At 52.0% G+C, this 70,783-nt stretch overlaps 6 non-coding genes across 6 annotated transcripts; 3 read left to right on the forward strand and 3 right to left on the reverse strand.

Moving 5' to 3' along the window:
* Nucleotides 1–4,850: 4,850 nt before the first annotated feature.
* TRNAV-AAC lies at nt 4,851–4,923 on the reverse strand. The gene has a single exon. It is a non-coding gene; the product is annotated as a tRNA-Val (tRNA).
* A 14,549-nt stretch (nt 4,924–19,472) lies between these two features.
* On the reverse strand, nt 19,473–19,545 carry TRNAK-CUU. Its single transcript has one exon. It is a non-coding gene; the product is annotated as a tRNA-Lys (tRNA).
* Nucleotides 19,546–24,817: 5,272 nt separating this feature from the next.
* Nucleotides 24,818–24,899, forward strand: TRNAS-AGA. The gene has a single exon. It is a non-coding gene; the product is annotated as a tRNA-Ser (tRNA).
* A 2,739-nt stretch (nt 24,900–27,638) lies between these two features.
* On the forward strand, nt 27,639–27,711 carry TRNAK-UUU. Its single transcript has one exon. It is a non-coding gene; the product is annotated as a tRNA-Lys (tRNA).
* A 2,173-nt stretch (nt 27,712–29,884) lies between these two features.
* Nucleotides 29,885–29,966, reverse strand: TRNAS-AGA. Its single transcript has one exon. It is a non-coding gene; the product is annotated as a tRNA-Ser (tRNA).
* A 35,559-nt stretch (nt 29,967–65,525) lies between these two features.
* TRNAG-UCC lies at nt 65,526–65,597 on the forward strand. The gene has a single exon. It is a non-coding gene; the product is annotated as a tRNA-Gly (tRNA).
* Nucleotides 65,598–70,783: the final 5,186 nt, after the last annotated feature.

Consider the following 70,783-nt stretch of genomic DNA (forward strand, 5'->3'; position numbering starts at 1 on the left):
CAGGCCCGGGTGCAATAACTGGGGCATCTGAGCACCCAGAACCTTCTGTGGGGCTGCCATTCCCCTTCCCCTTCTCTGGGCTCATCTGTTATTGACTCCAGCCTTTTTTCTATCCATCGTCAGCACCATTCCAAGCAAGCTGCACTCGCCTCAAAAAACCAGAGAGTCCTGTGGCACCTTATACACTAACAGACGTATTGGAGCATAAGCTTTCGTGGGTGAACCCCCACTTCGTCAGATGAATGTGGCAGAAATTTCCAGGGGCAGGTATAAATATGCAGGCAAGAATCAGTCTAGAGATAAGGAGGTTAGTTCAATCAGGGAGGATGAGGCCCTCTTCTAGCAGCTGAGGTGCGAACACCAAGGGAGGAGAAATTGCTTTTGTAGTTGGCTAGCCAGGCACAGAATTCCCACTCCATTCATCTGACGAAGTGGGGATTCACCCATGAAAGCTTATGCTCCTGTACGTCTGTTAGTCTATAAGGTGCCACAGGACTCTGTCTCTTTTTATAGATCCAGACTAACACAGCTCCCCCTGTGATACTCAAAAAGACAGTGTCCCCTGGTGGGTGTAAATCACTGACCTCTCTCCTCTCTGAGCACTGACTGCCCCTGTGTTTCCTTGCCTCTCAGTCTGAGCAGCTGGGACCTTTCCCTCCAGTGCTGGAGGATTCGCCCTTCTCATCTACACTTGTCCCAAGCAGCACAGCGGGTGGGAATCTTACATGTACTGAGGTGACCTAGGAGCAGAAAATCCCTGTAGACCTTCCATGCAATTGGCACTTGCCCCTCACTGAGCAGGATTGAAACTCCTGCAGGGAGACTGCTGGGCCACATCCCCTCTGGGCATGAGCAAAGCAGCAGGGTGAAAAAATGAACATGGAGATTGAACCCAGAGCCTCATACATGCAAAGCATGTGCTCCACCACTGAGCTACATCCCCACACAGGGTGTGGGGGCTATGGGTTACATTCAGAGCCCTCCTATTCCCACTGCATCCAGTGACCTATAAACTTCACGAGAAGCCCATTCCCCTCTCTGAGGGCCAGTCCTGCTCTCCTGCAGGTTACTTGTTCATAGGGGTCACTTTTCAGCAGGGCCAGATTCGATGTGTGGGGCAGAGAGAGTTTGTGCTCTGGTCTCAGGGTGCAGAGATACACTCAGCCCTCTCCCCTGCATTGGGTGGGGGGTGCTGCAATCCCCTGCTGCAAGGTCATGGTGGGGGATGCTGTGAGCAGCTCAACACCTCACCCTGGCGGCAGAAGTGGGGTGGGGAGCTCCAGGTGTTTCCACCTGCCTGTGAAGTCCAGCTTTCCCCAGCACGTTCACTGCAGTGCAATTGGGTCACTGTTTCCATGGCTGAACAGCAAAGAATCACTCCCAGTTTCCCTTCTATCGGCAGCAGGATTAGTCTGTGTCGGTGGTTAGTGAGGTGGATCTTGTGGTAGATTGTTATTCATTCCCCACCTTGACAATTCACACAGTCCCTTTCCTACTCAAATCCCCAGCACCTCAGTGATCCTGGGAGCAGGGGTTGGGTCCTGAGATTTTCAGGGTTCTTTCCCCCCCACCTGCAGTGAACTCAGCTTTTCCCCCACCCCAGACAATCCATGAAATAACAACAGGGGTATAAAGAAAGAGGCGAGGGAACATCTCACGGCCAGGGCTGGATGTGCCCAGGGCCCCCTGCTTGTCCATTGTTTCCATGGAATTTGGCCCCCTGCTTTGCACAAGGGACAGAGAAAGATCTTGCTGTTCCTGTGTCTGTGCAAGGAAAATTGTGCTTCTGTATGAAAGAGAGGCGGGAAATGGCCCCATGATGGGACAATAGCCTCAGGACTAAGACCTAAGGACTCAGGCTGAGAACTGATATAATTCCACTCATCTGGGATTTAACAAATTGTCTTCCATGGAGCAGGGCCAGATCCAGCGTTTTTGCCACCCCAAATGGAAAAAAAATGTATAAAAGCCACAATTAGGGGTAGCTCTACCAGTGCCGCTTTTGGCAGCAAATCCTTCCCTCTGAGAGGAACTGAGAGGGCTGAATTGCCACCGAAGAGCCCGACATGCCTCCCCTTTCCATTGGTCACCCCAGGCACCTGCTTGCTGCACTGGTGCCAGCCCTGCCATGGAGACACTGGGAAGATGGGGGGAATCAGGAAAAAAAAACATGATTTTATTTACATTGCAAGTGAAGAATAACTGAAGCTTATTTGGTTTAAAGTCACTTTTATCTGACTGGGAATCGAACCCAGGCCGTCTCACTTATGCTACACTTTCTTAGGCTACTTTCTATCCACTTTCTGAAATTGCTCCATTGTCCATTCCCTGAGGGGCTAAGAGCAGAAAGTGCAGGAACCCCTGTATTCAGGGTCACAACCTGAGCCCAACCCAAGCCACTGAAACAAACTCAAATGATGCTTCCTCCAGCAGGATCACAGAGCCACACAAAGAAAACCCGTGAGGAACAATCCTCCTCTGCCTTCATTTACCCCATTGCAACCCTCTCAGCAGCCCGCTCTTGCGGGAAGGACACTGAGCTTATAGGAGCTTTGGCATAGAGACCAAGGGAGGGGTGTTGTTCCCGCCTCGCTGTGAGCTGATCACATTCTGACTCCATGTAACGGGGCTCTGAGCTTTGCCATGTTGTGAGTTCTGTGTCCTCAACAAGCAACCACAGTGCTGAACCCCCCGGACCCTTCGGCTGTGGTGATTGCACAACAATCCAGAAACTCTGTCCTCTCTATAATCTTAGGCAGCTCATGTTTCTTCCTCTCTCTGAGCTCTGTAGACATTTGAACAGAGGCTATATGTAGATCTGCCACTAAGCCATGTTGCCTTTCACCTTGAGCAAGGCAGCAACCAGCAGGATACAGGTGGAAGGCTATGAAATCTGGTTCTCCTCAGAACCCTTCAGCAGCTAGACTTCAGGCATGGAAGAGGCTACTGATCCTTCTCTCCAGGTGGTTAATTCTGAAGATTAGTCTATAGAGCTGGGTGAATGTTTTTTGGATGAATATTTTATTTACTGAAATATTTTTGTGGCCCAAAAATGATTTTTATGTTTTTTTTTAGTTTTGTTTCAACAAGAAAACTGAAAAAAAATTCATCTTGGAGCAACCTGAACTATTATTATTATTATGCAGGTTACGCTAGCTAGCAAGCAAGGAAATAAATGATTTGCCCAGCTCTACTTGTATGAAAGGTCCACAATGGGAACATACGTATGCTCTGTTCTCAGGCCATTTGACTTTCAATTGGTCTCCAAAACCCATCTGAGCATGATGAAATATCAGTTGAGGAGACAAGTGAAGGTATGTATTGAAAAGCTTCTTTCCCTGATGAAATCAAATCAGGGTCGTGGTGATGAAAGAGCTGAAACCTAATGAATAGACTAGACCACTAGAGAGGTAACAATGGGTGTTTTTTATCACCCATAGGAAGCTTTTTGTGGCTCCTCTGTCTAATTTTAGAACCTGGTCTATTCTCCATTGCCCTGAGAGGACAAGAACGGAGGGTGAAGGATCCCCTGTGCTCAGGGTCACAAACTGAGCCCAACCAAAGGCTTTGACACAAACTCAAATGATTCCTCAGCTTCCTCCACAAGGATCACAAGAGTAACACAAACAAATCCCAAGAAGAACAATCCTCTTCTGCTTTCATTTAGGCCCATCACCACCCTCTCCACTTCTTCTTCCTCCCACTAGAGGCTCTTCCAGGAAAACCCATGGAGCCAATACTAACTCTTTCCTAGAAACCCAAGGAGGGGTTTTGATACCACCTCACATGAGCTGACAGGAGTTAGATTCTGTGTAACGGGGCCCTTAGCTTTGCCTGCTCCCCAGCCTTGCTCTCCTGAGGCTCTTAGGCAGGAAATGTCTCTTCCTGTCTCTGAGCTTTAGTAGGACGGGAAGCGATGTCAAATTGACATTTCCATCATCTGAGAGTGAGGGAGAATTTTCTCCTCTTCTAGCATAGCTAAGAGAGGGGAAAATAACCCTTCGGGTGCTGACTGTCCCCCTTCAGCCATCTTTAGCGTCTCTACTTCTTCCTACATTGGCTCCAGCTCTGCACTGGGCATATAAGTACATCGGTGTCATATCCCTCCCAGCCCTCTTTATTGTCATGGAGATTGTTTCAGGCTGCGGACGGAGTCAGCTCTCTGCCTATCAACTGGATCACACTGTCTTCATTTCTTGTATATTTCTCTAACTCCTCGTTACTGCATTTGTGATGATTTATAAAACCAGCCTGAGAGTAAAACAAGATGGCAATAAAAATCAATATACTGTGCTAAAAATACCAAGGGAACAGTAAGGAGATTTGTAGCTCAGAGCTTGCGTTAACATCGTTTGAAGACAAGTAAGATGATGAAGGTTCAAAAATATGATGGGAAAATGTTATTTAAAAAGGGGAAAGTGATGTTGTATGTTAAAAGGAGGGTTTAGAGAGTTCTAATTATTATGTTCTGATTCCTCACACCCCAACCCTGCCTAGCCAGGAAAGTAGTGGAAATGTGATCATGAGTCAATAGATTTCTCTGACATGAAAAGAATACATGAGGCTGTTTGTAGTTAGCTCAACATCAATAAAAGTGAGGGGGAAACTGCTGGCTGGGAGCTAAATATGCAGGACAAAGGTTTGGGATTCTTCTACTCTCAGATTTGTTATGGAGCTGGCAGTCTCCCAAATGATGGTCTGTTCCTTCCCTCAAATGCCGGCTAAGCCTCTCCTTTTCAATGTAAAGTTCCATAAAAGGAAAAAAATAACGAGGAAGAAAGCATAGAAGCTATGGATGTATTTGAGAAAGGACTTGGAGTGATAAAAGACCAAGGGAGAGAAAGCCACAATGTTTCTGCCTGGTTTTGAACCAGGGACCTTTTGCATGTTAGGCAAATGTGATAACCACTACACTACAGAAACCAGTTGCTATCAATTTTGGGGCCCTTTTCAAGGGCTTTCTCAGTAGCCGCTAAACCAGCTAATTTCCCTTTGAAGAACAGGGAAACAAAGGGCATCAAGAACTTATGTTTTGTGGATGAGTCAAGAAAAGGGAGTAGCATTGTCCCCCTCGGGTAGCCCCTGTTCAATTCCACATCAGAAAGCAAAACTCTTCTGCAAGAATATCCAAAAAATATTGTGTTTCACTTTACTTCAGAAGTACAGTTGTGTGGCAATTAAATGATGACCCTAAAGTTTCATAAAAGCAAAGAACATTAAACAAAATAGTGTGGGAAATACAGATGTATCTGAAGAAAGGGCTTGGAATGAAGGAAGACAAAAATTGATCGGTCGAGAGAACGGGCCCTGTTTCCCCCTGGTTTGGAGCTTCTCTCACAACTATTGGAATAGCAAAGCTAAGCAAATGGGGTTCTATCGTTGCACAGGAGACTGAAGTGAGGCCATTTTCTCCAGATGGTCATGTCAGGAGTGGGATTTGAAACCACGTCTCTATGCAGAGACCAGAATACCCAAGAGATAGGAAAAAAAAGTCTTAAAACTAGCACTTTAGACTAGTCCACCATCCTCCAGCTACAAAGACTATGAGTTATGAACCCTAGTTTTTGTTAATAGTTGATGAACTCTTTAGGGAGGTCGAGATGGCACATCTCTTTCAACTCCTAGAGACCTTCTACAGCACAGCTGATTTTTAGACACGCTCACCCGGACCTAAAGTTACACATTTCCTGGAGCTCCATGAGTTCTGTGGTGTTGTAATCTCCCTGCTCATGTTTTAAGTGAACAAAAGATGGGTGCTGGCATTCTGAGACAGTAATGGTGAACCTCAAAATCCTGCCCTGGGGGCCAGACAATTAAGCAACCAGCACCCAGAACCTCTACCATGATAGCATCCTGTCTGGCAGGAACTCATTGATCAATAGCTGGGGTGTGAAATCCTCCTTTCTGTGTTGTTCTATCACTGTAGTCCCCACTTTCCTATTGCTTGTCTGTATAATCTCTGTCTGGTTCTATGACTGTTTCTGTCTGCTGTATAATTAAATTGTTGGGTGTAAGCTAAGGTAAATTAAGGTGGTGGGGTATAACTGGTTAGATAATCATGTTACAATGTGTTAGGATTGGTTAGTTACATTTCAGTAAAATGATTGGTTAAGGCATAGCTAAGCAGAACTCCAGTTTTACTATATAGTCTGCAGTCAGTCAGGAAGTAAGGGGGGAATGGGAATGGGGGTAGGGGAACTGGAATTATGTTTTGCGAAGGGGGGCGAATAGGAATAGGAACAGGGAATAGGAACAGGGACACAGACAAGCCTCTGTGGTGTCAGAGCTGGGAAGGGGGACACTGAGGAAGGAAATTGGAATCATTGCTTGCTGGAAGTTTACCCCAATAAACATTGAATTGTTTGCACCTTTGAACTTTGGGTATTGCTGCTTTCTGGTCACACGAGAAGGACCAGGGAATGGGAGGGTGTCATAACTATAAAGGGAAGGGAACTGCCTCCTGTGTACAATACTATAAAATCCCTCATGGCCAGAGACACCAAAATGCTTTTACCTGTAAAGGGTTAAGCAGCTCAGGAAACCTGGCTGACACCTGACCCAAAGGACCAATAAGGGGACAAGATACTTTCAAATCTTGGTGGGGGGAAGGATTGTGTTTGTGCTCTTTGTTTTCGGGGTTGTTCGCTCTTGGGACTAAGAGGGACCAGACATCAATCCAGGCTCTCCAAATCTTTCTGAACCAGCCTCTCATATTTCAAACTTGTAAGTAACAGCCAGGCAAGGTGGGTTAGTTTTATTTTTGTTTTCTCAACTTGTAAATGTTCCTTTTTGCTGAGAGGATTTTACCTCTGTTTGCTGTAACTTTGAACCTAAGGCCAGAGGGGGTTCCTCTGGGCTCTATGAATCTGATTACCCTGTAAAATAATTTTCCATCCTGATTTTACAGAGATGATTTTTACCTTTCTTTCTTTAATTAAAAGCTTTCTTTTTAAGAACCTGATTAATTTTTCCTTGTTTTAAGATCCACAGGGATTGGATCTGGACTCACTAGGAATTGGTGGGGGAAAGGATGGGGGATGGTTAAATTCCCCTTGTGGTAAGATCAGGACCGGCTCCAGGCACCAGCTGAGCAAGCTGGTGCTTGGGGTGGCAGATTCTACGGGGCGGCTTCCGCCCAAACCTAGGGCAGCACGGACACTTTTTCTTTTGTTCGCTTCTCCGGCCGCCCTGTAGGGGGTGGCAGTGCGGAGGAGGGGAGCCCCCTGCAGCAAACTCGGCAGGCAGCCCGCGTCCTTCCCTCCCCGCTGACCGGTACGGAGCGGCGCCCTCCCATCAGGCGGCGCGGCGGTCGGGGCCGCGTGGTGAGTGCCGCGCTGAAGCGCTGGGCACACCCCTTCTCTCTCCCCCCGCTCCCTCCCCTTCCCCCCCACTAGACCGGGTGCGCACTCTGCAGCACAGGGAGTCCCCTGACTCCGGCTGCCCTGTGGGGTTTTTGTTTTGTTTTTCCCCTGCTTTGCCGGCCGCGCCGTTGTTTTCCCCCCCACCTCCCCGCCCCGCTCCAGCCCTGCCGTTTTTGTGTTGTTTCCCCTGGCTTTGCCGCTCCAGCTGCACCGTGTTCCCCCCCCCCGCTTTGCCGCTCCAGCTGCACCGTGTTCCCGCCCCCCGCTTTGCCGCTCCAGCCGCGCCATGTCCGCCCCCCCCCGCTTTGCCGCTCCAGCCGCGTCGTGTCCTCCCCCCCGCTTTGCCGCTCCAGCCGCGCCGTGTCCTCCCTCCCCGCTTTGCCGCTCCAGCCGCGCCGTGTCCCTCCCCGCTTTGCCGCTCCAGCCGCGCCGTGTCCTCGCTCCCCGCTTTGCCGCTCCAGCCGCACCGTGTCCTCCCTCTCCGCTTTGCCGCTCCAGCCGCGCCGTGTCCTCCCTCCCCGCTTTGCCGCTCCAGCCGCGCCGTGTCCTCCCTCGCCGCTTTGCCGCTCCAGCCGCGCCGTGTCCTCCCGCCCCGCTGTGCCGCTCCAGCCGCGCCGTGTCCTCCCGCCCCGCTTTGCCGCGCCAGCCGCGCCGTGTCCCTCCCCGCTTTGCCGCTCCAGCCGCGCCGTGTCCTCCCCCCCGCTTTGCCGCTCCAGCCGCGCCGTGTCCTCCCCCCGCTTTGCCGCTCCAGCCGCGACGTGTCCTCCCCCCCGCTTTGCCGCTCCAGCCGCGACGTGTCCTCCCCCCCGCTTTGCCGCTCCAGCCGCGACGTGTCCTCCCCCCCGCTTTGCCGCTCCAGCCGCGACGTGTCCTCCCCCCCGCTTTGCCGCTCCAGCCGCGACGTGTCCTCTCCCCCCGCTTTGCCGCTCCAGCTGCGCCGTGTCCCCCCCCGCTTTGCCGCTCCAGCCGCGCCGTGTCCTCCCTCCCCGCTTTGCCGCTCCAGCCGTGCTGTTTTTTTCCTCCTGCTTTGCTGCTCCGGTGGCCCCACCTCCTTTTTTTTTTTTTTGCTTGGGGCAGTAAAACAGCCAGAGCTGGTCCTAGTTAAGATCCAAGGGGTTGGATCGCTGTTCACCAGGGGCTTGGTGAGGAAGTCTCTCAAGACTATCCAGAAAAGGGAGCTAGTTTGAGAGTGGTGGCAGCAAGACCAGATCTAAGCTGGTAGTTAAGCTTAGAAGTGTTCATGCAGGGCCCCACATCTGTACCCTAAAGTTCACAGTGGGGAAGGAACCTTGACAGAGGATGATGGAATAAACCCTCTAATAAGTACGTCTTTCAGGGTGTGAAAACCCCCGTAACCAGTATAATTAAGCTGACCTAAGCCATGGTTAGATAGTGCTAAATGAAAGGAAAGATTGTTCTGTCAACATAGCTGTTAGAGGGATGGAAAACCCCTCCAGTCACTGGAGTAGCTGTCTACTCCCCAGTGCTAGAGCTGTATTTTAAATGTAGACAGCCTCAGAGTGAGACCAGATCTAGCTCCATGGATGCTCAGGCACTGAGACAACAGCAATTACAATACACTGATGCTTCCATAGTTGGCAGGATTCAAACCTGCATGAAGAGACCCCAATAGAGTTCTAGTCTATTACCTTAACCACTCAGCCACAACTACTTGATGTGCAGTTGCTTCCCTACACAATGATTCTGTTCTCACTGAATTGTCACTTCAAATTGTTTGTTCAGACCAGCTTCCCCAGCACACTCACGGCTGTGCATTAGTGTGTCTGTGTCAATGGCGGAACACCAAGAGTTCCTGCCCATTTCCCTTACAGTTGGAGCATGATGAGAGTGTGTTTGTGGCTAACGACATTGCTATAGATTGTTGTTCATTCCCCACACTGACAATTCAGATTGTCTCTTTCCTATTCGAATCTCCACCATATCATTCCAATAGCCGGAGCCAGGATTTCTCTGGGCACTGAAATGTTTCAGGGGATTGGTGTGTGAGCTCAGCCTTGCATTCCATCCCTGACGTTTCATGGACTAACAACAGCAGCTTAAAGAAAGAGCCAAGCCAATATCTCACTGTCAGAGGTGAAGGTGGCCACGTCCCCTCTATCTGACCATTTCCTTTGCAGGAGAGAAGGTTTCAATATAATTGAATGCCCTGGCTCAGACATGAGACAAAGGGAGGTTTTGCTGTTCATGGATCTGTGCAAAGGAAATTGTGTCTCTGTGAAATTGAGGAGGGAAAAGAAACGTCCACATGGTGGCCCAATGCCCTCAGGAATGTGGGTGAAGGACTCTGGTTGAGAAATTATTAGACAGGAATTTGTATCAATGTATTGCCCTGATTAAAAGCTATGGCTAAAAGGCAGCCACTGTTGTTAGTGCTTGAACCTGCGCGGAGACACCCGAGTGGGTATCAAGTCCATTGCCTTAACCAGGGGTAGTCGATTATTTTATCAAGATCCAAATTTCTTGGTCAAGATATAGTCAATGTCTAGACTCCAGAGAAAATAATACACTGATGATAATAAGAAGAATATAGAAAGATTTTGCAGTCACTCTGGGCATAACTATGATGATTGTTTCATGTTTCACTCTTAATATCTGGCACCACCATCTTTCCCTTTAGTCTTGTAGTTAACAAAGGGTAAAACTAAACATCACTTCAGATACAAGAGAGTGTTTGTGTTCATTCCTGTTAGCTACACAGGGGTTTGATGTAGCTGCTTTCAATCCTCCAGCTCTGCCCTGATAAGTAACATTTCAGGGTGTCACTGAACTGAAGAAGGGAGATCATTTTTTGACAGATGATGCCTCCTCTTAAAGGTCTTTGTCTGGCTGGCAGCCCTGGTTCCCAGGTCTCTCCTGAGGGAAGAAAGTTTCTGTGCAAAATACTAAAACTTTTAACAGAGAGGAGGGAAAGGCGATGGCCACATGATGGGGCCAGTATGTACCACAACACGGTTCTTTTATGTGGGATGACTCTGAACACTGACTGAGCTCCATTCCTTTGGATTTGAAGAGATGTTTAGTTGGGCACTTGGGAACCTATAATGCTGAAGCAATTTTATGGATGGTGACACTACGATTGAAGGGTTATTTAATGTTGTAGAAATTGTTAAAAACACTGAGCTTCAACTGGAACTGCCTGTTATTAAAGGCTGGTTTCCCCACGTCAGTTCCATAAGCTCTGCTAGAAACACCCTGGGTTCTCTCCTGCCTCGGTGGGAACTGGAGGGAATCATCCCCTGCTGCCCTTGGCTCCAGGCTGGTTTTTCTGGGGAGGGGAAGTGGAATTGATTTGTTTGCTGTTGAGAAGGGAGCCGGGCCAGTTCTCAGGGAACGAGAACTCCCAGCATCTTCCCAGCCCAGCCCAGGCTGCTGCCCTATCCCAGCCTCTGTTCCCCTTGGGGCCCTGCATGTTTGACTCTAGAGCAGGCCGGGAGCAGCAGCTGAGGCAGAGGACAGCCTGGGCCGGGCAGATTCTAGGACCAGAGCACCAGAGGCCTCTACTGGCTCCCTCCCCAGCAGCAAACAATCAGTCCCCACCCGCACCCTGGGACAGCAGCCTGGAGCCAAGGGCAGTGCCCAGTGGGGGTTTCCCTTTTTTCTCTTCCTGGGGTGAGCAGGGACCTGGGGGTGTTTCTAGTAGAGCAGCTGGAACTGAATTGGGAACCAGCTTTTAATAACAGGCAGCTCAAGTTCAGACTAATTTTGTTACAATTTTCTTTATAATGTAAAATAATTCAAAAGTAAATGGGCAGGAATTATTGTAACTCTTTTCTCCTGGTCATAGAAAGAAACAGCTTTTTGGCTTTTCATGATACGGGAGTCAGGTTCATTCACTGTTCAGAAGCAACGTGCTCAGAAGCCTGTTGTGTTTCATTTCTTAGGTTCTGCTGCCATCGTGTGACCATTTGCTTCCCCTCCTTTCTGTCCAAAGCGCAGAGCCCAGTTCCTCCAGGGAGAGAAGGACATCTTTCTTCTTTCCTTCCTCAACAGCCCCTTCCTTGGAGAGCCCCTTGCTGGGGTCTGGGTGGGGAACAGCCGTTTCTGAGGATTAATTTCACACCATATTTGGTGTTGATATATAGATTTTACAGCCAGATTAGATCACTAGGTACCTCTGCTCTGACCTGATTCAGAACAGAGTCCAGAGAATTTTATCCAGTGACTCCTACATCCACCCCAAGATCTTCTGGCTGAACGAGGAGGGTTCATTCAGAAAGTCATCATGTTTGGATGTAAAGGTGGGAAATGATGGGGAAATTGGCCCCTCTTTCAAGTTTAAACGTTGTAACTTCTACATCTAGACCGGGGTGGCCAACCTGAGCCTGAGAAGGAGCCAGAATTTCCCAATGTATCTGCCAAACGTGCACCTTTGTATGCAACTGCTGAGTCAGTTGTGAACCTTCCCATCATTATCATTATCCCTTCGAAATGATGATGGTGATGGACACTTGGCTCTATATCCCAGTGTGCCCTGGACGTCTACAGGCTGCATTAGCCAATCCAACCATTCGGCACTTGCAGATGGGCACCTCTGTATTGTGTCTGAGTCTTGTACAGCTATGAAAGGCTGGTAGATGCCGATATTTTCCTGTCTTTTTAACCAGCACTAATACCAGGCCAGGCCAGGGCTGGGAAGAGAGAGAGAGCAGCATGTTTCCCCTATTGTTTCCCACTCGCTTTTTCTTGACTAGCTTCACCTCTGCACCAACTTGCACTTTTCTTATGTGTGCCTGGCTAGCTCAGTTGGCAAAACAACAGAATTTTAATCTGAGGGTCCCGGGTTCAAGTCCCTGGTCAGGTGATAAACTTCTCACTATCATTGTAAAAATCTGACTTTCTGGAGTCTTCTTTGGTGTTACTCTTTCTCTTCAGGATTTTCTTTTCCTAAGAAGGGCCTTTGTGTGGGAGGGGTTTGAAGGAGCAACTTCCTGACATCCCTCTGTCCTTGCAGCCTGGAGGAATAAAGGCCTCTGGGCATAGAGCATGTTCCTCCCCTGCACACACACAAACACACAGAATATCCCTAAGGAATTAGAATCACCTGCTGCCTTCCCCTGTCCTGCTGGATCCCCAAATGAAGATGCTCTTCAGCCCAAACCCATGTCCCCTCTTTTCCCAGTGCCCCTCAATCCCAACCCTCAGTCCCTCCTATGCTCACTGCTCCTCACTCCCAACCAGAGCCTGCTCCTCTTCACCCTTCTCCTCTGTCCCAACCCACAGCCCCCTCCTATTCCCAGTGCCCCTCAATCCCAACCCACAGGCCCCCGCTCCTCAATCCCAACCCACGGCTCCCTCCTTCCCTCCAGCAGCAGGTGCTTCAGACCCCCTCAGGAAGATTTTCTTGCAAGGTTTCGTGTATGAGTCTGCATTGGATTTTGCAGTATGTTGGAAATAGGTTGGGTTGGTTGCCGAAATGATCACTTGTGGCTGGTGTTGGAGTCCCAGTCTCCTTGTTATTGGGGCAGGAGAAACAAAGGGTTGTTATCCTTGTTGTGTGAATCAAGGACTCAACCCTGGGTGTAAACTAAATGAGCTGCCCACAGATTCTGGCAGCCACAATAAGCATTTGGTGCAAGAGCTCAGACCTGTCCCTGTCACAGAAGGAGGGGGTCATCCGCGTGGGGCTTGGACCACTGACCTATCAGCTCTTAACTCCCAAACTTTCAGTAACTGTATTATCAGTGCCAGTGAATGTAATTTAAACCATAAGAAAAAACCACACTGGGCTAGACCAAAGGCCCATCTAGCTCTGTATTTTGTCTTCTGACAGTAGCCAATACCAGGTGTTCTAAAAGCATCTCAATAAGGCACCATTGGGAGTTGAACCCAGCATCTCCTGTTTACAAAACAGGTACTTTAACCAGCTAAAGCATGGTACCTGCCTGTGGCTAAAGTACAGTGTCTGCTCACACCTGACTCCCTGCATCCCTACCTGGGCCCCACAAAGCAGAGCAGCAGGTGAGGTTTTTCTTGCAAGCTGTGTGTGTGTGTGTGTGAATATCTTTGGCCAGGTCTGCACTACAAAGTTATTTCAGCAGAATTATATTGCTCAGGTGTGTGAAAAACACACTATGCTCCCTCGGTTGGCACTGCAATGCCACATCTGGTGACAAAACTGCCCTGTTTTGGTGCCCAAATAAAACCACTTTGATGAGCTTTTTGCAGCAAACTTAAAGTGACAGAGTGTCAGTGTAGACGCTGCTGTTCATTATATCACCATAACTGGCCTCCTCTAGTATCCCACAATGCCCTCTGTGAACTCGCCTGCCCTGCATTCCTGCTACAGAGCCATGGGCCCCTCCCCTTTCATCGCTCTGGGAAGTTCTGACAGCTGAGCCTGCTGCTCTGCTCCGGCAGCCAGGAGCAAATCACTGCCGTGGATGCTGCTCTCTCCCGCACTGTGAACACAGAGCAGGGTGGCGAGAACTTCCTTACATGGGGGGGCACCGGCATCCAAACTATGACACCCCCATGACACCCCTTCCCTCGAGGAGGCTCTTACCTTCTAAACAGGGACGTCTGTTTTCTAGTAAAATCACTAAAAGGGAAGAAGAAAACTCGAAAGAGGTTCCTCCTGGCGCTCACGTCCGTGAACCCGAATACTCCCTCAGTCCTCAAAGAGAGACCTGGAGAAGGAGACTGGCTGAAGCAAAGCCACAGGGGTCTCTGAGGTTTCCCTGGCCCCTCGCCCCTGTCCTGCCTGGATGATGTCAGCATCTCTCTGTGACGTCACCACCTCCCCACCACCTTTGACCAATAGTCTGAGGTCCTGCAAAAGGCCTTTGTGATGTCACTGCCTGTCACGGACTCACAGATCGTGCCCACTCTTGGCCCCGTGCGGTCCATGGGGGGTGCCCCTTTCAGTGCGACAGCCCTTCGCGGGGGTCCACTCTCTCTCGGGGTCAGGCCCCTCCACCTCCTGGAGCCGCACCTCTCTGAGCCTTAGCACGTCTGCCTCTCGCCGTGGGCCCCCTCAGGGAGTCCACACGCTCTGGACCTCCTGGGCCTCCTCACCCCCGAAGGGGTTGATGCCCCCTGTTCTCTAGACCGGAGTGACTCTGAGCCAGCATAAAACAGGAGGGTTTATTAAGAGTTGAACACAGCACAAGAAACTCTCAGGGCCTCAGGCCTGGCCTCCCTCAGCACAGCTCATCCCAGTCCCCCTGCAGCCAGGTGGGCTCTGCCTGCTTCCCCTCGCCAGCCCCAAGCCCCCCTGCTTCCCACCTGGGCCTCCGATATCCCCGGCCCCAAGCCCCGCCTCTGTCCATTGTCTTTTCTCCAGGTAAACAGGGTTGCCTGGGCCTCCTCCCCTCTCTGCCCTCCTGTGGCTGGAACAGGTTGGTCACGGGGTCCTCTCCGCGCAGCCCATTGTCCTCTCACTGGCCAGAACTGGCTGTGACTCCTGAGCTGGGTCACCAGGTCACCAGTCACTGGGGTCTCTATCCTCCAGGCCATCAGCCAGGGTCCCAAGTCCCTCTCCGGTCCTCTGTAACAACAAACTCCCTCTCCCCTCACCTCGTTAAACCAGTAACACCCGGGGACACTGAGTCCCGCTCTCTGTGCATGCAAACCACTGGAAAACACAGAAAACCCTAAGAAAATCCCCCACTTCGTCACAGAGCCCAGCACCTCTCCTCCTCTGGGCACCTGGAGCAGAGGTGGCTGGTGCTGATGGCTCCAAGGGAAGGCTTAAAAGCCACAGAGCAACTGAGGTCAGGGCCAGAGGAGGGCAGGACCATGTCTATGTGTGGCCAGCAGACAGGCAAAAAACACCCAGCCAGGCTGCTCCCTGCCATGCCAAACCCCACTGAAGGCCACCCGCAGACCAGCATGTGGGGAGGCTGCTGATGCTTTGTGGCCAACATCAGAAGATGGTAGGAAAGCAGGGCCAGCCCCCCTGGTGGTGCCTCTTACTGTTCCCACTCTCCATGCTCACTTTGGCAGTGGGGCAGGAGATTTTTCCCCAGCTGGCAGAGCGAGAGAGAAAACACCCAGGCTCCATGTAGCAAACCCCCTCAAGCACAGGGACAGGTGCACATTTGGAAGAGGGAAACTGCTCCACACGCTAGCCCGGGCAGCCGCCCATTTTCTCTGGCAAGTCGGGAAGGGCAAAGGCGAGACTGGAAGCACCTGGGGCTCATGCCCCAGCCTTTGTGACACCCACCCCCCAACTCCTTCCCGGGGCTCTAGCTGAAGCCAGAGCATTGGCCTGAGCGGCCAAGAAGAGATTCCAGCCCTGAAGGGAGCAGGACGTTCAGCCCAAAGGTAAAACTGCACAAGCACAACAGGACTCGAACTCTCAATCGCCTGATCCGAAGTCAGACGCCTTATCCATTAGGCCACGTGGTCATACAGAAAAAAAGCCCTCCAGGCACTTCTTTGGAAAAGGCAGACACTGACGCATCCGACGAAGTGGGGATTCACCCACGAAAGCTCATGCTCCAATATGTCTGTTAGTCTATAAGGTGCCACATGACTCTTTGCTGCTTTTGCAGACACTGTGTTTCTCAGGTCAGCTACTGAGGGGGTCGAGACTCTCTGGGCACAAGAAGTCGAGTTCACAGTGACACGTGAGACTTAATTCTCTGGAGCCAGGTGCAGGGCTTTGGCAGGGAGGCTCAGGCATGGGGGATTGGGGTGCAGCGGACAGGCCGGCTGTCTAGGTGCGGAGATTTAGTCTCACCAAGGAGGAGGAGGAATCCTGCTGATAGGCAGTGGCCAGGGCCGGTGCAACCACTAGGTGAACTAGTCGGCTGCCCAGGGTGCCAAGTGGTTGGGGGCACCAAAAAGCGCACTCAGGGGAGGCCGGGGAGTGGAGGTGAGCTGGGGCAGGGGGCTGGGAGGTACGGGGGGAGGGCCACCGCAGCAAGTAACAGGGGGCGGGTGTGTGTGTGCAGGTGAACCGCTCCCCATCCCAGCTCACCTCTGCTCCGTCTTCTCCCCGGAGGACGCCGCCCCCTCTCTAATTCTCCTCCCCTCCCAGGCTTGCCGCACTAAACAGCTGATTGGCACCGCAAGCCTGGGAGGCGGGAGACGTGGAGCGGCGCCGGCGTGCTCAGGGGAGAAGGCGGAGCGGAGGTGAGCTGGGGTGGGGAGCTGCTGCAGGGGGGCTGCCCGGCTCTTCCCCATGGCCCCCGCCCCTGCACTCACTGCATGGTAAGTGGAGTGACCCAGACCCAGCCTGGTCCACTCCCCTGGCTCCCAGCCACGCCGCCGGCGAGTGCTGTGGGGCGGTTCCCCCTCCCCCCAAGCTTGGGAGCCGGGGAGCAGAGCAGGCTGGGGCCCCAGGCCTCCATGGGGGGAAGCAGGGGGGGGGTCCCAGGCCTCCGTGGGACCAGGGGGGCTGGCTAATTCCTGCGGGAAGTGGAGTGACCCAGCCCCAGCCTGCTCTGCTCTCCTGGCTCCCAGGCTTGTGTTGGTGTTGGTTGGATTTGTGCGGGTGTTTGTGTATATTAGCAATTGTGTGTGTGTGTGGCTGGATTCATGCATGTGTTCGTGTATGTTTGCAATTGTGTGTGTGTGCATGCTCTGCTGCCCTCTGCCGGCATGACAACCGTTTCTCCGTATGTCACAGCCCCCATACCGTCAACCCCGATGGTGATTTACCCATCTTACAAGGGCTGGCTGGCCTGACCCTTCTCCCCTCTGTGGAGTGTGGCGGGGCTGCAGCTCACCCCCTGTGGAGCAGGAGTGCCAAGGTGTGGGGTACTGGGCTCCGATGCACCTGGAGAGCAGCTCAGGTGAGGTGGGGCAGGGCATGTGGTGTCTGTTCTGCATTGCCTGGTGCTGGGCCATTGCACAATCCCCAGCCACGCTGCACAGCGCATCCCGAGAGGGGCAGGGGGCCAAGCAGATGATCCAGCACGAGGGGATCATTCTCATTGGTAGCTGTCCAGTGGCAGTGAGTTCCACAGGCCTTGGCACATGCTGTGTGGGGCAGGAGGTCCTTGTATTTGGAGCAGTGGGAGTGAACTGTGTGCATTTGTGTCTCTGAGCACGACTGTGAATATTATGGTGTGTGGGGGGGTGATTGTGAGTGCGGCTGGGGGTGTGATTGTTTCTCTCTTTGGGGGTTCGCTAGCATGTCCCTCTGGGTGTGTTGTGTGTGAGTGTTCTTGGGATTGTGTGAGTCCCTGTGTGTTTGATCGAGAGAGAGAGAGAGACAGACTTGCTGCAGAATACAAAATCCTGCAAAGCCATTGCCTACTGGTTAGCCCAGCAACACACTGATACAAACAGTGTCACAGACGCGCACACACACACACACACACACAGAGTAGTGCTCAGCCCCACCAGCAGGGGGCAGGAGGGACACACGCGTCTCTCCTGGGCCAGTTTGGACAATTTCCCATCACGACCCGGCACAGTGCTGGTGCCCCCACACGGCGGTGGGCAGCGACCGGGCGGGGGGGGGGCAGATGTGCTGGATTCAGAAGGAAGCACTTTGGGAAAATCAGTCACGGCCCTTAGCAGAGCTGGGACACAGACCCAGTGACCCCTGCACCACCCTGGGAGGGGAGTGGGGTCTAGTGGTCAGAGCAGGGCGGGGGTTGGGCACCAGGACCCCTGGGTTCTATTCCTGGCTCAGAAGTGGAGAGGGGTCTAGAGCAGTGGGACTGGGATCCAGGACTCCTGGGTTCCATAGGGGAAACTGTTTTTTCCTGGGCTCCCCTCCCTAGAGAGCCCAGCCCAGCCCCCTAGAGGAGACTGAGCACAAGTGGGGGGAGTTGTTCTCCCACTTTGGACTTATGATTCAAACTCCTCCCCCAAGGACTGTGACATCATGAAATCTGCCCCCCTCCCCCCAACACAGAGAAAACTGGTGGGATTCTGGCCACACACAGAGAATCTCTCCGCCGGACTCCTTCGGTTCCTCTCGCTGCTCCCCGTCCTGCCGCCAGACACTGCTCATCTGCATAGCCCCGCCCATGGACATGTGACCCATTCTGTCCTGCTGGTTTCAAGTGAGTGAGTTGCCCTCTGGGAGTGAGCAGGTCACAGCAGGTCACAGCCCCAGCCAGGGCCGGCTCCAGGCACCAGCTCAGCAAGCAGGTGCTTGGGGCAGCCAAGGGGAAGGGGTGGCACGTCGGGCTCTTCGGCAGCAATTCGGCAGCGGGTCCCTCGGTCCCTCTTGGAGGAAAGGACCTGCCACCGAATTGCTGCCGAAGAAGAAAGCAGCGCAGTGGAGCTGCCGCCGATTGTGATCACAGATTTTTTTTTTCCTGCCGCTTGGGGTGGCAAAAACCCTGGAGCCGGCCCTGGCCCCAGCACACGTCACAGCCCCAGCACACGTCATAGCACATCACAGCCTGGGGCAGGGAGATATTGGGGAAGGGGATGAGGGGATGGGGGGAGATAGGGGGAGAGACCCAGCCCCATAGACCCCTAGAGGCAGCGGGATATGGGGGGGCAGGAGAGGGGATGGAGGGAGGAGAGACACATCTCCTTAAACCCCCAGAGGCAGGAAATGAGAGGAGAAGGGGGGAGGGAGGGATCCAGCCCTATAGACCTGTAGGGGCAGGGAGATATTGGGGGCAGGAGCGGGGTGGGCAGATACCCAGCCTGGGGTGCAGAGAAATAAGACAGTTTGGAGGGAACTAAGGAGGAGAAGAGACACATCGCAGGACACATGTTGGGACAGGGAAACTGACTCACTCCAAATACATGCGAAGCAGGGCAGGGCGGAGGCAGATCATGCTGGTCCCAGGGTAATTTCAGGGGGTTCTGATTCCCCACTCAGCCGGGGGGCTCCCCTCTGGGCTGAGGAGACCTGGGGTGGGGCGGGTGCAGGGGCTGTGTGTGTGTGTCAGGCTGGGGGAGCTGCCTGGGCAGAGGGGCTGGAACTGGGGGTGCTGAGCCATGTAAATTATCCCGATCTAAGTGCCATTGTAGAGAACGCTATGTTGGCACAGCGCTTCCTGGCAGCCAGAGACTGCGCTTTCTACACCTGCTCCTGTGGATGTGACTTCTCTCCTGATTGCCAAGGAAAGGAAAGGAACCTTTCCATGAAATGGCCACAGGTTCTGGGTATCTGCATGTGGCTGTAAACAGAATTTGGCTCCTGGCACATAAGGCAACTTAAAAGCTGAGCACCCAGACAGGGGCTTGAACCCTGGACCCTCAGATTAAGAGCCTGATGCTCTACCAACTGAGCTACCTGGGCTTGTTGAAAACCATTGTTACGGTTCACCACAAGAGTGAGCAGGCAGGCCAAAGAGAGGCAAAAAAAGTCCCAGAAACCCCTCCTCTTTTTCTGCACAGCCACTGCCTGTCAGCAGGATTCCTCCTCCTCCTCCCTCCTGTGCCTCAGTGCGACTAAATCTCCACACCTAGACAGCCGGTCCATCCGCTGCACCACAATACCCCATGCCTGAGCCTCCCTCCCAAAGTCCTGCACCTGGCTCCATAAAATTACGTTTCACATCTCGCTGGGAACTCGACTTCTTGTGCCCAGAGAGTCTTGCCCCCCCTCAATAGATGACCCAAGAAACACAGTGTCCACCTTTTCCAACAAAGTACATGAAATAGGCATCCACATGGCTTAACGGATAAGGTGTCTGACTTTGAATCAAGAGCTTGAGAGGTCAAGTCCCGTTGTGCTTGTGCAGTTTTACCTTTGTGCTGAAAGTCCTGCTCCTTTCAAATCTGGAACCTCTTCTTGGCTGCTCAGGCCAATGCTCTGGCTTCAGCTAGAGCCCCGGGAAGGAGTTGGGGGTGGGTGTCACAAAGGCTGGGGCATGAGCCCCAGGTGCTTCCAGTCTCGCCTTTGCCATTCCTGACTTGCCAAAGAAAATGGATGGCTGCCCGGGCAAGTGTATGGAGCAGTTTCCCTCTGTCCATGTGCTTGAGGGGGGTTGCTACATAGCGCCTTTGGAGCCTGGATGTTTCTCTGCTTCTCACTAGCTGGGGAAAAGCCTCTTGGGGTAAAATCTCCTGCCCCACTGCAAAAGTCAGCACCATGAGTGGGAACGGTAAGAGGCTCCACCATGGGGGCTGGCCCTGCTTTCCTACGGTCTACTGGTGTTGGCCACAGAGCATCAGCAGCTGCCCTCCATGGTGGTCTGTGGGTGGCCTTCAGTGGGTGTTTGGCATGGCAGGGAGCAGGCTGGCTGGGAGTCTTGTTGCCTGTCTGCTGGCCACACATAGGCATGGTTCTCCCCTCCTTTTGCCCTGCCCTCGGTTGCTCTGTGGCTTTTAAACCTTCCCTTGGAGCTGTCAGCACCAGCCGCCTCTGCTCTAGGTGCCCAGAGGAGGAGAGGTGCTGGGCTCCAGCCTGGGACTCTGCCTCCCTCCTGCCCAGCAAGCCTGGCCCTGGCACCGCTTTGTTCAAGTGCCATGTAGGCAAGAGGAAAAGTGTGGCCACAAGCACCAAACTTGTGGGCATCAGGTGAAGCAGTGAGAATCCCAACCACCAAACAGAGCCACAGCCACTTCTACACCCCAACCAAATACCTGGCTCCAGTGGGGGAGGAGTCACCCAGCAGAAGGGTAATGACTCACTCTTATATAGCTGGAAACAGGAAAGCACTTTGAGCACCAGATCTTTACCACCAGCTAACACAAGATCCCCCTGAGATTTGAACTCAGATTGCAGGATTCAGAGCCCTGTGTATTACACCATGAGAGCAGCTTGTGCTGCCTTCTCTGCACATTGGTGACCTTCACGTGGCTGGCTCATGTAAGGGACTGTTGGCCCTTTACTAAAACTTAGTGGGGTTTTTGGTTGGTTAGTTCCCAGTCCCAATAGAAGGGGGAAGGGTCAATGGGAAATCAGGACCCGGAGACTGACAGGCTCCTGGGGCAATGGTTACCAAGTGGTAGGGAACAAGTGAGAATTTGTTAATGGAGAAAAATTCCTGGTGAAAATTGGCAAAGTTGTGGAGATTTTGAAAAGTTCCAGTGAATTTACACATGAAGATACAAACAGAGAGACAAACCCACACAGAGAGAATGAGAACATCACAGACTGCACAGGCCCACACAGACATAAACAAAAACCAAACAGCACACAGAGCCATATACACATAAGGGAAAGCCACACAAAACATAGAAAGAACAAATCCACACCAAAAAGTACAGCAAAAGCCCACAACAAGAAAGCACAAAACCCACATAACAGAAGAATACTAAGCAAAAAACAATATTCATGCAAAAATCATACACACACTCACGCACACAAAACTATGCAAGGCATCCACCAAAATCACACAGGACCCACACGCACATCAATGAGACAGACAAAAACCACACCGACATACAGAAAGCCAGGCAGGGTTTGAGTCTCACAGCGAAGAGGGTGAGCACACAGGTGGTTTGGGGAGCAAAGATTGAGGGGGAGTTGGGGGCAGTGCTCTGGGCTCTGCCTGACCCCTCCTGACACAGGCGGCTGGTGGAGAGCAGAGCATGGTAGATCTGTGGAATCTGCCCTGCTCTCTGTAAAGCAAGGGGACCTCAGTGTCTTCTGAGCCAGAATTGTATTTTCTGCAGGGCAAAATGATTGGGAGAAGCTATTTGCTTAAAGAAAATTAGCATTTTAGGGAAGGTTTGATCTCACAACTTCAGCCCACTCAGCAGTGCTCCATAAGCACTGGGCACTAACCCATTGCACCACTGGAGCCCACATGTAGGAGTTTGTATCTGTATTTCATGGATGGATTAGAGGGGTCAGGGGTTGCATTAGCTAAAACAAATCCATATTAAAGGCTGCAGGATGGCAGCAGCAGAGATGGGGAGCCTCCTTCTGTGTGATAGAGCTGGTTCCCCCTTCTGTTGCTCAGGGGAAGGTTGGTGCTTTGAGCCCACCCGGTGCTGGAACGTCCCATGGGTGAGATTAACGGGACTCTTGGGAAGGGAGGGGAAGTCTTTTCTATCCCTGCCTAGCTCCATTGGTCTCCTGTGGCCCTTTCGGCTCTCTGCTCCCTTGCTGGGGAGATGCAGAGACAAGCCCCCATCTGGGAGAGTCACCGAGAGGCTGTGTCCCATGGCGTGTGGGGGGGGAGAGGGGTAGGGGTGGGATGGGGCTCAAGGAGAGAAGATTGTGTGTGACAGTGTGTGGGGGAGGGGGAGGGTGTGTTCCTTAGGATAGAAATTATAGAAAACACAGGGGAAGTGACAGTGAAGCCCCATGTCTGAGTGTTATGACCCTGTGTGGTGCCGCCGTTCACCTTCCCCTCCTATAGGCTCATCTTTCATTGAATCCAGCATTTTTTCACCTGTCCTCACCACAGAGGTGTCCCACATGCCTCAGCTACCGAGTGTCCCTCTTAGAGACGCCGAGGACTGGAACTGATTTCAGCTGCTGGACAGCTCTGCTAGGTCTTTATTCATTTGTACAGGAAAATGCTGAGTGTTTAAATTCATTTCAAGCCCCCCGCCCCCATTCAGAGAACTCCTGAACATACTGGAGATGGGTCTGGAAATCGATTTTCATTCAAAAAAGTTTTTAAAGGGAATCAGTTGGATTGGAACTAGGAACCCATCATCCTACAGGGAAACATTCACCCACTGACCTACCCTCACAACAAAGAGTGTCACGTACAGCCCAGAGCAGGACCAGTTTTTACCTGGGGGTTAGTAAACTTTCTCTCTTCTATACAAACACCACAGCTTACAAACTCCCCACGCCCGCTCTGTGTCACCAGAGCACAACAACAACTCTCCTTGGGGCACACACAGCTCCCCAGCTCCCTGCCCGTCAGTCTCTCCAGCATTGCTCCAATCCCTTAAAGCAGGGTCTTAACCTCAATTTACCTTAGGGCCAGGGCCAGTCCTCCAGTCCTCCCAGTGGGCCAATAATGTCACTCATACTGCCCAGACCCCGCCTCCCAAAACTCCGCCCCTCACCTGCCTAAGGCTCTGGGAGGGAGTTTGGGTGGGGGGAGGAGGTCTAGGGTGCAGGCCCTGGGCTGGGGCTGTGGATTGGGGTGCAGGGTCTGGAGGGAGTTTGGGTGCAGAAGGGGTGAGAGGCTGGTCTCTGGGAGAGAGTTTGTGTGGGTGAGAGGTTCTGGGGTGAAGGCTCTGGGATGGAGTTTGGGTGTAGGGTGCAGGCTCTGGGCTGGGGCAGGGGGTAGCGGGAACAGGAGGAGGGGTGGGGTTGCAGGCTCTGGGAGGGAGATTGTGGGCAGGCGGGAGGGGGTGTGTGGGAAGGGGGAGGCGGTGCTCAACTCCGCTGCACTGCTGAGGCCCCTGGGGGGGAGCGCCAGGTGGGGCCAAGGGAGTGACCCGGTCCCAAAACTGCTGGAGCCCCACGGGCGAGACCTGGGAACCAGGACTGCCTGCTAGACAAACACCTTTAAGAGGAGTCGTCCCTCTCCCTGTCAAAAACTGATCTTCCTCCTTCAGTTCAGTGACAGCCTGAATTGTTCCTTATCCCGGCAGAGCCGGAGGATTGAAAGCAGCAACATCAAACCCCTGTGTAGCTCGCAGGAATGGACATAAACACTCCCTGATATCTGAGGAGATGTTCATTTTTGCCCTTGGTCAACTACAAGGCTAAAGGGAAAGGAGGTGGTGCCAGATATAAAGAGTGAAACACGACACATCATAGTTATGCCCCTGGTGGCTGCAAAATCTTTTTAGGTACTTCTTCGTAGCAGCAGCATATTGTTTTCTCTGGAGTCTAGGCCTTGACTATACCTTGGCCAAGAAATTTGTACCCTGATAAAACAATCGACTGCCCCTGGTGAAGGCAATGGACTTGACACCCACTGGGGTGTCCCAACACAGGTACAAATACTAACAACAATGGCTGCCATAGATTTTAATTGGGGCAATAAATTGAAACAACCCCCTGTTAAATCATTTCTCAGCCCGAGTCCTTCACCCACATTCCCTAGAGCATTGGGCCACCATGTGGATGTTTCATTTCCGACCTCAGTTTCACACAGAGACAAAATTTCATTTGCACAGATCCATGAACAGCAAAATCTTCCTGTGTCTCTGGTCTGAGCCAGGGCATTCGATTCCAGTGAACCCTTCTCTTCTGCAATGGCGACGGTCAGACAGAGGGGACGTGGCACCTGCATCCCTGCCAGGGAGATATTGGCTCGGCTCTTTCTTTCTGCTGCTGTTGTTAGTCCATGAAACACCAAGGGTGGAATGCAAGGCTGAGTTCACGCAGCAGCCCTCAGTGCCCCAGAGAAATCCTGCCCCCTGCTATTGGAACGATGTGCTGGAGATTTGACTAGGAAAGGGACTGTCTGAATTGTCAGAGTGGGGAATGAACAACAATCTACAGCAATGTCGTTCACACAAACACACTCTAATCGTGTTCCAACCGGAAGGGAAATGGGCAGGAATTCTCGCTGTTCAGCCAAGGACACACTTACACTAATGCAGCCATGAGTGTGCTGGGGAAGCTGGTCTGAGCAAACAATTTGAAGTGACAATTCAGTGAGAACAGAATCATCATGTAGTGAAATGGCTTTATATGTTAAGTAGTTGTGGCCGAGTGGTTAAGGCGATGGACTAGAAATCCATTGGGGTCTCCCTGCACAGGTTTGAATCCTGCCAACTATGCAAGCACTGCACTGTTGTTGTCGCTATTAGTAGCTGAGCATCCACAGTGCAAACTGAAGCCAGATCTAATTTCACTCTTTCTATACTTAAAATGCTGCTGTGGCACTGCTATAGCACTTTGGAGTAGACAATGACTGGAGGGGTTTTCCCATCCCTGTAAGAGCTACATGGACAGAACAATTCTTCCTTTCCTTCAGCACTATCTAACCAGGCCTTAGGTCACCTGAACTCTATAGGTTTGGGGAGGGGTCACACCCTGAGAGATGTCGCTCTGCCAGTGAAGTGGCCAGGGAGGTTGAAGTGTTCTCCTAAAGGTTTTTGTATATTGCCATTCCTAATATCTGATTTGTGTCCATTTATCTTTTTCCGTAGAGACTGTCCAAAGGATAAGGATAAATGGACGCAAATCAGATATTCAACCTCCCTGGCCACACAATAGCAGATCTTAAGGTGGCCATCCTGCAGCAAAAAAACTTCAGGACCAGACTTCAAAGAGAAACTGCTGAGCTCCAGTTAATCTGCAAATTTGACACCATCAGTTCAGGATTAAACAAAGACTGTGAATGGCTTGCCAACTACAGAACCAGTTTCTCCTCCCTTGGTGTTCACACCTCAACTGCTAGAACAGGGCCTCATCCTCCCTGATTGATCTAACCTCGTTATCTCTAGCTTGCTTCTTGCTTGCATATATATACCTGCCACTGGAAATTTCCACTACTTGCATCCGAAGAAGTGGGTATTCACCCATGAAAGCTCATGCTGCAAAACGTCTGTTAGTCTATAAGGTGCCACAGGATTCTTTGCTGCTTTTATAGTTCCCGCAGTCTCCTCCGCCCATTGGAATTCTGGGTTGAGATCCCAATGCTGACAGGGCTAAAACAGTGTCGTGGGTGATTCTGGGTAAATGTCGTCACTCAATCCTCCCTCCGTGAAAGCAACGGCAGACAATCATTTCGCGCCCTTTTCCCTGGATTGCCCGGGCAGACACCATAGCACGGCAACCATGGAGCCCATTCAACCTTTTTACACCGTCACTGTATGTCTACTGGATGGTGCTGACAGATGCGGTACTGCAGTGCTACACAGCAGCATTCCCTTCCCTTCTGCAAGTTAGTAAAGATGGTTACCAGCCATATTGTACTGTCTGCTGCTTTGCAAGTTGACAGTGACAGTTACTCTGTACCATCTACTGCTGTCATGGGTGCTCCTGGCTGGCCTTGGTGAGGTTGGCCGGGGGCGCATGGACAAAAATGGAAATGACTCCCCAGGTTATTCCCTTCTTTAAGTTTTGTCTAAAAGGAGAGTCAGTCCTGTCTAGACTATCAGGCAAGCCTACTAAAGAACCAGAGAAGCAAAGGGCCGCTCCAGGTCAGAGCCCCCGACATCTGGCAGAAATGATGAGCTGCATGCCATTCTAGGGGGTGCCCCTGCAACAACACCACCCATTGCTTCCCTCCTCCCCCACCCCTCCTGGGCTACCGTGGCAGTTATCCCCCCATTTGTGTCATGAAGTAATAAAGAATTCAGGAATTTCAAACAACACTGACTTTATTGCCTCTGCAAGTAGAGTTCAAAGCGGGGAGGGGAGGGAAGCCTCCAGCTGCTATGATATTCCAGGCAGGACTGACTCTCCATTAGACAAAGCTTAAAGAAGAGAATTACCTGAGAATCCTTCCCATTTTTGCCCAGGCACCCCCAGCTGACCTCACCAAGACCTGCCAGGAGCACTCATGGGATAACAATGACAGATATCAGCCCTACCATACCATCTGCAGAACAGAAGGGGACACTGCTGTGTAGCGCTGCAGCACCACATCTGCCAGCACCATCCCGTAGACATACGGTGACATTGAAAAAAAGGCAAGAAATGATTTTTTCCCCTTTGCTTTCATGGGGAGGGAGGGGGACAACATATACCCTGAACCACCTGCGACAATATTTTTGACCCTTCAGGCTTTGGGAACTCAGCCAAGAATTCAAATGGTTTTCGGAGAGTGCGGGAACTGTGGGATAGCTACAGTCGTCAGTCGCCCCTCCCTCCGTGAGCGTCCATTTCATTCTTTGGCTTTCTGGTACGCTTGTCTCAGCTCCTTAAGTTTCAGCACTGTGTTGAGTCCCTGCTGTGGCCTCTGTCTATCATGGCCTTGGAGATTTTTTCAAATGCTTTGGCATTTTGTCTTTTGGAACGGAGTTCTGATAGAACAGATTCATCTCCCCATAGAGAGATCAGCTTCAGTATCTCCCGTACGGTCCATGCTGGAGCTCTTTTTTGATTCTGGGACTGCATGGTCACCTGTGCTGATCAGCGCTCCACGCTGGGCAAACAGGAAATGAAATTCAAAAGTTCGCGAGGCTTTTCCTGTCTACCTGGCCAGTGCATCTGAGTTCAGACTGCTGTCCAGAGAGGTCACAATGGTGCACTGTGGGATAGCGGCCGGATGCCAATACCATCGAATTGCAGCCACACTAACCCTAATCCAACATGGCAATACCGATTTCAGCGCTACTCCCCTCGTCGGGGAGGAGTACAGATACCGGTATTAAGAGCCCTTTATATTGATATAAAAAGCTTCGTTGTGTGGACGGGTGCAGGGTTAATGCGATTTAACGCTGTTAAATTCGATATAAACTCGTAGTGTTGACCAGGCCAGAGAGAGCAGCAGGTTTCCCGTATTGTTTCCCGCTCTTGTTTTCTTGACTAGTTTCTCCTCTGCACCAACTTGCTATTTTGCTTTCTGAGCCTGGCTAGCTCAGTTGGCAGAGTGTCAGACTTTTAATCTGAGGACCCAGGGTTCAAGTCCCTGGTCAGGTGATAAACTACTTACCAAGGTCTTACGCTGTCTTGCTGGAGTCCTCTTTGATGTTACTTTTTCTCTTTCCTCAGAAGGGCCTTTTTGTGTGTGGGTTTCAAGGGGCAACTTCCTGACAGCCCCTCTGTCCTTGCAGCCTGGAGGAAAAAAGGCCTCTGGCCATAGAGCATGTTCCTCCCCTGCACACACACACACACATAAACACAACTGAAAATCCCTAAGGAATTAGAATCACCTGCTGCCTTCCCCTGTCCTGCTGGATCCCCAAATGAAGATGCTCTTCAGCCCAAACCCATGTCCCCTCTTTTCCCAGTGCCCCTCAGACCCAGCCCTCAGTCCCTTCTATGCTCACTGCTCCTCATTCCCAACCAGAGCCTGCTCCTCTTCACCCTTCTCCTCAAACCCAATTTAAACAGCCACACTGGGCTGGACCAAAGGCCCATCTAGCTCTGTGTTTTGTCCTCTGTCAGTAGCCAATACCAGGTGCCCTAAAAGTTAATCAACAAGGCACCACTGGGAGTTGAACCCAAGATCTCCTGTTTACAAGACAGGTGCTTTAGCCAACTAACCCATGGTGCCCACCTGGGGCTAAAACACCGTGTCTGCCCACACCTGACTCCCTGCCATCCCCACTGGGGCCTGACAAGCTTTGCTTGTGTTTGGATTCTGCAAAGCAGAGGAGCAGGTGAGGTTTTCCTTGCAAGCAGTATGTGTGTGTGTGAATCTTTGGCCAGGTCTGCACTACAAAGTTATTTCAGCAGAATTATATTGCTCAGGTGTGTGGAAAAACACACAACGCTCCCTCGGTCAGCAGCTTTTGGCTGGTGCACACACTGCAATACCACGTCTGGTGACAAAATTGGCCTGTTTTGGTGACAAAATAAAACCATCTCGACAAGAGGCCTAGAGCTTTGTGCAGCAAACTTAAAGTGACAAATTGTCAGTGTAGACGCTGCTGGTCATTATATCACCATTACTGGCCTCCACCAGTATCCCACAATGCCTGCCGTGAACTCGCCTGCCCTGCATTCCTGCTACAGAGGCTGGGCCCCTTCCCTTTCAGAGCCCTCCCATTTTTAAAAGTCCTGGGGTGTTGTTCCCACCCTGTTCAGGCACCCCTGGGGCCTTTCACTTCACACAGCTCTCCCTGATTTCAGCTGCTAGTGAGGGAGCCTCACTGCTAGCGCAGATGGGGCAATTTCTTGCATGAGAGACACTGTCCCAAAGCAGGACTAAAATTTGGGAATAGATTCATAGACTTAAGGTCAGAAGGGACCATTATGATCATCTAGTCTGACCTCCTGCACAACGCAAGCCACAGAATCTCACCCACCCACTCCTGTAACAAACCCCTAACCTATGTCTGAGTTATTGAAGTCCTCAAATCGTGGCTTAAAGACCTCAAGGTGCAGGGAATCGTCTAGCAAGAGACCCGAGCCCCATGCTGCAGACGAAGTCGAATGTCCGAGAACAATTCTAGGGGAAGGTGAATGCAGAGCAATGACACTGGAGATGCCCAGAACTCCAATGGGGGCAGCGTGGAAATTAATAATGGGAAGATCATTTGCGAAATTAGTCATCACTGACAAGATTTGTCTCTCTTCCTATTTCATGCTGTGGTGTTAGTTAGAGGAATCAGTATTTTTACTATATTGATTAAACACTTAATTGTATTTAACCAAGCCAAAAACTTAGTGTCACTTATTTTTTCTCTGTCCTAGCAAGAATGAATTGAATTTTGTGACTTTCTGGAAAGTGCAGCGAGATTAAATGTGGGGAATTCAGTCTCTGTGTTTGTGAGCTGATGTTTTCCTCTCACAGGTCAGTGCCTGCATTGAAATACCCAGAGGGATCTAAGGGCTCGAGTACGCTGGGCACTGAACTGACAGAGCGATGTCTCTCAGGGTGTGAATCCCCCCCTCTCCCCAAACCCATAGAGTTAAGGTGACCTAAGCCCTGGTTAGCTAGTGCTAAATAAAAGGAAGAGTTGTTCTGTCAATGTAACTATTACAGGGATGGGAAAACCCCTCCAGTCACTGTCTACACCAAAGTGCTATAGCAGTGCCACAGCAGCATTTTAAGTGTTGACAGAGTGAAAGTAGATCTGGCTCCAGTTTGCACTGTGGATGCTCAGGGACTAAGACTAGAGTAATAATGACAACAGCGCAGTGCTTGCATAGTTGACAGGATTTGAACCTGTGTGGGGTGACCCCAATGGATTTCTAGTCCATTGCCTTAACCACTCGGCCACAACTACTTGACATACAGCTGTTTTACTACATGATGATTCTGTTCTCACTGAATTGTCACTTCAAATTGCTCAGACCAGCTTCCCCAGCACACTCATGGCTGCGCATCAGTGTGTGTCCTTGGCTGAACAGCGAGAATTCCTGCCCATTTCCCTTCCGGCTGGAGCAGGATTAGAGTGTGTTTGTGTGAATGACATTTCTGTAGATTGTTGTTCATTCCCCACTTTGACAATTCAGACAGTCCCTTTCCTAGTCAAATCTCCAGCACATCGTTCCAATAGCCGGGGGCAGGATTTCTCTGTGGTACTGAAATTTTTTCAGGGGGCTGGTGCATGAACTCAGCCTTGCATTCCACCCTTGATGTTTCATGGACTAACAACAGCAGCAGAAAGAAAGAGCCGAGCCAATATCTCCCTGGCAGGGATGCAGGTGCCACGACCCCTCTGTCCGACCATCACCACTGCAGGAGAGAAGGGGTCACTGGAATCGAATGCCCTGGCTCAGACAAGAGACACAGGGAGGTTTTGCTGTTCATGGATCTGTGCAAAGGAAATTGTGTCTCTGTGTGAAATTGAGGCGGGAAATGAAACGTCCACATGGTGGCCCAATGCTCTAGGGAATGTGGGTGAAGGACTCGGTCTGAGAAATGATTTAACAGGGGGTTGTATTTATTGCCCTGATTAAAATCTATGGCTAAAAGGCAGCCACTGTTGTTAGTACTTGTACCTGTGTAGGGACACCCCAGTGGGTGTCAAGTCCATTGCCTTCACCAGGGGCAGTCGATTATTTTATCAAGATACAAATTTCTTGGTCAAGGCCTAGGCTCCAGAGAAAACAATACACTGCTGATAAGCAGAAGTACATCAAAAGATTTTGCAGCCACCGTGGGCATAACTATGATGTGTCGTGTTTCACTCTTTATATCTGGTGCCACCTCCTTTCCCTTTAGCCTTGTAGTTGACCAAGGGCAAAGCTGAACATCTCCTCAGATACCAGGGAGTGTTTATGTCCATTCCAGCGAGCTACACAGGGGTTTGATGTTGCTGCTTTCAGTCCTCTGGCTCTGCCGGGATAAGGAACAATTCAGGCTGTCACTGAACTGAAGGAGGAAGATCAGTTTTTGACAGGGAGAGGGATGCCTCCTCTTAAAGGTGTTTGTCTGGCTGGCAGTCCTGGTTCCCAGGTCTCGCCCGTGGGGCTTCAGCAGTATTGGGACCAGGTCACTCCCTTGGCCCCACCTGCTGCCCCCAGGGGCCCCGTCAGTGCAGCGGAGCTGAGCAGCGTCTGCCTGCTCACTCCAGGGGCTGCCGGCCCCTCCCCATGGCAGGGCAGGGCGGGGCTGTGCCTCCACACGCTGCCCCTGCCTTTTCACCCCTGTGACCAATGGGACGCTGTGGGGGTGATGCCTGGGGGTAGCAGCATGCGGAGGACCCCCAGCCTGCCCCGCCTTGGAGCCCCAGGTAAGCGCCACACTCCTGACTCCCTCCCAGAGCCTGCACCCCCACCCCCTCCTCATATACTCACTCCCAGCCCCCAACTCCCTCCCAGACCCTGCACCCCTCCTGCACCCCAATCCCCAGCCCCAATCCAGGGTCTGAACACTAGACCTCCTTCCCCCACCCAAACTCCCTCCCAGAGCCTTAGGCAGGTGAGGGGCGGAGTTTTGGGGGGCGGGTTCTGGGCAGTATGAGTGACATTATTGGCCCACTGGGAGGACTGGAGGACTGGCCCTGGCCCTAAGGTAAATTGTGGTTGAGACCCTGCTTTAAGGGATTGAAGCATCGCTGGAGAGACTGACGGGCAGGGAGCTGGGGAGCCGTGTGTGCCCCAAGGACAGTTGTTGTGCTCTGGTGACACAGAGCGGGGGTGGGGAGTTTGTAAACTGTGGTGTTTGTACAGAGATAAAGTTTACTAACCCCCAGGTTAAAAACTGTTTCTGCTCTCGGCTGTACATGACACTCTCTGTTGAGCATATAAATCAGTGGGTGAATGTTTCCCTGCAGGGTAATGGGATCTAATCCAAGTAATTCCCTTTAAAAACTTTTTTGAATGAAAATCGATTTCCAGACCCATCTCCAGTATGTTCAGGAGTTCGCTGAATGGGGGCAGGGGGCTTGAAATGAATTTAAACACTCAGCATTTTCCTGTGCAAATGAATAAAGACCTAGCAGAGCTGTCCAGCAGCTGAAATCAGTTCCAGTCCTCGGCGTCTCTAAGAGGGACACTCGGTAGCTGAGGCATGTGGGACACCTCTGTGGTGAGGACAGGTGAAAAAATGCTGGATTCAATGAAAGCTGAGCCCATAGGAGGGGAAGGTGAATGGCAGCACCACACAGGGTCATAACACTCAGACACGGGGCTTCACTGTCACTGCCCCTGTGTTTTCCATCATTTCTATCCTAAGGAACACACCCTCCCCCTCCCCCACACACTGTCACACACAACCTTCTCCCCTTGAGCCCCATCCCACCCCTACCCCTCTCCCCCACACGTGCCATGGGACACAGCCTCTCGGTGACTCACCCAGATGGGGGCTTGTCTCTGCATCTCCCCAACAGGGGAGCAGAGAGCCAAAAGGGCCACAGGAGACCAATGGAGCTAGGCAGGGATAGAAAAGACTTCCCCTCCCCTCCCTTCCCTTCCCAAGAGTCCCGTTAATCTCACCCATGGGACATTCCAGCACCGGGTGGGCTCAAAGCACCAACCTTCCCCTCAGCAACGGAAGGGGGAACCAGCTCTATCACATGGAAGGAGGCTCCCCACCACTGCTGCTGCCATCCTGCAGCCTTTAATGTGGATTTGTTTTAGCTAATGCAACCCCCTCACCCACCCCTCTAATCCATCCATGAAACAAAGAGACAATTCCTGAGCTGGGCTCCAGTGGTGCAATGGGTTAGCGCAGTGCTGAGCTGGAGCCGGTTCTCACCAGTTCGCAGGAACCGGTTGTTAAATTTAGAAGCCATTTTAGAACCAGTTGTCCCAGGACAAATGGTTCTAAAAGGGCCGCCCCGCCCCCGGCCCCAGCTCACCTCTGCTTCCTGGGCTCCTCCCCTGAAGGCTCTGCCCCTCCCTTCTCCTCCTCCTCCCCTGCTTCCTGCAAATCAGATGTTCACGCGGGAAGCCTGGGACTCGGGAGGGCTCAGAAACAAGAAGCAGCTTGGCAAGGTTAGCTGGGGCGGGGAAGCAAGGACGGCTCCAGGGAGGCATGGCAGGGCCCCGCCCAGTACTGCTCTGGCTGAGCAGCCCCGGGCCCGGCTGAGCGGCTCCGGCCCTGGCCCGGGCCTGGCCAAGCACCCCGGCTCCAGCCGAGCGGCGCCGGCCCCAGCCAAGCAGCTTTGGCCCCGGCCGAGCGGCACCGGCCCTGGCCAAGAGCCACTCAGATAGGGCCGGGGCACTCGGCTGGAGCAGGACTGGGCTGGGCCCTGCCATGCCTCCCTGGAGCCGTCCTCACTCCCCCGCCCCAGCTTACCTTTCCAAGCCTGGCTCCAGCCAAACTTCTCCCCCTCCCGGGCTTGGGCCCTGCCAAGCAGCTCCGGCTCATCCCTGGCCTGGTCCAGTGCCCCCAGCCCGGCCTCGAGCGTGGTAAAGGGGCAGGGAGCAGGGAGGGGCTGTTGGAAGAGGGCAGGGAAGTTCGGAGGGGTGGATAGGGGTCAGGGTGGTCAGAGGGCAGGGAACAGGGGAATTGAATGAGGGCAAGGGTCCCAGGGGCCATTAGGAATGAGAGGAGGGATTGGATTGGATGGGGTGGCAGGGGGCAGTCAGGGGACAGAGAAAGAGGGTGGATGGGGTAGGGATCCCGGTGGGGGCATCAAAGAATATGGGAGGTTGGATGGGGCAGGAGTCCCAGGGGGGCACGGCCCCCTTGTGGAGTGAGGAAGAGGGAACTGGTTGTTAATTTTTTGGTAGCTCATCAGTGGTTAGCACACAGTACTTCTAGTAGCAGTGCTGAGTGGAGTGATGCTGAGGTTGTGAGTTCAAACCTCACCGTGACCACTAGTTTTCTTTAAGCAAATAGCTTCTGCCAATCATTTTGCCCTGCAGAAAATACAATTGCAGCTCAGAAGACACCGAGGTCCCCTTGCTTTACAGAGAGCAGGGCAGATTCCACAGATCTCCCAGGCTCTGCTCTGCACCAGCCGCCTGTGTCAGGAGGGGTCAGGCACAGCCCAGAGCACTGCCCCCGACTCCCCCTCAGTCTTTGCTCCCCAAACCACCTGTGTGCTCACCCTCTTCGCTGTGAGACTCAAACCCTGCCTGGCTTTCTGTATGTTGTGGGGGTTTTGTTGTCTGTCGTGTTGATGTGCATGTGGGTCCTGTGTGATTTTTGTGGATGCCATGCATAGTTTTGTGTGTGTGTGTGTATGACTTTTGCATGCAGATTGTTTTTTGCTAAGTATTCTTTTGGTATGTGTTTTTTGTGCTTTCCTGTTGTGGGCTTTTGCTGTACTTTTTGGTGTGGATTTGTTCTATGTTTTGTGTGGCTTTCCCTTATGTGTATATGGCTCTGTGTGCTGTGTGGGTTTGGTTTTTGTTTATGTCTGTGTGGGCCTGTGCAGTCTGTGATGTTCTCTTTCTCTCTGTTTGTATCTTCATGTGTAAATTCACTGGAACTTTTCAAACTCTCCACAGCTTTGCCAATTTTCACCAGGAATTTTACTCATTAACAAATTCTCACTTGTTCCCTACCAGTTGGTGACCATCGCCCCAGGGGCCTGTCAGTCTCAGGGTCCTGATTTCCCATTGACCCTTCCCCCTTCTATTGGGACTGGGAACTAGCCAACCTAAAAAAAACCCACTCAGTTTTAGTAAAGGGCCAACAGTCCCTTATACAAGCTGGGCCTGTGAGGGAGGGAGAGCTCAGTGGTTTGAGTATTCGCCTGCTAAACCCAGGTGTGTGAGCTCAGTCCTTGAGATGGGCTATTTAGGGACCTGGGATAAAAATCTGTCTGTGGATTGGCCCTGCTTTGAGCAGGGAGTTGGACTAGATGACCTCCTGAGGTCCCTTCCAACCCTGGTATTCTATGATGGGGTCACCAATGTTCAGAGAAACTAGCACAAGCTGGGCCCATGGTGTAAGGGTTGGCATGCTGGAATCTGAGTTCAAATCTCAGTGGGACCTTATGGTAAATCCCTGGAGATCCAAGCGCTTTCCTATCTCCAGCTGTATAAAAATGAGTTGTTGACCTTTTGCTGAGTGACTCATACCCACTGGAGCCAGGTCTTTGGTGGGAATGGGGTCTAGAAGTGGCTATGGTTTGACTGGGTGTTTGGGATTTCTGATGCTGACAAGTTTGGCCCTTGTGCTTTCTACCACACTTTTCCTCTAGCCCACATGGCGCTTGAAGAAAGGAGTGTCAGGGCCAGGTTTCATAGTCAGGGAAAGGCAGGAGGGAGGAAGAGTCCCAGGCTGGAGCCCAGCACCTCTCCTCCTCTGGGCACCTAGAGCAGAGGCGGCTGGTGCTGACAGCTCCAAGGGAAGGCTTAAAAGCCACAGAGCAACCAAGGGCAGGGCAACAGGAGGGGAGAACCATGCCTATGCGTGGCCAGCAGCAGCCACAGAGACACCCAGCCAGGCTGCTCCCTGGCATGCCGAACCCCCACTGAAAACCACCCACAGCCAGCTGCTGATGCTTTGTGGCCAACATCAGAAGATGGTAGGAAAGCAGGGCCAGCCCCCCTGGTGGGGCCTCTTACCGTTCCCACTCAGGGTGCTGACTTTTGCAGTGGGGCAGGAGATTTTACCCCAAGAGGCTTTTCCCCAGCTGGCGACAAGCAGAGAAACACCCAGGCTCCCAAGGTGCTATTTAGCAAGTACCCTCCAGCACAGGGACTGGGGCACACTTGGAAGAGGGAAACTGCTCCACACACTAGCCCGGGCAGCTGCCCATTTTCTTTGGCAACTCAGGAAGGGCAAAGGCGAGACTGGAAGCACCTGGGGCTCATGCCCCAGCCTTTGTGACACCCAACCCCCAACTCCTTCCCGGGGCTCTAGCTGAAGCCAGAGCATTGGCCTGAGCAGCCAAGAAGAGGTTCCAGCCCTGAAGGGAGCAGGACTTTCAGCACAAAGGTAAAACTGCACCAACACAACCACGAAGGGACTTGAACCCTCAATCGTCTGATCCAAAGTCAGACAACTTACCCATTAGGCCATGTGGTCACAGGAACAAAACCTTTCCAAGTACTTCTTTGTAAAAGGCAGACACTGTGTTTCTCAGGTCCTCTACTGAATGGGGCCGAGACTCTCTGGGCACAAGAAGTCGAGTTCCCAGCGAGATGTGAGACAATTCTCTGGAGTCAGGTACAGGACTTTGGCAGGGAGGCTCAGGCATGAGGGATTGGGGTGCAGCGGACAGACCGGCTATCTAGGTGCTTAGATTTGGTCTCACTGAGGAGAAGGAGGAATCCTGCTGATAGGCAGTGGCTGTGGAGAAAAAGTGGGATGTCCAGGCTGCTCAGGTCTCCTTCTTCCAGCTCCTCATCTGGCTGAGCTGCTTCACCGGCCTAGACAAATCCTCTGCATGCACAGCAAATAGCCCAAGAGCCATTGCTGCCCAAACCTGTGCTGGGGGGTGAGCTTCTGTCTTCCCTGTCCCATCTGCCCTAGAACAGACCTCTAGATTGAGAGAGACAGTCAACAACTATTAAGGCTAAGATTATATAAAGGGGGTCACAGAAACTGTGACTTTCAGAGATCTCAGTGACATTTTCCACCTCAACCCTGGGGCAGCAAGACTGGAGCTGTTGGCCGGTGGGGGCCTCACAGCTATCAGGCACCAGTGTCGGAAGGGGCTCCCACAGGCCCATGCCACCACGGATGGACCCCACAGCTCCCAGCTGCTGTGAGTGGAACCCAGAGCTCCCAGGTACCACATGTGACAGGGGGACCCTGGAGTTCCCAGTGGGGTGACTGGGTTATAAAGTCCGGTCAGCGGTGCTGCGGGGCTCAGGCAGGCTGGTCCCTACGTGTCCTAGGGCACCGCGCTGCGCCCTGGAAGTGGCCAGTAGGTCCCCCCTGCTGCGCCGCTGACCAGGAGCCGCCCGAGGTAAGTCTGCACCCCAACCCCCCGCCCCAGCCCTGAACCCGCCAAAACCCAGAGCCCTCTCTTGCACCCCAGAGCCCTCACCCCCATGCCCCAGCCCAGAGCTTCCTCCCACACCTGGAACCCCTCATCCCTGCCCCCACCCCAGAGCCATCACCCCGTCCTGGACCCCGACCCCCTGTCTCAACCCACAGCCCCCTCCTGCACTCTGAATCCCTCAGCCCCACCCTGCAGCCTGGAGCCCCCTCCTCCACCCCAAACCCCTCATCTCCCCACAGCTCCCACAGGCAGACCCTGGAGCTCCCAGCAGCCATGGGTGGCGGGGAGCCCCCACAGCCCCACCCCACTGCCTATGGACCCTGCAGCTCCTACGAGCGGACCCCAGAGCTCCCAGCCGCTGCGGATGGACCCAGGATTTCCCAACAGGCCTTGATGGCAGGAGGACCCCACAGCCCCATGTCATTGCTAACAGACCCTGCAGCGCCGAAGCCCCTGGAGCTCCCGGCTGCCCCAGGCAGGAGAGGAGCCCCCAGCGCTCAGACACCGCAGGCAGAGCCGGGAGCTCCCAGTCACCGGGGGGGGTGAGGAGAAGCCGCAGCCCCCGGCCATTGCAGGTGGCCCCGCAGCTCCCAGCGGCCGTGGGCGGGTGGACGCCAGAGCCCCCAGCTGCCATCGGGACCCCCCGGCCGCCCCGGGCAGGACCCGTCACCCCGCGACTGGCAGAAAACAGCTGCGCGCGGAAGCGCCTCGTGCCCTGTGACCCCCCCGGTGCTGCGGCTTCTCGCCAGGCGGGAGGCGGCGCCGCTGCTGCGGTCTTGGTTCCTCCGCCCGGCAGCGGGACCCGGCCCCGCGCGGCCTCGCGCCGCTTCTCGCGGGCGGCGCTGAGCTCTGAGCGCACAAGGCCCTGGTGGCTCCGCCCCGCATCGCTGTCAGACAACATCACCAATGGGAGCTGAGCCTGTCAGAAACGTCAGTTGGGGAGGGCCCAATGGGAGACCAGCTTTCAGATACCAGCCCCACACGCGGGCCAATGGGAGACAAGCTTTCAGAGACCCGACCCGCACGAGGGCCAATGGGAGATTAGCTGTCAAAAAACACTAGGCACGCCGGCACCAGCCAACTAGGAACCGCCCCTCATCTCAAGGATCCAGACACCCCCGCCCCCACCTGTCCTATGCCCCACAGCAGCAGCCAGCGCTGGGTGGCTCGTGTCACGCCCCACAGCAACCCCCAAAGCAGAGTCTCAATTCCCCTCCCCCACCGCTGCTCTTCATTAGGTAACGAGAACCCCACCCAGACACCAAAAAAGGGGGAAACACCTTTCTGCTTTCCACAACCACCTGTCTCCCTAGCCCTTTCCCCATGTCTGGCCACACGCTCCCAGCTCAGGGTGCCCACACACCCCGTCGGGGCAGGCTCTGCTCAGCCCGGCTCCCCACAGCCTGCACTAAACATGTGGGGCCCAACCCCAAAACTTACTCCTATTTTACCCCAATGGCCCCAAACTGCCGCTTTTAATATGCAAATAAGGTGCTGCCACACTCAGGCCACTCCCGAGCTCTCCAGTGGAGCCACCCGGCAGAGAACCAGGTGATATTTAAATTAGCCAGGACATTGCTCAGTCATTGCCCTCTGCTCCCAGCAGGTGGCGCCGGAGAGCTCCGAGCTCGCTCACTTCCCTTTCTCGCGTCGGCTTCAGCCCCCGGGTCACAAACGCACCAACCGGGGAGCAGGAGTGTGGGGCTGCTCCAGGGTGACCAGATGTCCCATGTTTAAAGGGACAGGCCGGTTTGGCTGGACTTTTTCTTATATAGGAGCCTATTACACCCACCCCCGTCCTGTTTTCCACAGTTTCTTCAAGGTCACCCTATGGGGCAGCTCTGCGGGGACGGACTTGCACACTTGGGATGTTAGTGCAAAAAACTCCTCCTGGGCTGAGTAAAGGGCAGAGACCTGCCCTTAGCCTGCCCTGAGTGGGGGTCACCCAAACCGACCCTCACTCGCCAGGCAGGTGTCACCCTGCTGCCTGGGGAAAAGACAACAGGCCCCCACTCCCCAGCTCTGCCTGGGCAGAGAGCCAATGAGAACTTCTATTAAAAGGGAAAGAGAATCAAGCCTGAGTTTGGGAAAACCCCACAACCACATTCAAATCTATGCTCATCAGCAACCCCCCCACCCCAAAGTACACTGGGCAGTGCTGTGCCTCAGTTTCTCACCTTGGAGTGTGACAGGCCAATCCAATGTTCCTTTAACAGACCCCTCCGCTCTCCTTCCCCCAACCCCCACTCCCCTTGGGCAGCAAAGCCCCAGGGGTGGGGGAGGGAAGGGAAGGCATCAAGCGAAACCTCAGCTTCTGCTGCCGACACTCCTTCAACTGGCTCTCGGTTTGCCTTGTTCACTCTGCGTCGCTGCCGCTCCAGGGAGGGTGAACCAGGAGTGACTTTAACTAGGTAGCAAAGAATCCTGTGGCACCTTATAGACTAACAGACATTTTGCAGCATGAGCTTTCGTGGGTGAATACCCACTTCTTCAGATGCAAGATCTGAAGAAATGGGTATTCACCCACGAAAGCTCATGCTGCAAAACGTCTGTTAGTCTATAAGGTGCCACAGGATTCTTTGCTGCTTTTACAGATCCAGACTAACACGGCTACCCCTCTGATATTTAACTAGGTACATGAAGGTTAAACGTACCTAGATATTGACTGCACCAGGATTTGCCATGGAGTTAGCTAGCTTGAGTTCACTATCCTGATATAAAAGCAGAGATAAAAGTGTGGGGGGAAAGGCAGCCTCCAGCTGCTATGATATTCCAGGCAGGACTGAATCTCCATTAGACAAAGCTTAAAGAACAGAATGACCGGAAGTCATTCCCATTTTTGCCCAAGCACCCCCGGTCGACCTCAGCGAGGCCAGCCAGGAGCACTCACAGGATGATGATGATGGATAGCAGTCATATTGCACTGTCTGTCATCGGGGAAGGGAAGGGGATGCTGCTGTGTAGCGCTGCAGCACCGCGTCTGCCAGCAGCATCCGGTGAAATTGAAAAAAGGTGAGAAACGATTTGCCTCTCTTTTCTTTCACGGAAGGGGAGAGGTTGACGACATATACCCTGAACCACACATGACAATGTTTTTGACCCTTCAGGCTTCGGGAGCTCAGCCAAGAATGCAAATAGTTTTTGGAGAGTGCGGGAACTGTGGGATAGCTGGAGTCCTCAGTCCCCCCTCCCTCCCTCCATGGGCGGCCATTTGATTCTTTGTCTTTCCGTTACGCTCGTCTCAGTTCCTTAAGTTTCACGCAGCACTGTGTTCAGTCTCTATTGTGGCCTCTGTCTATCATAGCCTTGGAGATTTTTTCAAATGCTTTGGCATTTTGTCTTTTGGAACGAAGTTCTGATAGAATAGATTCATCTCCCCATACAGAGATCAGCTTCAGTATCTCCTGTATGGTCCATGCTGGAGCTCTTGTTTGATTCCGGGACTGCATGGTCACCTGTGCTGATCGGCGCTCCATGCTGGGCAACAGGAAATGAAATTCAAAAGTTCGTGAGGCTTTTCCTGTCTACCTGGCCAGTGCATCCGAGTTCAGATTGCTGTCCAGAGCGGTCACAATGGTGCACTGTAGAATAGCGCCCGGAGGCCAATACTGTCGAATTGCAGCCACACTAACCCTAATTCGAAATGGCAATACCGATTTCAGCGCTACTCCCCTCGTCGGGGAGGAGTACAGATATCGATATTAAGAGCCCTTTATATCGATACAAAGGGCTTCGTTGTGTGGACGGGTGCAGGGTTAATGCGATTTAACGCTGCTAAATTCGATATAAACTCGTAGGGTAGACCAGGCCCCACACTCAACACACGTGTTATTTCTCTCTCCCCTGGGGATTCTCTGCTGGGCCGTGGTTTCCTTGAGAAGTCTGTGAGTTCTCCGATAATAAACAGAATAACCAACCTTCTGCATTGCCTGGTATCCCTGCCACCTCTCTGGAATGTGCTGACTCTCACAGGCTTTTCCCTGATCACAACTCCTGGACACACTCCCTTTGCATCTTTGCAATAGTGTGCCATGTGGTTCCACTTCCTCATCATCTTCCTGCTGAGAATTCTGCTCCATGGTCTCACTCACCAGCCCAGCACCTGCTGGGACACAGAAAGAAAAACCATCACAAACAGGAATAGAAAAGGGGAAAACAAACTGGAAGAACAGCTGGAGATGAAAAAAAATCAGGGACTGAAGTTCCCCAAACTCTTCCCCAAAGGGGAGAGAGGAAGAGATGAATTCTTCAGCCAGTTGCCACCCAAATACTCAGGCAGAACGAAGTGCAGGGAGGGAGCTACTGCCAGGAGTTAGTCAGAATGGATAGGAAGTAGGGCTGTCAATTCATTGCAGTTAAACCAACCTGAGAAGGAGCCAGAATTTACCAATGTACATTGCCAAAGAGCCACAGCAATACATCAGCAGCACCCCCATAAGCTTCCTCCCCCAAGCTCCCAGCACCTCCCACCAACGGATCAGTGCCTCCCCCTCCCTCCCCACACCTCCCAATCAGCTTTTTTTGTGGCATGCAGGAGGCTCTGGGGGGGGAGGGGGAGGAGAAAGGGCACAGCAGGCTCAGGGAAGGGGGCAGGAAGGAGTGGAGTGGGGGCAGGGCCTGTAGCAGAGCCAGGGGTTGAGCAGTGAGCAACCCCCAGCACATTGGAAAGTTGGCACTTGTAGCTCCAGCCCCAGAGTCGGTGCCAAGACAAGGAGCCACATAGTAACTTCTGAAGAGCCGCATGTGGCTCCGGAGCCACAGGTTGGCCACCCCTGGTCTAGATAATACTTAGTCCTGCCATGAGTGCAGGGGACTGGACTAGGTGACCTCTCTAGGTCCCTTCCAGTCCTATGATTCTATAAACTACATTAAAGCACAGTTAAGGTTGCCTAGTGCTGCCTCTGCCCTTGCAGTATGTGGAGAGTGGCGAAAGTTAAACATCTGAGAACCAGGAAATGAAGATCTACCCACCACACCTGCAAAAGGAAGCTTACTCCCTAACCTTGGGGCTAGCAAATGTCACTGGGAATAGGTCAGTAAGGGTGGAGCAACGGTTTACCAACCAACCAGGGAAAATTTGGCACTTGCATCTCTTGAAGTCTGCAACTCAGCACTGGATGCCTTCCTGGAAGATATTTTCATCAAAACACAAGCTATTCAGCTCACTACAATGGTAACTGGATGAAAGTGTATGGCTCCTACTATATGGAAGGTCGGACTAGATGACCTAATAGTATCTCCTGACCTTAAAATGTACTGATCAATGATCAATAGAAGGAAGACTAAGAACATGCCATTATTTGTGTTGTGTCAGCTGTAGCTTTACATGAACAGCGGAGGGAACAGTTGGAGCAGCTTGGCAGAGCCGGGACTGTGAGAAGAAGAGAGGTGCATGTGAATCTCCAAGGAACAGGTATTCCTCACGTCAGCGCTAAGTGTTGTAGGTTGTGTCAATGAAGGTGCACAAAGTGTGTTCTTGTCACGAGGGTTGTCAGCATTCTGGTGGCATGTGTGCTAATGGCCTCCAATGCTCAATGGGGGTAAGTGAAGGAATCCTGAGTGCGAGGGTAGAGGGGTGGTGACATTAGGAAAGTCTGAGATGGATAGTGAGCAGCAGACTCAGTGTTTGAGTGCAGGCCAAGCGTAAGTAGCTTCTGTTCCCTGCACTGGACCTAACCAAGTTTTGCCTTAGCAAAGAGAAGGCGTTGGGCTTTGTGTTATCCTGCTCCTGAGCTCTGCCCCAAAGTGTTGTGTGGCGGGCGGGGCAAAGTGCCAGTATGTGCCATTGGCCTGTTGGAGTGTTGCTGAAACAGGGCAGAGTAGAGGTCGCATTGTGGGGTCTTGTGAACCTCAACTCTTCTTTCCCCTTCTAATAACTGAGGGGATGGGAATCCTTACCCAGCGAGGTCACATTCTCATAGTTCTCCTGCACGACGTCTCTGTGGAGGGCTCTCTGAGCGGGGTCCAGCAGAGCCCACTCTTCCCTGGTGAAATACACAGCCCCCTCCTCGCAGGCCATTGGCCCCTGAAAGAGCAAGAGCCCCTCACTCAGTACCTACTGACAACCCCACTGCTCACAGGGGAGGGGCCAATCACTTGGAAGCTGTGGGAGGCAGGCAGGCAGGCAGCATAGTTCCACCCACACCCCCATCACAGGACAGCAGACAGGAAGCATCAAGGGGAGGGGAGACAAAGAGCACCCCCACTCCTCCCAGCAGAGAGAGGGGGCAGGAGTCTTCCCATTCCTCACTCACCTACTAGCCAGAGGCTGGGACAGGAGATGGAGCCCGCAGCAGGGGCCAGGGACAGCTCCCTGGTGTGAATGGCAACACCCTCCTCATTGCCAGCAGCCGGATGGGAGGGGATGACGTGTCTCCCCTGGGCCTCACTGGTGGGTGCCCCTTTAGATCTCACCGCTGCCTCTGGCTAGTAGGTTCAGGCTCCAGTACTAAAGTCTGGTAAGTTTCCCTAGCACCATACGGGGGGGGGGGGGGGGAGTGTTTCCTGCTTGACTAATTAGGGAATTCCCACCCACAAACCATAGGGGGCTGGTGCTGGGATCTAGGCACCACAGTAAACAAATCTCGGCAGATTTATCACACCCTGTCCCCCTCCCTTCCTCCACCTTGTGGCTTTCCTGCCCCCTCCCACTTCCAGACCAGCCCCCTCGGAAGTGCCCACTGTAATGTTACTGACATGAACTGTGACCGTATAGATCACTGCTGCAACCAGGGGCCTATGGCTGCACCAGGTCTTGTACAGGGGAGGTCCAGTGGGGTGTCTACGGAAAGGTTGTAGTTTGCTGGTTATGATTATGCTGCCTGTATGTGTGTATCATTTTTGTATTTGAAGTTATGAATATTGGCCATGCACTTGTATCTCAATGTGTTTCATCCTAAGTAGCCTCAGTGAAGCGTTTGGTCAGTTTCTTGAGAACGGGCACTCAGGCCTTGCCTACACTTGCGAGTTATAGTGCAATAAAGCCGCCCACAGCGCTGTAACTCACTCTCCGTCCACACTGGCAAGGCACATGCAGCGCTGCATCTCCGTGGCTACAGCGCTGCAGGTACTCCGCCTCCCCGAGAGGAATAACAGCTGCTGCGGAGTGGCTGAGACGCTGCCGCTCCAGTGTAAACAGGGAGTAACCTTATTACGCAGTGATTGACCTCCAGAAACTCCCCATAATCCTTCTAAGTGAAGGTTCCTCTCCTTGTTTTGTTGTGATGCCTCTCTTTGTTTTGTTGTGAACTCCGGGCTCCGGGAGCTGCTTGTCAAAAAACCAAACACAGCTCCTGTTTGCTGTGAATGAGTAGAGGGAGGCAGGGGGGCTCCCTTTGGAACGCCCACAGCTAATGTTTGCTTGAAGAGAGAGGCAGCGCGGGGGAGGAGGGAAGGGGGTTGGAGGGAAGCTGCTTATCTGGTCTGTGAGGAAAAAAACAAACAGCTGCTGTTTGCTTTCAGTGAGAGAGGGGCGGAGGAGGGAGGGGGTCGGAACTTGCAAGGCAGGGTGCTGACACTCTCAGCAGTCCAAAACCCCACTCTCTCTCCCGCCACGCTCCCTGTCACACTCCACCCACCCCCGTTTTGAAAAGCACGTTGCAGCCACTTGAGTGCTGGGATACCTGCCCATAATGCACCGCTCCCAATGCCGCTGCAAATGTGGCCACACCAGTGTGCTGTCAGCTGTCCGTGTGGACAGACTGCAGCGCTTTCCCTACTCAGCTGTACGAAGGCAGGTTTAACTCCCAGCGCTGTACAGCTGCAAGTGTAGCCGTACCCCGAGTGTCTGTGTGATAAGTAACCCTGGCCCAGCAGCCCTGACTCCAGCAGCCTGCCTCTCATACCCCAAGCACATTCTGGTTTGGGAGGGAGTAGGCTCAGTGTTTGTAGAGAAGGGCAGGGGTAGGAACCTTCTGTTCATTATGCTGGACCTAACCCCCAGTTTCACTTGAGCAAACACGAGCTATTTGACACTGTGCAATACTGCTCCTGTGCTCTGTTCCCAAAGTGTTCTGCAGTGGGGGGGAGGGGAGGGTCCTCTGTGGCATATTGGGGTGATGCTGAAACAGGCCGGAGCAGAGGTAGCATTGTGGGGTTGGCATGAACTTTCTCTCTTAATTTCCCTACCAAGAAGGGAAGAGATTGGAATCCTTACCCAGCGAGGTCACGTTCTCATAGTTCTCCTGCATGACGTCTCTGCAGAGGGCTCTCTGAGCAGGGTCCAGCAGAGCCCACTCTTCCCTGGTGAAATACACAGCCACCTCCTCATAAGTCACTGGCCTCTGAAAGAGCAAGAGTCCAATACTCAGTACCTGCTGCCCCACTCACAGCCCCACTATTTGTGGGGCAGAGGAGCCCAAAGGGAAGCTCTGGGTGGATCACAGTCACAGTCCAACCCCCACCCTGCTCAGAGCATCCAGGAAACAGCAGGTTGAGGGGATGAAGAGAGAGCCCCTTGTCTCTCCCAGCAGATCCATCACACACCTACTAGCCACAGACCAATACAGGAGATGGAGCCCCTAGCCGGGTCCAAGGAGCGTTCCCTGGTAGGAAGCCCAACACCCTCCCCATTGTGAGGAGCTGGATATGACGGGAGGGGAATCTCCCCTAAGTCTGACTGGTGGGTGCCCCCTTCATATCTCACAGCAGCTGCTGGTTAGTCGGGTCAGGCTCCAGCACTGGGAGTCTGGTCAGTTTTCCTAGCTCCGTGTAGGTGGGTTATTTTCTGTTTAACCAATTAGGGCATTTCCACCTCCGAACCTTATGGGTCTGTTCCTAGAATCTAGGCTCCTTATTAAACAACTCCCAGCAGGTTTGCCACACTCTGTCCTCCTCCCTTTCCCACCCTGTGCATTTCCTGCCCCGCTCCAACCTCCAAACCAGACTGTGCAAACCTGCCCATCTCTGGTGTATTTGCTGTTCCTCTCCCTCCTGCAGGAACCTATCAGCAACCCCCCGATAATCCCTACCTGAACAGGCTCCTCTGCAGCCATTTCTCTCCCCTGTCCCATGGGAGGATGGTATGAGCTGGAGTGAAACATGGACGTCATTCTGCAGCCTGGGAGGGTGAGAAGGGCAGTTGTGGGGGTTACAGAACAGGCTTTAGTTAATTTCACATCACGATTCCCCCAGGCCCTTTCCCTGCAGACAGACATCCTAGATTCTGCCATCCTGGGAAATGCTCAATCTCTGTATTACAGAGATTCTGGCCCCTCCTGTCAGGCTAAGCCCAGAGAGAGATTTTTAACCTCCCTTCTCCCTCCCCCCATCCCATAACAAAGTCTCTGAACACAAGGCTAGAAAAGAGCAGAACCAAAGGAGTCACTGTGGGGGATTCCCTCGGACACTGACCCCATGGCAGCCACACCCCAGCAGGAGGGAGATGGAGTCAGGAACTGGATTTTCCTCTGTCTGATCCTCATCTTTTCCACAGGAAAGTGACTGTATCCAGGGTGCAATAATACACCTGCCTGGGCAGATAACAGATCTGGAAATCTCTCTCAAAACTCCTTCGCTCCCATGGCCCCTTTCTCTCTCGTTCCCCTTCTCTCTCCTTTTCCCTGTCCCCTCTCCCTGCCCGTCTGGTAGGAAAGTCCCATTCCTGGGTAGTTTGCTCCCCCATGGCTGGATTTGCTCCTGCAATTGCTAATGGGAGGAGAAATGACCGGGGGGGAGGGGCGCTATTTGTGTAGAGTCATTTTAAGGCCAGACCCCAGCATTTTCCCTTCGTTTCCTTCAGTTACTTGGAATGTCTGGCTCAGAACTTAGTACTAACAGGGCTACTCTAGGGGGCTAGGACCAGCTGGAGAAAGTCATCCCCTGAGCCAGGCAGAGAAGAAGCTTTAATTAAGGTCACATCCCAGCACAGAACCCCCACTGGGGGAGGAGCAGCTGCTAAGCCTGGTCTCCCAGATCACAATGGAGGCTGCAGCATCCAGCCCAGGAAGCGGAACCCCAATATCCTGAGCAGAGAGGGACAGAGCGTTTGAGCAGCTTCCCTCCTTTAGCTCGCTGGGGAGGGCAGCTAATGAGAGCCCCTCCTCAAAGGGAGAACTGCTGATCTCATTTGCCCCACTGTCCATCCAGAGTCACTCCTTGTCTTTCCATGCAGTGACGCTGGATTAACAATGGTCTCAATGAAACCAGATTTCAGAATGAAGGAGTCCAGAACGCTGTGGAAGAGACCATTGTGTGGCATTTCTAGCCCCCTTCCCACGTGCCTCACCCCCCATATCTAGGACAAGGACTGGGGGCACCAATTTTCCAAACGGAACTGAAGTTCCTGCAGTTTTCAAAAGAGGAAAAAAGCAAAATCTGTGATTTCACACTAACAGTGTCTGATAAGTGGATAGAAAGTTATCACAGTGATGGGGCATGTGGCTGGAGAATGCAGGGCAGTGCCTGGAGCCAGGACTCTGGCACAAGTTGATCAGAGAGAAGGATCATGGTTAGTAGCACTTCCCAGAGCCCCCAGCCAGGGGCTCCAGCCAGACCCCAAACAGGGTCCCATCTGGGATGCATCTCCCCACCCCCCCCGAGTCCCTTGCCAGGGGCCCCAGATACCCCTCAAAGCCGCACCGGGCAGGGAATCCCCACCAGACCATGGCTGCCAGGTTGGGAATCCCAAAGGGTTCCCCCCACTAACAGCCCCCAGCAGCCAGGGACACCCCCCGCCCCCAAGGGAACCCTCCACTGGGAACGCAATCCCTCACTGTCTGCCTAGGAGCAACCCCCCGCCCCCAAGCAGGATCTGTCATGCCATGCCATTTGTCTGGGACCCCCTGATGCTTGCCTGGCATCCCCTGACCTAGTGCCAGGGATCCCCCCCACCCCCAGCTCTGTGCCCTGAGCATGGCAACTATCCCAGGAGCCAGCGGGGGAAGCCCCCACAGAGCCCCTGGCACAGCATCAGGCTCCCTCTAACCCCCTGTCCCGCCTCCCCAAGAGATGCCCACCCTCACTGTTCTGCAGCCAACAGGCTCCCAACGATACCCACCTCCAGGACCCAAAGCCTCAGGGCTGGGCACTTCAGAACCACCCCCCGAAACCCCAAACCTCCAGAACGCACCAGCCTGACTAGGGCACCCCCTGCCCAGCCACCCAGAGGCCTCCCCCCACCACAATGTCCCTTCAGCTCCAGCTGCAATCGCCCCACACAGACATGCCCCCCCCCCCCCAGGAACACTGTTACCTCACAGTGTGTGATAAGTGGATAGAAAGTTATCACTGCCCCCTGCTGGCCAGTCACATGGCAGAGGGATCCCTGGGGGGTGCTGCTTCAACAGGAACATGGAAAGCCTGGAGGGCAAGAAAGGTCCATGGCCCCTCACTAGCAAATACTGGCCAGTGCCACCATGGATCCACCCCAGAGGTGGCTACAGCTTTGCACTGCGGGAATTGACCCCTCACAGAGACCATTTGTCAGGGGAAGTCGAGAGAGCGGATCACGGGGGGGGGCGAATCTCCCCGGATGTTACAGCCCGAGCGAGACCCCGAGAGAGAAACGGGGCAGAACCGGAGAGACTCTGTACCGGGGGCGAGAGGCGCCAACAGGGACAGGAGCCAATTAACTCCCCGCCCCGCGCGTCCCTCCGAGGCTTCTCCCAGGTTCCCCGGGGCAGAGTCACGTGCCCCCCCCCCCCCCGGGTCTCTCACTCACCGGCTCACACGGAGGCGGCAGCAGCAGCTTTGTTCTCCCGCCCCCAGCGGGGCTCGCACGGAGCATGCGCAGTTCCAGCTGCTGACCCCTCCCTCACCCGGGCTGGGAGGGCGGACGCGCCCCGGGGCAGGCTGGGAGATGTAGTTCCGGACTCTCCCTGGACCGGAAGTGACGTCGGTAAGGGAGCCGGAGCGCGAACGCGCGCGGGGCGCTGCGGTTCTGCCTGGGTCGTGCGGGGCCGTTGGAGCCTCTCCCGGGCCGGAGAAGGGTTTGTGCCGCTGGGGCTCTGGGCATGCGCAGATCGCGGCCGGAGAGACCTTCATTAACCCCCCCGCGTGCCAGGTCCCGGCCCCGCCCCCGCTGCGGAGCTGCAGCCTCCAGGTCCCGGCGCGAGCCCGGGGGCGGGGCCGGGCGGAGGATCCCAGGGAGCGGGGGGAAGTGTCGGTGCAGCCCGGACATGGCCGGGGGGGGGGGGAGCCGGTGACCCCCGAGGAGCGGGGAGAGAAAGGGGGGGGCTGAGATCCCCTCGGATTTACCGCTGCCCCCCCCGTGGGGACCCCCCGACCTGCCCCCTTTCTCCCTAGAGCCTCGAGCAGCCCCCAGGGTGACCCCCCCTCCCCCCACCCCTGAGAAGTTCCCTGTCCCCCCCCCCGATTGTGCCCCATTTTCTCTCCCCTTCGCCAGTGTCCAGCTCTCCCTGGGGCTGGGGGGGCTCTGGGGGTGTCTGGGGCCCCTGGCCAGGGGCTCTGGGGACTGGGGGCCAGGGAAGATCTGGCAGGACCCTGGCTGGGGCTGTGGGGGTGTCTGGGGCCCCGGCTGTGGGGTCTGGGTACTGGGGGGTGTCTGGGGGCTGCTGCTAACCCTGATCCTGCTCCCGGATCAGTTTGTGCCACAATCCTGGCTCCAAGCGCGGCCAGGCAGCCCCCAGCCAGGCCCACTCACCCTGATAACTTTCTATCCACTTATCAAACACTGTCAGGTGAAATCACAGATTTTGCTTTTTTCTGCTCTTGAAAACTGCAAGAACTTCCAATCCCGTAGGGAATATTCAAGCTCCCAGTCCTTGTTCTAGATCCGGGGGGTGCGGCAGGTGGGAAGGGGGCTAGAAATGCCACACAATGGTCTCTTCCACAGCGTTCTGGACTCATTCATTCTGAAATCTGGTTTCATTGAAAACATTGTTAATCCAGAGTCACTGCATGGAAAGACAAGGAGTGACTCCAAATAGACAGTAGAGCAAATGAGATCAGCAATTTTCCCTGTGAGGAGGGGCTCTCATTAGCTGCTCTCCCCAGAGAGCTAAAGGAGGGAAGCTGCTCAAACGCTCTGTCCCTCTCTGCTCAGGATATTGGGGTTCAGCTTCCTGGGTCAGACGCTGCAGCCTCCATTGTGATCTGGGAGACCAGGCTTAGCAGCTGCTGCTCCCCCAGCGGGACTCTGTGCTGGGATGTGACCTTAATTAAAGCTTCTTCCCTGCCCGGCCCAGGGGATGACTTTCTGCAGCTGGTCCTAGCCCCTTGGGGCAGCCCTGGGCCCTGTTAATGCAAATTCTACCACAGACTCCAGGTCACTGAAAGACCTCTGAGAAAGTGCTGGGGACTGGCAAGAAAGTGACTCTGCACAAACAGCCTCTCCTCCCATTAGCAATTGCCAGGAGCAAATCCAGCCATGGGAGAGCAAAGCCCCCAGGAATGGGACTTTCCCAGCCAGAGGGGCAGGGAGAGAGGACAGGGGAAGGAGAGACTGAAAGGGGCAGTGGGAGAAATGAGTGGGGGGGAGAGATTTCTAGCTCTCTAGTCCACCCAGACACATGTATTGCAGCATCCCTGGGCAGAACCACTTTCCAGTGAACAAGAAAAGGATCAGACAGAGGAAAAGCCAGTTCTTGACTCCATATTCCCCCTGCTGGGGTGTGACTGCCGGGGGGTCAGTGTCTGAGGGAATCCCCCACAGTGACTCCTTGGGTTCTGCTCTTTTCCAGCCTTGTGTTCAGAGACTTTGTTATCCGATTGGGGGAGGGAGAAGGAAGGTTAAAAATCTCTCTCTGGGCTTAGCCTGGCAGGAGGGGCCAGCTCCACACTGTAATACAGAGATTGAGCATTTTCCCAGGATGGCAGAATCTAGGATGTTTGTGTGCAGGGAAAGGGCCTGGGAGAATCGTCCTGTGAAATTAACTAAAGCCTGTTCTGTAACCCCCACAACTGCCCTTCTCACCCTCCCAGGCTGCAGAATGACGTCCATGTTTCACTCCAGCTCATCCCATCCTGCCATGGGACAGGGGAGAGAAATGGCTGCAGAGGAGCCTGTTCAGGTAGGGATTGTCGGGGGGTTGCTGGTGGGTTCCTGCCGGAGGGAGAGGGACAGCAAATACACCGGAGATGGGAAGATTTGCACAGTCTGGTTTGGAGCAGGGCAGGAAATGCACAAGGTGGGGAAGGGAGGAGGACAGCTTGTGACATTCCTGCTGGGGGGAGTTTAATGAATGGCCCAGATTCTAGGAACAGACCCATGAGATTAGGAGGTGGAAATACCCTAATTTGTGAAAGAGAAAATAACCCTCCTACATGGGGCTAGGAAAACTGACCAGACTCCCAGTGCTGGAGCCTGACCTGACTGACCAGCGGCTGCTGTGAGATATGAAGGGGGCACCCATCAGTGAGGTTTAGGGGAGATTCCCCTCCCTTCATATCCAGCTCCTCACAATGGGGAGGGTGTTGGGCTTCCTACCAGAGATCTCTCCCTGGTCCCTGCTAGGGGCTCCATCTCCTGTATCGGTCTGTGGCTAGTAGGTGTGTGATGGATCTGCTGGGAGAGACAATGGGCTCTTGCTTCATCCCCTTAACCTGGTGTTTCCAGGATGCTCTGAGTGGGGTGGAGGTGGGACTCTGACTGTGATCCACCCAGAGCTTGCATTTGATTGGCTTCTCTCCCCCACAAATAGTGGGAGTGGGACATCAGGTACTGAGTGTTGGACCCTTGCTCTTTCAGGGACCAGTGACCTTCGAGGCGGTGGCTGTGTATTTCTCCAGGGAAGAGTGGGCTCTGCTGGACCCTGCTCAGAGAGCCCTCTACAGAGAGGTCATGCAGGAGAACTATGAGAATGTGACTTCGCTGGGTAAGGATTCCTGTCCCCTCAGTTCTTGGAAGGGGAAATGAAGAGTTAAGGTTCACGCCAGCCCCACAATGCTACCTCTGCTCTCTCCTGTCTCTGCATCACCCCAATATGCCAGTGACCCACACACTGCCACAGACCCTCCCATGCTGCAGAACACAGGAACAGTATTACACAGTGTCAAATATCTCCTGTTTGCACAAGTAAACTTCTTTGAGATGGGGTGACCACATCTGCATGCAGTGTTATGCTCCTACAAAGCACACGGAGCATAACACTGGCTCCGTGTGCTTTATAGAGGATCTTTATAGAGGAAGGTAAATACACAGCATTTATTGAGAATACAACAGTTAGCATCTCTCTTTCTCTCTCTCTCTCTCTGCCAGTGATGTTCATAGTTACCAGTCTGTTGTAGCTTCTAATGGCCAGTTAGATTGAGCACGAGTGTGGGGCTGGGCTCTTGTTGGTCGCAATCCAATGCTCAGGGAGTGTGGCAAGATGAACCCAAACTCCCATGGCCAAGCACCCTGGTTCTTATAGGTTTTTTTTCTTTGTTGAAGTCTATGGATTTTGCTGTGTCACTTTGAGATCGGTTACTTCTTAACTGGTGTAAACATTCCAGTGCACCTCCGAGAGGGTCAGCCTGTCCTTTGTTCTGATTTAATCAATTGTCCTCAGGGGTGCCAGCTTTGACCTCAGGGTCATCAATCTGCCCTTCGTTATGGATGCGCGTTGTTGATTCTTTGATGTCCTTTAAGTCTCTTGACTCCTTCTTCCTTGACTCTGGCTATAACAATGGCCTTTACACCTTCTCTTTTCCTGATGCATACATCCTCATTCACACAAACCCACTGAGAATACAAACAGTAGTATTTTATATCGAGCAAAAAGGCATTGCAAATTAAACCTTGCCTTCAATGTTTCTCTAATCTACTTAACATAGACACAATAGAGAATCCTGTCTCTTATTTACTAAACTTTAAAACAAAGACATGTAGATTTAACTAGAGTGCCTAATTTGTAATACATAGAGGAAACCATAGTAGACAGTGTAACTTATCCTAAAACAAAAGATGACCATAATCAGTCAGAAGGATTGTTCTGGTCTGTCATTCCTTTCTGCTATTCAAACAGGGTGGCTGACAGGATGAAATCAAATCATACATTAAATTCTCACAGTACATTATAAAATCCAGCTCCTACAGCCGTATTCGAGATGTGGGTGCACCATAGATTTATATACAGGCAATATGATATTTTCTGTCTTTTCTATCCCTTGCTTAATGATTCCCAACATTCCGTTCGCTTTTTGACTGCCGCTGCACATTGCGTGGATGTTTTCAGAGAACTATCCATGACTCCAAGATCTCTCTCTTGAGTGGAAACAGCTAATTTACACCTCATCATTTTGTATGTCTAGTTGGGATTATGTTTTCCAATGGGCTGCACTATGTGCTATCCTGACATCTAGTACTGCTGAGATCCTGCATTCAGTACTATCCCTGCCCTTCCTGTTCCCTTTCTCCACTGAACCCCACCAGCCCATGGTTACTGTCCCCAGCCTCCCCAGGACTCTCTCATTGTCTCTGGACCTCTCCGTCAGCAAGAAGCAGTGGCAGGGAGACTTGCCCTCTCTCTGGAGCCTTGGATTTCTGGGACATGGATTTACTTTCTCTGTGTTTTAGGAGCCTCTTTGAAATTGAGTGTCTGTGACATTAACCACAGTGCAGTCTGGAGTGTTGAACAGCTGCGTCCCCTCAGTTCCCCAGGCTGGGGTGACTTTTACACTGTTTTACTGTGAGAGCAGCCACTCCTGGGCAGTTATCACACAGTCTCCAGCATGTAACTCGCTCCCAGCTACACAGTATTTAGTGCTGCTAGTCAGCGACTCAGGAGTTACAGTGCAGCACAGGAAAACCCCAGAAAAGTCTTTGTTCCCAGACTTCCCCAGAAATGTGCATCTTTCCCTGTCCAGCACACTACTGAACAAGGCAAGCTCATATGACGTCTGTCATTTCATCAGCGGAAACTGACATGCACCAGCCTTGTTATCCCATGTAGATGAGTGGACTCATCCCTGCGGCACCCCCTGCTGGTGACTTCTGGGAATTAGCTCATTCCAGCTCCCGTGCACCCTCTGCAGGCCGGTGATCCGCCTGTCCTCTGGCCCCCCATGTCCCTCCCTGGACCTGGTGCCCCTTTTACCTGGGGTGCTGCCCTCTGGCAGTAACCCCTCAGTCTTAGTGTCTCCCCTCCCCAGGGAACTCCCACCCACTATTCTCACCTCGGCTCATCGTCTAGCCCCACACCCTGGGGCAGGCTGCAGTATCAGCCACTCATCACTGGCAAGGAGGGTTTGGACCTGCTGCCTTTGCCTACCGCTGGGCTGCCCTCTGCAACCCCCCCAGTACCTATTGCCTTCTGCTAGGCCGCAGCCTGGGGCTTTCCAGGCTGGAGCTCCCCAGCTCCTCTGCCTTTCCCCAGTCCTGCTTCACTCAGGTACCCCGTGTCCAGCTCCCTGCAGCCAAGCCCATCTCCCTCTACAAACAGAGAGAGATTCTATCTGCCTCTGGCTTCTCTGCCTTTATAGGGCCAGCTGAGTCTGTTTGGGGCGTGGCCCCAGCTGCAGCCACTTCCCCCAAGCAGCCCAGCTTAAAAGCCGCTTTCTCCAGCCACAGCCCCCTACCAGGGCAGTTTTTAACCCTTCAGAGCAGGAGCGGACGTCCACCCCGCTACATCCCAAATGCAGTTTCACTTTAATCCAAACACGCTAGTTGGATAAAACAATAAAACAAGATTGTTAATTACCAAAAAAAAAAGATTTTAAGTGACTACAGGTAACAAGTCATAAAAGTCAGAATTGTTTACAAAACAAATGCAAGATAAACCACAAATAAATTTGTTAGTCTCTAAGGTGCCACAAGTACTCCTGTTCTTTTTACAAACTAACGTGTAAGTCAGGGGTGGGTAAACTACGGCCCGCAGGCCACATCCAGCCCCTGAGCTCCCGACCGGGGAGGCTCCCCCGTCCCCTCCTCTCCCCTCCTCTCCCCTGCTGTCCCCTCGCCCCCGCTGTCCCCCTGCAGCCTCAACATGCCGCACCCTCAGCGCTTTGGCCCACCGCTCCCGGGCAGTGCTGCAGCGGTGGGACTGCAAGCTCCTACTGTTCTGAGCGGCATGGTAAGGGGGCTGGTCTGCGCGCTCCTGAGGGACCCCGTGTCTAGCTGCAGCAGGCCGCGTGGCTGTGGTAAGGGGGCCAGGGCCAGGGGGTTGGATAAGGGGCAGAGAGCCCTGGGGGGCAGTCAGGGGACAGGGAGCAGGGGACAGTTGGGCGGGCGGTCAGGGGATGGAGAACTGGGGGGTTGGATAGGCGTAGGAGTCCCGGGGTCTGTCAGGGGGCGGGGGTGTGGATATGGGTTCATATCCAGGACCCCACCCCCTACCCAACCCCGCTGCTACCTGTCCCTTGACTGCCCTGACCTCTATCCACCCCCCTGCCCACTGACAGACCCTTGGGACTCCCACACCTATCCAGCCCCCGTCCTCCCAGAACCTCCAGCCCATCCAACTGTCCCCTGACTGCCCCCTGGGACTCCCTGCCCCTTATCCAACGCCCCCACCTCCTTACCATGCCGCTCAGAGCAGCGTGTCTGGCAGCCACGTGGACCACACAGAGCCAGACACATTGCCCTGCAGGAGCGCACAGCCCCGCCCCGCCCCGCAGGAGCACTGCCCGCACGGTGGTGTGGCTGCGGGTGAGGGGCTAGCCTCCCCAGCCAGGAGCTCAGGGACCGGGCAGGACGGTCCTGTGGGCTGGATGTGGCCCGTGGGCCGTAATTTGCCCATCCCTGATCAAGGGCATAAACCTATTGAGTCAGCAAGACATGCAGGGGTATGTCTGTGTGCTGAGACTTCCGAGGCTTTTCCATGCCCTGTGCTGTGAAGCTTGTGTTTGGGACACAGGAAGTACAAGCCACATGGCAAAGGGAATATAAAGGGCAGCTGCATCATCTCCATTTTGTCTTCAATCCCTCTTCCTACCTCCGGAGCAACTTCTCTACAAATTGAAGCCTGGAACAAAGGACTGAAAGACCCATGGAACTTGTGGATGTGTTCCAGACGGACTTTCAAGCCAGCAGCTCAACAATACTGCTAATAACCTGATATATAGATTTCTGAATGCATCTCACTGCTTTTCCATTTAACAACTTTTTTTGTGTCGTGTCCTGTCTTGTCTTTCCATGCTAAAGGATTGGCTGGCAGTGTGGTCTTTTGGGTAAGATCCAAACCTATAGTGATCTTGTAATGTGGCTGACCTTTTGGGGTCAGAAAAACATTTTGTATATGAGCAGAGTTTTTAAATAACCTCTCACTGTACTGGACCTAGGTGCTGATTGGGAGTCGGAGAACTGGAATGCAATAAAGGGGCCGTTTGATTTCTTTTTTCAGCTTCTCGATAACCCGTGTGTGGGATCAGAAGCACAGTTTGTGACTGGTCGTTGAGTTTAACTTCAGTGTTAACCACCAGTTTTGGGAGCATCTGCTCTCCCTTTTTCAGCCTGCCCTGACCCTGGCATTTTCAGTGTGGACTGCCCCAGGCACACCCGTCACACTAAGCACTGAAGTTAAATTAATAGAATGTTTTTTATGACAAAGTTATGAAATCAAGTGACCTCCTTTGTTTTCTTTCATCTGAGCAGGGTTTCCAATTTCCCAACCTGATGTGATCTCCCAGCTGGAACAAGGGGAAGAGCCATGGGTCCCAGACCTCCAGGGTTCAGAGGAAAGAGAGACCCTGAGAGCTCCCAGCACAGGTGAGGAAATATTAAACCAACTCAGAATCTGTAAGTGCCTGAAGGAAACATCTGGGATGCCCTACAATGCCCTTGGAAGGTCTCTCAGTTCAATATTGTCCCTAGCAGGGGTCGTATCCTTAGGGTAAATATAGCTTATGGCTTCCTGTAGACACTAGCAGACACCAGGCAGTAGTTTCCTCCCTTCCCCCTGTGAATTTGGATGAGATGTGAAGCCTGAATTGATCCCCTTCTCTCCTGTTTGGGGAAGAACTTGGGGGAGTTCAGTTCCTGATTTTATTTGACCTCTCTCCAGTACTTGTATTGGTTTGGCCTTCCCCTTTCCATCCCTGTTTGAGGTTTCTGTCTCTATCACAGCAGGTGACGCAAGGGTTTGTGAGAAAGAGGAGCAGAATTCTCATCAGGAAAATGTTGAGCAAGTGGATAAACACAGAGCATTATCACAAAGATCGAAAAGGAATGTGTCCTGGAGTCATAAGCAGGAAAAATCCCATGACATTCAGCACAGACCAGAAGGAGAGCAGGGAAAGCAGCCAGGGGAGAAAGTGGGTAAATGTATTTCCTGTCAGGAAACTCAGAAGGACCTCAAGGAAACCACAACACAACAGGAAATTCTCAGCAGAAAGAGAAAAAATACATGCAGTGAGTTTGGGGAAAACGTATGTGATTACTCCATCCTTATAAAGCATCACAGAATCCACACAGGGAAGAGGCCCTATGAATGCACTGAGTGTGGAAAATGCTTCCCTAGCAGCTCAGCCCTTTCTCAACATCAGAGAATCCACACAGGGGAGAGGCCCTATGAATGCAGTGAGTGTGGGAAAACCTTCAGTCACAGTTCACACCTTATTAGGCATCAGAGAATCCACACAGGGAAGAGGCCCTATGAATGCAGTGAATGTGGGGGAAAATTCAATCGCAGCTCAGACCTTCTTACCCATCAGAGAATCCACACAGGGGAGAGGCCCTATGAATGCAGTGAGTGTGGGAAAACCTTCAATTGCAGCTCAAACCTTCTTACTCATCAGAGAATCCACACAGGGGAGAGGCCCTATGAATGCAGTGAGTGTGGAAAATGCTTCACTAGCAGCTCAGCCCTTTCTAAACATCAGAGAATCCACACAGGGGAGAGGCCCTATGAATGCAGTGAGTGTGGAAAATGCTTCACTAGCAGCTCAGCCCTTTCTCAACATCAGAGAATCCACACAGGGGAGAGGCCCTATGAATGCAGTGAATGTGGGGGAAAATTCACTCGCAGCTCAGTCCTTATTAGACACCAGAGAATCCACACAGGGAAGCGGCCCTATGAATGCAGTGAGTGTGGAAAATGCTTCACTAGCAGATCAGACCTTATTAGACATCAGAGAATCCACACAGGGGAGAGGCCCTATGAATGCAGTGAATGTGGGGGAAAATTCAATCGCAGCTCAGACCTTATTACACATCAGAGAATCCACACAGGGAAGAGGCCCTATGAATGCAGTGAGTGTGGCAAAAACTTCACTAACAGCTCAAACCTTCTTGCCCATCAGAGAATCCACACAGGGAAGAGGCCCTATGAATGCAGTGAGTGTGGAAAATGCTTCACTAGCAGCTCAGGCCTTTATCAACATCAGAGAATCCACACAGGGGAGAGGCCCTATGAATGCAGTGAGTGTGGAAAATGCTTCACTGACAGCTCAGCCCTTTCTCAACATCAGAGAATCCACACAGGGGAGAGGCCCTATGAATGCAGTGAGTGTGGGGGAAAATTCAATCGCAGCTCAAACCTTCTTGCCCATCAGAGAATCCACACAGGGGAGAGGCCCTATGAATGCAGTGAGTGTGGGAAAACCTTCAGTCACAGTTCACACCTTATTAGGCATCAGAGAATCCACACAGGGAAGAGGCCCTATGAATGCAGTGAATGTGGGGGAAAATTCAATCGCAGCTCAGACCTTATTAGACATCAGAGAATCCACACAGGGGAGAGGCCCTATGAATGCAGTGAGTGCGGGAAAACCTTCTGTGGGCACTTAGCCCATGTTAGTCATTAGAGAATCTGCAAGGGAGATCAACAACATAAACACCTCTAGGGCTATCAATACTTTTTTTTCTCTAATAATTTTCCTGATTCCCACATAGTAACGTTTAAAGCTGTTTGAACTGTTTGCAGCATGGTTATCCCTCAGTTTGACCAGATGAGGGGCCCATTTTTGCCTTTTGCAGTTTGCCCTGTTTTGAGGTGGACCCATTTGTCCTTTCTATCACCTCCATTATCCCATGAGTAATTCTAGTGTGCCCTTCCTATCAGGAACCAGGGAGCATCACATTTATACTATTCTTCCTATTTCAAAGTTATTGTTAGTCACCAGTGATACAGATTGTATCATTGCCACTTGTTCTCAGGTTGCTCTGGGTTGTGCTGAAGAGCAGATATAATGGGAATTTTTCAAATTATATTTAAATGAAGAGGAGCAGGGGCAGGAAAAAAGGCGTAATTTCAGCCTCTGACACTGGAAGGAGATGTGGAGACTCAGAGATTCCCTCCTTCCCCATCACTGCAGAACTGTTACCTTTTGTCTGAGCCATGCAGAGGTTATCATCATCACATTCTATCCATCCACTTCTCAAAGTGTCCTGTGAGGAAGAGTTCTCAGCTGTCTGTGCTTGGAGATGATGCTTTGACTTCTTTAATCCTATATCAGAGTTGCTATGACTGGAGATGAAAGTGTTAAAGACCTGGAAGGGGAATTCAAATGGATCCCAAACACAGTGTGATCATTGGGAGTTTAAATCGCAGGTTCCATCTATTGGTAAAGCCACTTCTGGCAAGGTGAGTGGTTTTGTCCCCCATTATGGCAATGCTCGGATACTAAAAATTTTGTAAATAACATAACTGGCTATTGAGACAGTGCTGAGTGAAGTATGTTTGAATGGATCAGAGGAGAATGTGATGGGAGAATCTCTTGTCCTGATTCTGAATAATCAGATGTAACCTGCTCTGGAATTTCACTTCACACTTTCATTGCCATGTATTCTAGCTCTCTGTGATGTGGGTTTCTATCTTTCCTGAAGGCTGTTTGGTCACTCAGTTGGATAGTAGTTCAGTTTGATAGGATGTAGCGCAGATTTATTGGAGAATTTAAGACAAATGACTATTTGCTAAAGTCATCATTTCTCACTTCAGCTTTGCTTTTTCCCCATCCCTGCATGATGTCATGGAGAAAGGTTGAAGTGCAGTTCTGTCAGCATTAGAGAACTCTCCAATTTACTGGACAGGCTAACAAAGAAACAGCAGTGATTTAAAATCTCTACTCAGAAATTGTGAACAACAGCAGAACCCCAACTAACTGAAGGAAGTGCATATGATCACAGTGTAGTTCAATTGTTTAAGTCAATATTGTCCCAGATGTTCTGGGGAGAAAATTCCATGGTAAGTGATTTTTGAACTAGGCACAATGCCCATGTATTTGGTTCCAAAGCCTTTGTAACCCAGGCCCTACAGAAGTTCTTTCCTAGCTAATCTTATTGTATCGGAGATGCTGCCCTTCATGATGCAGATGTTGAGGAAATAGAAGTGGAGTTTTGTTGAATTTATCCTTTGTAGGTGCTAAAAATGTATATCGAATCAAATCAGTTTTGGAAATCTTATAGCTGCAGAAAAATAGCTATTTTTGAATAGAAACTCCAACTCTGGTCACTAATGAAGATTGTGATCCAGCCCTGTATCCAGTCCCTTGCCTGGAACTGTGCCACCAAATTAAAGAAAAGCTGGGCATGTTTTGGTAAGCCTCCATGTTTTGGTAAGCCTCACTAACACTGCTGAGATTTGGAGTGGTTTTGTAAAGGATTCTACTTTGGAGAAGTGTAAATTTACCCTAACCAAGACCAAGGATTTGGAAAGAGCTGGGGCTGAAAGAGTCCACATCCAGTTCTTGGTTTCCATCCTAGTAAAGGAAGGTATGGTGACCAATGACCCAAGGAAAATTGTTTGTACAACTCCATTTCCTAGTTCAGTGTCACTGATTACAGTTCCAAAGGATGCCAGGTTACATTGAGAACAATCATCCTTTACCATTTGGATCCAAAGAGAGAGAGCTTCAAAGGACATTCCTTCCCCGTGGATCCCAAACTGGCTGCCTGATTGGGTAACAAGGACTTCAAGGCTGTAGAAATGATGGTAACCAATGAGGCAATGAATGTATCAGGCTCCAATTTCAGACTTCTGGATACTCGCATGTTGAGTTCTGGTTCTATGGTTTTGTGTCTGATGCTATGGCTACACAATAAAGCTGATGTTGGTGCAGCTGCACCAATGTAGCTGCGCTGCTGTAGCGCTGCTATTACAGACGCTTTCAGCCAATAGGAGAGATTTCTCTCATCTGACTTGATTAGTCCAACCCTCGCAAGCGGCAGTGGCTCTTTTGGCAGGAGAAGTTCTCCTGCTCATGTATAGCTATCTACACAGGGGGTTAGGGCTGTGTAACTACATTGCTCAGTGGTGTGGATTTTTCACACATCGGAGTAATATAGTTAACCGATAAATGTCTTTAGTGTAGACCAGACAGTTCTCTCTTGTGTTTTATGCATTTACATCACTTCTCTATCTTCTCTCACTTTGAAAGATTAAAAGTGTGACACGAGAGGTATTTTTCCTCATGATGCAAAGATTCCCACATAGGAGACCCCTTCCACCAACACATACTGCAGAAGATCCTGAGATATATGAACTCACAGAAGTGGTTGGCACAAACCACATCTTGAGCCAAGGTTCAGTTGTTGGCAATGGGCATTAGAAGAAAACTAACATATATGATAAGAATTTGTGATCTTTGAATATGTTTTTATCATCTATTAAAATGAGATTATTGGTGAAGTTATTGGTTAAAGAAGAAGAGACTAAATGTGTGATAATCTGAAGTATTTTGGAAAACTGAAAGTTGTTTTTGTTTTGTTAGTCGTACAGGAAATGGTGGCTAATCTTGAATAGTTAATTTGATTTAATTTACCCCCTGTAGTATAAAGAGTTCTGGTAGAAAACCTCACTCCAAAGGTTGGGATGGGAGAATGTGTGTGAGAAAGTGTGCATAAGAGAATATTGGCCCAGTATAGATTTTAGTATTTTGTGTTTTCAAATAGAATTTATTTTGTTTAGTTTCTAAGTCAATTTCTAGTCAAAGGAAAGCTACTCGAGGTGACAAGTTGTATAAATTTTTACCAGCTTAGACTGTAAGGGTCACTGTCTTCCCCACTTCTCTAATTTGCAAAGGCAAGGCCTGACATCTGTCACAGGATGTGTCCAGCAGGTAGAACAGCTGCACTCATCAACCATCAATATAAAGAAAAAGACTGAAATCCATTGTCTTTCAGGTCAATAAGCCATCTAAAGGCTGGTCGATGTAGAAAAGCTGTGTTGGCATAGCCACATCTCTCAGGGGTGTGAAAAGTCCTCTCCACTGAGAGAAGTAGTTAATGTGACCTGAGCCCCAGTGTAGGCAGTGTTGGGTTGTCAGAAGAATATTTCCAGTGTTTGAAGTGTAGAGACAGTCTTAACATCAATTCCAATTTTGACCCATCTCCCTATATGTGAGAAAGTTACTCGTATGGAGGGCTGAGCCAGCTGTCCGCTCACCTGGTTCCTCAACTGTAGCTACAGCTCTTAGTGCCCATGAATGCAAAGACTGAGAGAAATGGAGAGTTCCAGCCATTGTCATTTTAGTATCTTATTGTTCCTCTCTCTGTTTTTTGTGCTGGCCTTTCTGTTCTATCAGGGGGTGACGGTATAGCTCAGTGCATCTGTGACAAAAGCTCATTGGTGCCAATTGGCAAAGGGGGTCACTGTTCTTCACAAGCAACTCCTGTGTCAGACCTGACAAACTCCCCACACCTAATACACTGCTTTTATGATAGTTATCCAGGAAGCATAGCAGTGAGATCTCTACTGAAAGCTTGTAAATTATTGATACTCCTACTCACTGCGAGAGGTGTGTCCAAGTCATAGTTAAGGGGTAATGTAAGTACATGGAAAATTATGCCCATATGGTATTGTTGTGAAAGTGAGTCACCCCAATCATAGGTCTTGGTGGGGACGGCCCATTCCAGTGGGAGGGAATTGGCACCTCTCCCTTGCTAGCCAGTTATGTGATGTATTGCTCCATTGTCAGCCTCTGCACCAACCCAGAAAAGCCAATGGAAAACCATCAACGACAAATTATAGACATCAAAACCCTGTGGAAGTGACAAGGACAATATGAGAATGAGGAGATCGTCCTTTCTGTGAATCTAAAGACAAAAGACTGATTCAGTTCATAACAGGGTGGAGAAAAACACTCTGGGTCCATTCACCAAGGAGATTCCTAATGACCAGTGGCGCTTCATGAAAGGCAGGGCCGTGGCGCCTAGGGACTAGCAATCAGTGAAATTGACTGAAGTGTGAGGTGAGACTCTACTTAGATAGGAAAGGTAACTATTAAAAAGTGTAGGTTGCATTTTCTGATTTTGTTTAGTTGGTAACAGTTGGTTTCCATCACTCACATTTGTTTGTTTGAATCTCTATCGGTTGTTAAATAAATTTCTGCTTGTTTGATAACTATACTCAAGTGCTGTGTGAGATACAGTAGCAGTGGTCCACAGTAAAACTAGTAACCTGGGATATACCATTGCTTTGGGCAGAGAGAATCTGGGATTTCTCTGAGTATCTGGTGATCCGGGCTGGACCCCAGAGGGGGATACATTGAAGGAACTCAGGGTGGCTGCTGTAGCTCAGAGGAGGGTCCTTGAGTGCCTGACGGGTTGGGTGAGTTTGGTCACTAACATCCAGCTGCCAAATGCAAAATTCCCTCTTCCTAGTGGAAGGTGGCAACAAGGAAACTCGCAGCCCTCAGCTCCCTGAGAAGGGTCACAATATGTCTCTATGTTGATTCACCTGTCAAATTCACACAGGGAAAGCTCCCTATAGCATAAAACTCTGCCATATGAAATCATGGAACATGTGCCCTTCACTCTGTGAAAGCATGTAAAGAATCCAAGCGCTGGAGGGATGGGTTTGGGTCCAGAGTGACCTAGACAAATTGGAGGATTGGGCCAAAAGAAATCTGAGGAGGTTCAACAAGGAGAAGTGCAGAGTCCTGCACTTAGGAAGGAAGAATCCCCTGCACTGTTACAGCCTGGGGACCGACTGGCTAAGCAGCAGTTCTTCAGAAAAGGACCTGGGGATTACAGTGGATGAGAAGCTGGATATGAGTCAACAGCACCCTTGTTGCCAAGAAGGCTAACAGCAGATTGGGCTGCGTTAGTAGAAGCATTGCCAGCAGCTTGAGGGAAGTGTGTTCATTTCAAACCTGCAGCTTATTCATTTCATGTGGTGACGCCTCCTAGTTCTTGTGTTATGAGAAGGAGTAAATAATACTCCCTTCCTTGGTCCTTTAGAAGATATTATGTGACCTCCTCCCCCTTGTTGTATCCATGTTGGTCCCAGGACATGAGAGACAACACCGCAAACAACAAGGTTCAAAGTCAATGCACATGGGAGAAGCATCTTGTGTTTCATTCCTTATGTCCTAGTCCCATCGTGTGGCCATTTCCTTTTCTTCCTTTCTGTTAAAAGCGTTGGTGTTTTGCACAGAAACATTTTTTCCCCAGGAGAGACTCAGGAGTGAGGGCTGCATTCCTGTACCAAACAGTCACTAGAAGGGGGCAGACAAAGGACTTTAGCATGAGGCATCCGTCACTGTCAAAAAATCATCTCCCTCCTGTGGTTCCGCGGGCAGCAGGAGCAGCCGCAGCTCGGTGGCCCCTGGCAGCACTCCTGGGGTGGCTGGAGCAGCAGCAGGCCCCCTGGGGCTCCCCCCCCCCCCGGGGCAGCAGCTGGAGTGGCAGCAGGTTGTTAGGGCTTCTCCCCTGGTAGCTGGTGCTCATTATCCATCAAGTAAATCAAAACACTTCCCCCTGCAAGTGGATTTAGCCCAGGACCCTGAGAGTCAGCAGCTCTTACGCCCCTCATTGAGCTCTCTGGTCAGGTGTCCTAGCGCCGGAAGCCTCCTGTTTAGATCCTCAAATAGCATTTTTGCACGGGGGGGGGGGGGCTGAACTTTTGGACTGGACATTGTAGCTCCACTGTTATTTTATTGAATTGCTTCAAAACAGCAAGTGTAGAAAGTCTCCTAAGTGCCAGGCTCTCTGCTATGGAAACAGCTGCCCCTGCTCTCCAGGAGTCTGTGCGTTCCACCCAGCAACGTACAAACCTGCTCTGCACTGAAGGGGGGTCAGACAGTGACGGTAACACAAATCTTCTGACTATTAACCCAAGTCCCTTCCTTTCTTTAACCCAGGACGTGCCAGTCAACTGTTAGCCATGGTGTTACCTTCATCTTAAAATACCTCTCAGGACATTGAACAGAGGAAGTGAAACCCCCTCCCCCGAATGGCTCCCTGTTGAGGCGTTGTACCGTACCTGCCCCTGGAGCCTGTCTGGTTTTATATCCTTAGAGCTTTTTCTCTTCAAACCCCTTATCCCAATCTATGGGCCACCTCCACATTTCAGAGTTTAGAATTTACTCTCATCACCCTTATATGGCACTTTCCATGTGAATTAGACAAAGTGAGTGGGGGAAGCTCCATGGCTAATGAAAACCGATGCTTTGGGTGAGACCTGAACTCATAACCCCAGCAGTGCGCCCGCCTCACTAGCCAGGTGTGCCCCTGTATGTGCTTCATAGACAAGCTTGGGAAGTAGGGTAGTTACCTGGGTCTGTGATTAACCACTTTGGTGACCTAATTGAGAGGCTGATGGTTCAAACCCAGGTGAAGACAGAGGTAGGTTTTTTTTAGTGACGAGACTCCAGTACATCTTAATAGACAGTAAAACGTCTCCATTCTGGTTTAGCCTCATTGGGCAAGCATAAGTGGTGTTTTTGCCAGATGCATTGGTGGTATAGTGGTGAGCATAGCTGCCTTCCAAGCAGTTGACCTGGCTTCAATTCCCAGCGAATGCAGGAATGTGATGTTTTCTCTGCTGGGAATTGGTTTAATTTCAGTCACATTGTATCAGTTTAGCAATGGAAGGAGAGAATCAATGTGCTGCAGGTCATTAAACACCCAGTGGAGGAAGAAAGGGGCGGGACTATACAATGAGCAGATGGAGTCATCCTGGTATTACAATGTTTGGTTTATTTTTTATTTTTTTCCCTTTACTTCCCTCTCCCTTTTAGACTCAGAGCCCTTAAGGTCAGAAGGGACCAATGTGATCATCTAGTCCGACCTGCTGCACCTCGCAGGCCAAAAGACCCCACCCACCCACTCCTGTAATAGACCCGGGAGGGGAGGCAGCTCTCTGCTCTGCCCCTACCCCAGGCAGCATATGGAGGCCCTCTGCTCCCCTCCCCCCATGGGTGTGCAGAGATGTGCCAGCAGCACTAAGGTGGCTCCCTGCCCACTCTGCCTCCGTCCCTCCGTGCCACTCCCAGAAGTGGCCGGCATGTCCCAGCATCCCCTGGAGTGGGGGGAGTGTCTCCATGCACTGCCCCTGCACCAAGTACCAACTCCGCAGCACACAGTGGCCAGGAACTGCAGCCAATGGGAGCTCTGGGGGCAGCACCTGCAGGCAGCGGCACACAGAGACCCCCCTGGCATGGCCCACCTAGGACCTGCTGCCAGAGGGTTGTGTGTACCGGTCACTTTGGGAGCTGCACTGCCCGGGGTAAGCGCCACCCCTCCTCTACCCCAAGCCCCTCCCCCAGCGCAGAGCCCGCACCGCACACCCAAACTTCCTCCCAGAGCTTTGCTTGTCTTCCTTTCACCCAGAACCATCCTTCTTCTCCTGGGCTGGAAGTAGCCATCCCTGGGAAGCCAAGACGCAGGCACAGGATTCTACCTCCCAGCAGCCAACTGCACCTCCCCAGGCTTTGCAGAACGACTGGTGGTGCTCTACTAACCTCACTTAGCCGCACTAAGGCACTTAGCTTCTGCCCTGCCTTCCTCAGATCAACTTTCCTCTTTTGCCCCATTCCCACCTGACTTCTTCCTTTGGCAAGTCACACAGAAGAGCCGGCCGCCATAGGCCAATCTCCAAGGGCAGAGGAGACCAAGCCACAAGGCTTCAAAAGGTGCCTGGCCCAGATCCTCTAGCTTTCCCCTGCTGATGCTAAGGCTTTTTCCCAGCTCATTTCACTACCCTCTGTCATGCAGCGGTTGCGGTTATCGCAGGTGTTACCCTAAATTGGGCCAGCTAGTCAGCGTAGGAAGCACTAATGACCCACCAGAGTTTGGCAGAAAGCAGCACGTTTATTATATTGATAGCTAAGCTCAAACGAAGGGGGGCAGGGTGACACATTCACGCTCCCAGGACAGGCACGGCACTGGAGATGTCAGGATTCTGCAAGGTAAGTGTCCCACAGCGCAGCTATGGACGGTGCGATGAAGGTAAGTCTTCCTGAGGCACAATGAAATACAACGCAGAGAACCATCTTGTGAGTTCTGTGTCCTCAACAAGCAACCACAGTGCTGACCCCTCCAGATCCTTCTGCTGGGAGCATGGTGATTGCACGACAGCTGCAAGCCCTTTTCCCGTCTCCTTGTCCCCCTCGGCTTTCCCGGCCCTTCCCCACAAATGGTTCTATCAGGCGCTGGAGGGATCTAAGGACCTGCAGGTTTCCCTCACCCACCTCTTAAGGCAAACAGTGATTCCCTTCTCTGACACTCCTGGGCCTGGGCTTCTTTTGAGTTTTTCCCTAGGGGGCCTGATTCCCTGTGAAAATGTGTGTGTGGCGTGTGGGGAACTGGCTTGTCTTCCCCCCTCTCTGGGAGCTGAGAAGCTTTTTCAGACTCTCCCCCACTAGATGAGTCCAACAGCACCTCCCTCTGGTGGTAGGAGAATCCTAAATTCCACCCTCCCACCCTGGTTACTCTGACCAGCTGATGGCGGCAGCATGCTAAATCAACACCAGCTCTCTGGGCTAGAAAGCAGCATCTAACCAGCCTTGTGACAGCTCCGGTTTGCTCGCTGGAGATATAACGAACCAGGAAAGAAGGCAAATGTCAGACAGGGAACCTCAGCTCACAAATAAACACCCTCAGGGCTCCTTCTACATGGAGACTGGGCAGTTGACTGACTTTAAATCTAGCTAGCTCAGTTGGTAGAACATGAGGCTCTTAATCCCACCATCATAAATCCAAGCCCCATGGTGGGTGGTAGTGACAGCCCTTAGGTGTCACTCTTCTGCTAATAGTGACAGACCAAAATGAAACAAACTCTCCATGCTCTTCGGCAGGTCATGTTTCCTCCTCTCTCTGAGCGTCAGTAAAACATGAAGAGAGACCAAACTGACATTTGCACCCTCCGTTAAGAGAGGAATTTCTCCTCTTCCATTCTACCCCAGGCAAGAAGAGGGGATAAAAACCATTTAACAGATGATTGCAGAGAGAAAAGTTTGGTCTTTATAAATAGGACGATGATCCATTGTTCTCCACGTCCACTGACGGTAGGACAAGAAGTAATGGGCTTAATCTGCAGCCAGGGAGATTCACGTTAGATGTTGGGAACAGCTTTCTAACTCTGAGTGTAGTTAAGCTCTGGTATAGGCTCTCAAGGGTGTCTGTGGAGTCTCTGTCCTCGGAGGTTTTTAAGAACAGGTTGAACAAACCTCTGTCAAGGATACTCTCCATATACTTGGTCCCATAGACAACCTGCTCTGGCTCTGGTTCCCTCCTTCTGCTCCCTGCCTGGGCCGACTGCTGTGGGCACTTGACCCCACATGGCCCTGACGCATCGTCTCTGCTTGGCCCTGCCTCAGCAGACAGGGCTGGATTTCATGACCTCTCCAGGGCCCTTGCAGCTGTACAGCTCTGTAATTCGATGCCATCGCAATGTAATATAAACAACAACAAAAGTGGAAACACCCCAATCTAACATCTAACAATTCAGCGTGAACTGACATTCCACAGCACAAAGTGACAATACGTAGGAGTGCAAAGCCCGACAGTTCAGCACCATGCAAATGAACGCGCCATAGGGCAAAATGACACACTGCAAAAGAGCTCAGCTCAAACCAATGCAACACAAGGCAGTGCAAAAACCATACAACACGAAACAACGCGTCAGAGTGCACAGTGACACTGTGCAAAACAGCTCAGTGTGGAACAACGACACAGCACAAACCCACACAACAGAATCCTATAGAAAGGTAGGGTTGCGAGGGAACCCGAGAGTCAGGACCAAATCTCCCTAGGCCACCCCTGACAGGTGTTTGAAGAACAGGGAAACAAAGGGCACCACGAACTTATGTTTTTTGGATGAGCCAAGAAAAGGGAGCAGCATTGTCCCCCTTGGGTAGCCCCTGTTCAATTCCAGGTCAGAAAGCAAAACTCTTCTGCAAGAATATCCAAAAAATGTTGTGTTTCACTTTACTTCATAAGTATAGTTGTGTGGCAATGAAATGATGACCCTAAAGTTTCATAAAAGTGCGGGAAATACGGATGTATCTGAGAAAATGGCTTGGAATGAAGAAAGACAAAAAGTGATCAGTCGAGAGAACAGGCCCTGTTTCCCCCTGGTTTGGAGCTTCTCTCACAACTACTGGAATAGAAAAGCTAAGCAAATGGGGTTCTATTGTTCCAAAGGAGATTGAAGTGAGGCCATTTTCTCCAGACAGAATTAAATGGTAATGTCAGGAGTGGGATTTGAAACCACATCTCTATGCAGAGACCAGAACACCCAAGGGACTGGAAAAAAAATGAGTCTTATAACTAGCACTTTAGACCAGTCCACCATCCTGATACTACAAAGAATATGACACATCAACCCTAGCTTTCATTAATAGTTGATAAACTCTTTAGGGCGGTCGAGATGGCACATCTCTTTCAACTCCTAGAGACCTTCTACAGCACAGCTGAATTTTAGACACACTCACCCAGATCTAAAGTTACCCGTTTCCTGGAGCTCCATGAGTTCTATGGTGTTGTAATCTCCCTGCTCACATTTTAAGTGAACAAAAGATGGGTGCTGGCATTCTGAGAAAGTAATGGTGAACCTCAAAATCCTGCCCTGTGGGCCAGACAGTTAAGCAACAAGCACCCACAACCTCTACCTTGATAGCCAGGGCCGGCTCCAGACCCCAGCACGCCAAGCGCACGCTTGGGGCGGCATTTTGCCGGCAGGGCGGCAGGCGGCTCCGGTGGACCTTCCACAGTCATGCCTGCGGAAGCTCCACCAGAGCCGCGGGACCAGCGGAACCTCCGCAGGCACGTCTGCAAGAGGTCCCCCGGAGCCGCGGGACTGGCGACCGGCAGCGCACCCCCTGCGGCATGCTGCCGTGCTTGGGGCAGCCGGATTCCTAGAGCCGCCCCTGTTGATAGCATCCTCTCTGGGAACAACTCACTTACCAACAGCTGGGGTGTGACATCTTCATTTCTTTGTTGTTCTACCACTGTAGTCCCCACTTTCCTATTGCTTGTCTGTATAATCTCTGTCTGGCGCTGTGATTGTTTCTGTCTGCTGTATAATTAATTTGTTGGGTGTAAACCAATTAAGGTGGTGGGGTATAATTGGTTAGATAATCATGTTACAATGTGTTAGGATTGGTTAGTTAAATTTCAGTAAAATGCTTGGTTAAGGCATAGCTAAGCAGAACTCAAGTTTTACTATATAGTCTGCAGTCATCAGGAAGTAAGGGGGGAATGGGAATGGGAATGGGAGCGGGGAATAGGAACAGGGAAGGGGAACAGGGACACAGACAAGCCTCTGTGGTGTCAGAGCTGGGAAGGGGGATCCTGAGGAAGGAAATTGGAATCATTGCTTGCTGGAAGTTTACCCCAATAAACATTGAATTGTTTGCACCTTTGAGCTTCGTGCATTGCTGCTCTCTGGTCATGCGAGAAGGACCACGGAATGGGAGGGTGATGGGATAAACCCTCTAACAAGTACATTTTTAGGGTGTGAAAAACCCCAGAACCAGTATAATTAAGCTGACCTAAGCCATGGTTAGATAGTGCTAAATGAAAGGAAAAATTGTTCTGCCAGTGCAGCTGTTACATGGATGGAAAACCCCTCCCCTCACTGTAGCAACTGTCTACGCCACAGTGCTACAGCAGTACTTTAAGTGTAGACAGCTTTAGAGTGAGACCAGATCTGGCTCCATGGATGCTCAGGCACTAAGACAACAGCAATGACAATACACTAATGCTT

Source organism: Mauremys mutica, unplaced genomic scaffold, assembly GCF_020497125.1.
Source record: "Mauremys mutica isolate MM-2020 ecotype Southern unplaced genomic scaffold, ASM2049712v1 Super-Scaffold_100416, whole genome shotgun sequence".
Classification (NCBI taxonomy): domain Eukaryota; kingdom Metazoa; phylum Chordata; order Testudines; family Geoemydidae; genus Mauremys; species Mauremys mutica.